The sequence below is a fragment of the Dromaius novaehollandiae genome, chromosome 3 (genome assembly GCF_036370855.1).
Source record: "Dromaius novaehollandiae isolate bDroNov1 chromosome 3, bDroNov1.hap1, whole genome shotgun sequence".
Lineage (NCBI taxonomy): Eukaryota > Metazoa > Chordata > Aves > Casuariiformes > Dromaiidae > Dromaius > Dromaius novaehollandiae.
In genome coordinates, this window is record NC_088100.1 from 101,801,421 (window position 1) to 101,857,363 (window position 55,943).

The 55,943-nt window shown below is 39.3% G+C and overlaps 1 long non-coding RNA gene across 1 annotated transcript; it reads right to left on the reverse strand.

Annotated features, from left to right (window-relative positions):
- Positions 1-21,574: 21,574 nt before the first annotated feature.
- Positions 21,575-44,530, reverse strand: LOC135327718 (uncharacterized). Its single transcript, XR_010388107.1, has 5 exons — positions 44,453-44,530; positions 43,214-43,417; positions 23,635-24,146; positions 23,394-23,521; positions 21,575-21,726 (listed from the first exon to the last, which is right to left on the reverse strand). It is a non-coding gene; the product is annotated as an uncharacterized LOC135327718 (long non-coding RNA).
- Positions 44,531-55,943: the final 11,413 nt, after the last annotated feature.

Consider the following 55,943-nt stretch of genomic DNA (forward strand, 5'->3'; position numbering starts at 1 on the left):
AACCGTGTGAAAGGCTATAGCTTCACTCATGCCTCTTGTTCTGTTCAACAATCTGATTTCAGAAGACTGTTTGAAGAAGTAAAACAATCCATTTGCTCAGTTTCTAAATAATAACTGACAGCCCTGCACTGCAATTGCTGTACATAATGTTAGCATTGAAACTTTACCCACAGCAATGTATCATGGGAAGTTGGCAGTGAACCTTATTTTTAAGTAGCTCAATGCTCTTCATTTCATTGTCCCTCTTCCCTTGTATGTGTTCCTTCCTCAAGAAAATGTTAGCAGCCTGCCAAAACAACAACAGAACATGAACATTATAAGGGCAGACCAACACTACTGGCCAAGCAACAACAGCCAGACTTGATATCTGAGAAGCACCAGAGCTGTTTTAGCAGGTGAATTGCAGGGATGACAGCCATGCTTCTGCATATAGATTACAATGCATTGCCTGTTTACATGCTTATATTTTTCTTTCCCATGTTCAGCTTCTCTCACTGGGAACAGAATTAAATTTGTATCAGGAACATTAGAGTTAAAAAAAAGGTAAGGACCCACACCTTAGGATACATGCAGGCACACTGCCCATCTATTCCACCCTCAGTCTTTTGCAGGAACAGCTGAGCACAAAGGTAGGAGTCAGCATGAGTGTTCAGGCCACCAGCTAAGAGCAGACCCAGTACTGGTGTACCGCAGTGTAAGAACAGACAACAGAGACCCAGAAAAGCTTTTGTGTACAGCTCCTCAAGCTAGCCAGGAAAAACTGCAAAAGAAAAAGCTATGCCTATATGTCTCTCTCTCCCAAAGTAACAGAATTTGGTGAACTTCTCTGGCAGTTGCTCCCTAGTATTGTGAGTTTATTTTCTTCTCTTATGGAACTCTGTTCCATAAAGTCATACTTTAGCAAATATTTCTTTTCAAATGTATGACTTTGCAACCTACACACTTCTAAAGGAGCATTTTGTATACAAAGCAAGATTATTACAAGAGAAATCGCAAATGTTGCTATGAAATAATACTCTGGAAAAGAAGAGTGATAAATTATCTCTAATGAGAAACTAAAAGTACTTGAGACAATTATTTAGTAGCATATTCAATATTTAACATTTGCCATCTACAGACTTATCGTACTGCATCAGACTTTCATTAGACACTGCAAAATACAAAACTGGCACCGTCCCATCATTTACAATTTAGTCTTTCCATTCTACTGAACTGCAATATGTCTACCATGTCTATATATTGCGCCAGGATTGTTCAAATTCATATTTATCTAGAAATACTTTTTATCATCCAGATAATTCAGATAAACTGGGATTCTCATTGATACATAACAGCCGAAACCCCTAAAAGCTTCTGGTGAACAGTGTCACATGTTGAGTACTACCCACTGCTCAAGAAATGATGACACTTGTCTGGTTCAATAAGACATTCATTATCATCCTATAACCCAGGGTTAAGAAGCCCATGGCTTATGGGTTGTAATCAGCCTACCAGGACAACTCATCTGGCATGTGACCTTTATTTAGTCACAAAAAGCTGATGGAGCGCTTGATAGCCACTCCCTGTTACCACCTTTCCCCAGTGTGCTTCAGATTTACTGCACATGTGGCAATCAACTCTTTCCCCTCACCAAGCAAATGACAGCACGCCTCAAATTTACTGTGCATATACCAATCAGCTCTATTGTCCATGTGATGAAGTACTTCAATGTGATCAAAAGACAGGCTCTGCAACCAGCTGCAGATTACAACCTGGAAGTTAGGAAGTTAGGACACAGGTACTCCACTTGCAGAATTCATGACAATATAGCTTTTCCCTCACAAATCCTGTTCCCTTTGAAATTATTACGTTTGAGAGGACTAGAATTTGATGGAAACAGCCCTCAAATTCCTCTGCAAAGTCCGTCCTTCCTAAATCCACCTGAAGCACATACAGACTTTGCAAGGAATATGTTCATACACAATTTGTCAACAAGGCAGTTCTCAGTTTGATGCCAGTCTGCCCAGGTTGCCTAACTAAACCAAAAGTGAGACAAACTGACTTACTACATTCCAAAAGAAGTTTTGTTTTTAACAGAGCATGTAAGAAAAGGTAGAAGCAATTTTCTATTCAAATGCCTGAAGCTTAGTTCAAATGCCCAATTCACTAATGATGTTGCAGACAGACATAAATTACATCTCTCTCTTCAAGTGAATGGAGAGACACAAAGGTCATTCACACTGAGACTCTGCCTCCACTGCAGAGCAAAGGTATGTTTTTTACTGTGGGGTGTACAAGTCAGCTCAGTGAAGTTTTGCTGGCAGGAAAAATCACAAGCAGACATACAGGTCTTACCTAACTGGCAATAAAAGTTATAGTTATGTTGTCTCCATTGGGATTCTACCGCAGATAACTAACATGCACTGGTTAATAAAGGTTTGTGAAATATGTATTTTAAACAGTGAAAGGCAAATTTACCTCCTGATGCAGGCTTCCTAGATACCAAAATGGTCAAGGCTGCTGTGAAGATAAGCTGAAAAAGAACATATTTTCTACCAAGCCCTGGCCACAGTCTCCTTGTAGATTGGCACCATCAACTTTGAGACTGAACTGCCCTTCTATGACTTCTTGAGCAGGAGAGAAAATATAGCTACTTCTTCTCCAGTGTCATGGACATCATGGACTACACATGAAACATATCTGGAATTACTTTTACTCATTGGCTCCTGGTCATTCTGACTTTGCATGACCCAAATGCTCTTTATTACTTAAACTTTCTGCACAAAGTCTCGCCTTAGCTAGCTATACTGATAAAGCTATTGGTTTCAACACTGTGCTATTTTGAACAACTAAGATTCAGAATTTTGAAAAAAGCAGCTTAGATACTATGAATCTCAATTGCATTGTAATTCAGACTACAGCAACATCATTAACTCCAGACTTACTACTAATTGACATAAGTGTGAGAGGAGGAATCCATTTGTATCTATGATTTGAAAATGTCTCTCTCTTCAGGAAACATCAGAAAGCTGATCAAAAAGCTGTAACAAAAAATTTTAATCCAGACTTAGTCCCTTGAAAAGATTTGCACACATTTGTCACATTACCACTTTGATGGAGCAATTCAGACATTGCAGCAGTAATGTTTTTTGACCTTTTAATCAATTCCATTTTGCAAGTACTCCATCCGAGAACCACAAAGGGTATTTACGGGACCCATTCTCTGGAGTTGATGGAAACTTTCTGTCAAATAACCATCTGCAGAGACAGATAAAACACATAATGACAGGATACATTTGTGGAGAATCTGAATGCATTGAAAAAATAAATCTGGACCTGAAAGAAGATGAGTTAGAACAAAGGGACCCAAGAAAGACGTAAGGCAACAATTAGGTCTGGAAAATTAAAAATACTGAGAAATTTAATCAAACAGGACAGTCTAATCAATGAAAAGCATGCCACATGCTCTCTGAATAACTGCATTCCTTTTTTTTTTTTTTTTTTTTTTTTTTTTTTTTGTGGTGGTGGTGGTAGTAAGAGCCCATATTTAAGGTAATTGCATTCCTATAAAGCTCAGTAGTCCAGGACTACCATCATTTTCATATTTATCACATGGGGCTTCATTTTCATTCCCCTGAAGTAAACGGCAGCTGTCAGTGATTTCAGTGGAAACACGAAGGACATGGTTGGCTTATGTGTAAATGATGTGGACTTCCAGCATGAACAGCTTCATGATCTTTTATTTTATTGCCTTTTCCTGGAAGAGGGAATTAACCCATCTGATGACATAGACAACCTCAGCATTCCTTCATGGTAACATGTACTCAGACACTAAACAAGTAGGTGTCCTGTGCATCGCTACCCTTCTGAATCCGGTGCAACTATGTCACTTACTCAAAACTGGTGAGGATACAAGTATTAAGCACACATTTTAAAGCTAAGCTGGATACAAATGCACAAACAAAACCATTCATTAAACAATCACATGAATGACTATTATTCTGTCATAGATAGATATCTATCTACATAGATAGTTCTGTATCTATAGCACTTTTGCCCAGAGAGATGGGTGATATCTCTTTAGAGATGTTTCTGATGTCACATCTAGACCAGCATTTAAAGGTGTGATGCTAAATTGAGTTACTTAGCACAATCTAACCAAAAACTAAATTAAAAAAAGATTTTTTTGTCTGTCTACACACAAACATCTACATACCTACATTTCCCAGCCATACAACCCTTAATGGAGGTTATATCTATGTTTGGTAAATGCATCTTACATAGCTTATCTCTTTTCCCACATCAAAATAAACTATGCTAGTTTAAACACTTCTATAGCAATGTAATCACAGCACCTTAGAAAGAGCTAGACCACTACAAAAGCACAAATATTGTGTAGCCTTTAGAATTTTAGGTCCTGTATTTAGAAAGAGTTGTAACTGTTACACACACCACACACACAAACTTCTGAATACCCTGGACTAGCCTTACTGTAAAACAACATCACAATCTCTGTTCCTTTGATCGAGTATTCCATCAGACAATAAAAGTGCTAATAAGAGGAATATTGTTTGGAATTACTGTGTTTTCTGGCTGGCAGGCTAACTCCATTTTCCTGACAGGAGATTACAGAGATTTAATTAAAACTACCATGTTTTAATAATGGACTCATTTAATAGAAAAGCTGCTTTGGAAAAGGACAGTCAGTCTAAATGCCAGTCTGTGTCTGGGACCTTCATAAAGTTCTTTCATACTTTATACTTGTAGCCAAAACAACAATTAAGCCTTTGTTAATAATGTCCCTGCAACAGAATAGTGGCAGTGAAACTGCAGAAGTTAACTCTTTCATTCTAAATCTTATTATAGTTTCCCAATGCCATGCTTTTTTCAGCTATGGTAAAATAATCTTCACTGGACTCCATACCTATCCCAGCAGAATGCAGACTGGACCTGACCATTGCTGCCCAAGACCTGAGTAAAGCTCAGTTCCAACCTGTTTGAAGGACTAATCAAAACAAGCTAGAGAGAGAAAATTACAGTTGGCTATATTCATTAGAAAGGAAAATGCCGCTCTTAAAAGCAATATTATGTCAAATAATCAGGGTACTGACTATAAATCTATATCAGAAATTAACTTGTATATAAAGACTGTTTCCCTTTTAATTCTCAAATAATAAAAGGCAGTATTATTGGGATGCGACTATGCTGAAAGTTAGGATGTTTCAAAAATTTATATTTAGAACTATCTAGAGTCTGACATCTGTACACTATAGGCTGTAACATCAAGAAATACCAGGCTGAATATAGTATCTCTTACACACTTTCTAAAGCATGCTGCTTTTTTAGAAAAAATAACATTGCACGGTGCCACTAAGTGACATCCAAAAAGAGCTTTAATCTCAGTTTCCTCTCAATTATCAATCATTTTTATTTCATTGTATCTTCATTTCTCAATTTCTCTTCATGGTCTCTTCTTGCTTTCCATTTGTCTTTGGTTTTCTCACCACAAATTGGGAAGATGCATTTTATTTTAAATCAGAAAGCTGCTTCTCTCTGTTGTTCATTCTATTCCACTGTGTATTTCACATTTTGGTAGGCTGACAATATACTTATTCTGATACACTTCCCTCATATGCGATTGTGTTTCCAGTAAGCCTCCCAAAAGCACTGTAATATTTAGCAGCATACATTTTGGCACACATGAAATGTGCAATTGTATTTGTATTCATGCCTTTTGCATGTATAAATCTATATAGACCTTGAAAATGTTGCAAGTGTTTTTCCTAAGCTTTTTAACAATTTGACCCAACTGGTGTCGCTTGCTTTAAATTCCAACATGACTTTTTTTTGTGATCTATATCAATATAAAACAACACACAAACTTTAAAACAACCAGATGCAAAAACCCACCAAGCAAAAAATCCCTTATTTAGTTGGGAGGAAAGGCTTGAAATATATATATATATATTTTTTTTTATATATATTATATATATATTATATTTTATATATATATAATATATTTATATATCATATATATTATTTTTATATATTATATATTTATATATTTATACATAAAATATATATTTTTTATATATATATACATATTTAATTACCTCTTAACTAACTTCTTTTACTATCCCAATCAACAGTGATGTCATTTGCTTTGAAAAGAAGAACAGAAATGTAGCCTGTGTAGTATTTATAGATATTAATACTATTATCAGCTCTTTTATGTAAATACTTTTTTTTTAAACAAAGTACTCTCAAGCATGGTCATATTATATGTAGAACTTCTGTGAGGAAAGTACTAAGAGTAAAACATAACATTAAAATAATGTCAAGTGCCTCAACAAAAATCAATTTTAAGTAAAAGCTGACATTCCACTCTGATTACTGTCCTGTGTCACTCTTCCTGGGATTTCAGAATAGCTCCTGATCACGAGTAGATAGTACACAGGGTTTAATATCTAGAAACATCTAGAAGAACTGTATTTAAACTGATTTAAAAATCTGCACATCTGAGCAGATTTTATAACACAAATTTCTAAAAATATGTATTTTACGGGAGCTTTTGAAGTTCCTTCAATCTAAAGAGAATTTAGAAGTTTGATTCCCTCCAAAAAACAACAGAAGAAAGACTATCGTGATATAAAAGCCTAACACTAGACCCTTAACTCATCGCAGAGTTCTTAGGACTCTTGAGCGCTCAGCCTTCTCACTGGAAAAGCAAGCGCTCAGAGCGGGTCATTTGTTTAGGTGTCAACTTTAGGTGTGTCTTTCTAAAATGTGGCTACAACTTAAAACAAAAATTCGGAAACATCCTTTTAAAGACAGTGCTGCCAGTATAAAGCCAGTGCTGCCAAACTATATAAGAATGGGTATACATAGAACAGCAAAATATACGCATTTGGAAAATACAGTAAAATGGCATTAAATTGTGCAAAGCAATTAGAACTGAACCTTTGCATTCTTTTCAGATTACTGAACTATGTATGGCTATTCAATTTTTTTCAATTACAACATTGTGCAGAGCTATATATTTCAAAGTGCTTCACTAGGAACTAATATATAGTTCAACCAGGGTGGTATCCACAGTGTCACCACCAAGGGCAAATGGATAAAGTTACCTGAGGGAATTATTCCTTTGTGGCAGGTTGAGTTAGTCTTTTTAAATGACAGCAGCTGAACAATCAACTCTTATTTGTTTCTGTTTCTAATGGGGAGGTGCTAGGCAGGTCAGCCTTGTAATAAAGGTTTTCTGTGAGAAGAAACTGCCAGTCTTAATAACAAAATTACAGCATTGAAAATAGTAAATAGAAAGACCAAACAGCCCTGGAGGTTTGAATTAGTCATTGAAAATAATCTATATGCTATGTTTAGGGACATTGTTTTAGTCAGAGAAAACAATTGCTATTTTTTTTTACAGTTAATCAAATCTAATATTATTTTCAGTAACGACTGAGAATTGAGAACAGAAACGGGCTTCGAACACTAATGGATTTGTAGCAAATGAATGTAGCATTAAAAATGAGTCTTAATAACTAGAGATTTTAGAGAAAAAACTTGTCCCCATTAACATATTTGGTGAGTATCCACAATGTTGTTTACACAGCATGCAATGCAATGCCCTGCCCTTAGGACAGAAAATATCAACTGGCAAGTAAAATAAGAATAAACTCTTAGTAGGATAATCACAAATAAATCATCAAGATAACAGTTTCCAGTTCATCAGCATTTTGGAGTAAAACAGTCACCTTAACTCTAACTGAACTTACTGTAACCTAAAAAGTAACATTCTCAAAGACTGAAATTACTCCAATAGGGAATTAAACTCAACACCTGCCCTGAATTGCCAGAAGAAAGCAATCCTGCTAGGCTGTGGTTTGACATGTTAGACTGCTTCCAGCAGGCGCCAGGCAGCAATTCCCACCAAACATGAACAGGAGTGGCTGTTTAGGTGATGTTTCTGTGTGAGAGAACAGGAACCAGGTCAGCAGGTAAAAAGCCAAGCACATCTCTCCAGCTTTATAGTACAGACACTCACTGACAGCACAGTGGATCTCTGCTTCTGCTCCTGCTCCAAGAGCACTCCTGAATTTTATCCAATATCTGTTTAAGACAATGTGGCTCAACCAGCCTTTACTCCTCAAAGAAGATCTAGAGCAGCTACTCAACAGGCCAACATATAGATCTGAGCCACTATCACTACAAAAATAAGACATCCTCCCACCAACCTCCCCATTCCCACAGCCAGCTGGTCACACTAGGGTCTGCAAGCCCAGGCAGTACCCTGAGCAAGGCTAGATCTCAGAAACCCTCTCTCCACACTACAGATTATGCCCAAACTTACTCCCTTTTTGTAGCCACTGGATTCTGACTTTGTCTGTGTGTAGTGAAACTACGATTTGGCTACTCGGTCTCCTATTCCAGAGGCATGCACCTACCATGCATTCTGTGAACCTCTACCTCCAGCGCAACAGAAGTCTTTCTAGAGACAGACACTTTCCTGAGACCACTGTGTCATATTGTGAGGGAGCTTCTCCATTATCTGGAAGATGAGTTCAAATGCTTTAGCTGCATGAGTCCCCTGTCTTTCCAATGAGTGCACCCTCTTGATGTGGTTGACATGGTTTTGGTCCAGTAAATGATACCTTTTCCTCAAGAACAATTGCAAATTTTATCCTCATCAACTTCTTTTTCATCCATATATGCAGGGAAACCCTTGCTTGTAAACTTTGTATTTTCATTTTCACCTGCTACTGTCTATAGCTTTTTCTAAGCACCAATATGTTGATTCCATTATCATACTGGCTTATAAACCTACATCAAGACTAAACGTGCTTCATTCCTCTCAAATCGCCCAACAGGTAAACTTACCTGAGTTATGTGCAGAGCAGTATTTCTCAACATGTACTGTGCTTTGTACAGAAATTTTGCATCTACTTCAGACTCAGAGGAGACTCCTGTGTCATGTTTTATACAGCTACATAGTTTGGCTGAATAAAAGCTCTCCCCTCTTTATTCAGATCTTGCCTCAGTTTTGTCCTCAGACAACAGCTAGTAAATTGCTTCCAGCTTAATTTACCTACTGTGCTGCTCCTCTAAGGAATTCCTACTTAGCGGTACTTTTATCACCACTCTTCTCTACGCTGTACACTCTCTGTGAGCACTTTCAAACTCTTTCCAGGTGATGGTAGCTTCTCTAATTTGTACATCTCCTTCCAAATGCTAGGCATTGTCATGACTCAAGTATACCACAAAAAAACAGGTTTTTGTGGATTCAGACTGAGCTTCACCTACCCTTTGATTTTGTGTCTCTTCTTTATAAGACTTTGGATTCACCAACATATCCACGCACACATTTTTTTTGTCCAGAAATTTCATTCTGAAGTCTGCCCAGCAAATTCTGAATGCTTCCTTACATTTTTAATTTGTCTCTCAGTTTTTTCTCCTCAGTATAAATCTAGATGTCATCTGCAATTGCTCAGAGCAAAGGATTCTGTTAGATGTCTACTTTATCCAAGACAGGAGTTTCTAACTGATCACAAAACAAGTTTGTGTGTGACACAGTAGGCTGTTCCAAAGGACACCATTCACAGTGAATTAGGCCTTCTCAGCCACAAGTAGTAAATGTTCTAACCACAGGAGTTATTAAAAAGCTGAGGTCCTTTCCCTTTCTTGCCTTTTAAGTGAGGATAAACATGCTGCGATCTCATAAAATCAAGCCCTACAAGTGAGACTTTATCAATGTTGTGAATTCTGTCCAAGATTAGAGAAAACCCAAATAGACAGAATTTTGAAGACTTTTAGTTAAAGAGTACTGCTTTTCACAGGCATACTTTTGGGCTGGGCACACAGAATCTATTGAGTTTTAGCTCCATCTTATTAGTTTAATTTTTTTCAGCAAAGTTCAGTTTGAGACTTGAAAATACATCACCATTGCAGTGAGTAACTTGGGAATCCCAGCTCCTGCTCAGAACTTGAAATATTACATCAGGCTAGAGAATATAAGAATATAAACAGTTAAAGAAGGGTATTGTAAAAGAGAGTTGTGCTTGAACTGCTGAAAACAGATAACTACAGAACACCTGTAGTATTTATATCCACTTTAAGAATCTGGCCCCACTAGCTAGAATTCATTCAGAGGAACCTTAGAGGTGTGATGCAGAAAGCCAGGTTGAGATATAAAAAACTACAGAGATAGTAGAGGCTGAATACTGTATGCATGGCCCATGGTGGTGATTCACCATCACCTGTCTGCTGAGCTGTGAAACAGGAATGGCATCACTTCTATTTACTGATTGTAAATAAACTGGCAAAAGTGAAAGAAGATCAAAGCCAAAGGTGAAAGGGTGGGATGAAAATAAGATAAAAAGTGAGAAAGATTGAATACCAGAGATTTTATTGCTTGCTAATGGATTTAACAAACCCAAATATGTGACAGACTAGAGCATCCCTGTTGCTTAATTGCAAAACCATATACTTTCCAAAAGCTAGAGAAAGCCACTGTACATACACAGTGCTATTGTAGTCTTTCCTTGTAAAGCAATTAAATTTCACCATGCAGAAATATTAGCCCTAGAAAACTAGATTTATAGAGAGAATTGGGTGTCAATCTATGGGCTGAATTTACTGCAGCCTCCTGAAGGAAGATCTTTGAAACCAAATCCAAACTTTATTTAAGCATTTATGTCTTGTTAAAGTACTTTACAAGGTGTTACCATATCCAACTGAAGTTCACACACAAATGATGTCATTTTCAGCAACACTTCAGGAAAAACAAGAAAGTTTTAAGGCGTTTTATCATAAGCCAAACGTCAGAAAGGCAGATGATAGTAATACATTGTAATTACTGCGTATTTTTCTAAAATCCTCAGGTGTCGGTAAAACATTGAATAACTAGATGTGACAACACAGAGAAGGCACAAGGCAAGCTCAGGAGTGAGTTTTTGGTGCATTAACTGCTCCAGTGATAACTGCCTGTGTACATACTATTGTGTATAGCCTGTGTCAGACTTGCCCCTGAGCAGCAGGGCAGGGTGGGAACATGTGATGGGGCAGTTAGAAGAGAAGAGCTGATAGGCTGTGTCGTCACCCTTGGCCAGGTGCACCCACCCAAAGACATGGGGTGACCACAGCTACCTTCGCCATCCGTCTGGAGCCTCCAGCCTGAGTCAAATCTCTCCCCATACGTGATACTACTTGTCAAAGGCGTTTGCCTGTGCTACGTCCAACCTCCGTACATGGTGGTAACCTGGGAAACTAACCCAGGAATCTCCATCCCAGCCAGTCTCATGTTACCTTATTCCTGCAGTTTTGGCTGAACTGTGTGGAAGTGTCTACTTTCAGGCTCCAAAGTACTTGGAGAGTCGAGTGCTGGAGACTGATTCAGTATCTGGCTTACAGGCACTACTAGAGAAGTGGCTGCCTCACTGGCTGAAAATACTGGAGAACTATGAAGTGCAATTGCGGGCGAGTTCTAACCAGAAAATCAAGGTTTAAAAGTAGTCTCCTGCTAGGCTGGGTGCCAGCAAGGCTGTTTTTCTTTTGACCTGAAGCAGATTTGCAGATCCAGGGAACAATGCAGAGTCACTGTTCTTTTGTGTCCTGGTATTGTTCTTTGATTCTGCTCAGCCTGATCATTTCCCCACAAACACTGGCCATACTTCTGATAGGACCCACGCTTGATTGCTTGTTTTAATAGGCTTCTGCCTGTCATTTGGTATTTTATTTGCCCCGTCCAAAGTTCCCATCACTATAACAATTTCAATTATAGATCATTTATGATTTCATACTGTGTTGTCCTTCCAACTTCTTCATTTGTCCTAAAACCATTTCTCTTTACACCTGCCACTTTTTGAAGTACTCGTATTTCTACTGCATATCTGTTTCATTTAAGACCGTAATTTCTGCTCCATGGAGTAATGCTGCTAGTGCACTCGTCTGATAAATTTCTCTTTTGATGCCAATGCAACGCTTTTCACAGTCAGGGGTGTTGATTTCTTTGCAGCACTCTAGGTATAGCATATCCCCTTTTATCTGTCCTATCTACCCTCATTTTCAATAAAAGCTGCAGCAATATCAGCTTTCTACACATCATTTTTTCCTACGGCAACACTGCTGCTTTATTTTAGCAGTTTGCCTATTGCTTTTCTCCCAAGATGAAGCCACTTTGTGGCCTCTAACATTCATTGCAAGTCTAGACCAACTGCACCAAATCTCTTAACAAATCTGAAGCGCATTATCAGTAACCTGAACGTCCATGCTGTAATATCAACCACATGACTAAGAAACTCAGCCCTTGACCAGACAAATGCCATGCTGTCTAATACAATAGTCACCATGAACAACTGAAGACATTTGGTAAAATAAAATTTTACTCTAAACCACAGAGAATGCTTCCCTGTCTAATGAGAACCTTATTTTTGTTATCAAGTCACCCATTGTTTTTACAGTGTTCAATTCTTTTGAAGAGAGTAGAAGTTGAATGAGAAGAGGAGCTGTGATATGTAGAAATGACATCAGTAATCTGGTATGGTCAATAATCAATATAAACAAAACATCCAAGAACAGAAAAAAAAAATTCTCTCACTTTGAGGTTTCATTGTTTTGTTCCACCACCATTTTCTTCCTTTACAGAGTAGAGCTTTCTTTCTCAGAACTTTACACAGAATTATGGTGTTGTCTATACATGTGATTTTGGGGAGAAGTTTCAGGTAGAAGATGTCAAAGTACAGGCACCTTAATGCTGTTCCTTATGAACCCAGATCATGAGATCACCTGGTAATACTGGATAGCCAGTTTCATTTTTGTTTTTCAAATGATTCTAGCCCACAGGTTTCAAAAAAACATTAACAATGTGATGTTTAACTGATGTAGTGTGGGGTCTTTTGAAGTTTTGCAATATGAACATCATTCATTTCAATAAGATCTATTAATCCAAAGTCTCTGTCAGCATCACCCCAATAAAGGACTGGAGAAATGTTACCAGGAGAAAAGTTCAGCAGGCCAAGCCAAGCCTTCAAAGCAATGGGGAGAATAGCTGTCTGTCCTCCAAAAACTTCCCTGTATGCAAAGGAAAAATGTTGATGCTTCCTGAGAGGGAAGACTTTCTCCCGCTGCTGTTCCAAGAATGTGTGAAGGAAAGAAACAGAAAGGGGGCAGGAGGAACACACAGGATCCATATGCTATAGTGTGCTTGAGGCTCCAAATAGCCATAATCTGTCCCCTGATTCCCGTCTCTCAAATCATATTTGTAACTTCCATCAGCAAAAATCCTGAAATATTTGCAGTAAGCACTTTTGCACATTTGGCTATTAAAATCAGCAACAAAAAACATCCAAGCTGCACCAGATGCTTCCTTGACATGCAGTGGGCGTTCCTGAAAGGGAGCATCAGCTTGCTGTACATTGATTTAGATTTTTTTTTTTAACTAAGACTGTTTCCACAACACAAAACACATTTTACAGATGGTCTAAATTAAAAAATAGACTTCAAAAATTATGTCAAGTTACATGCACTGTGCAGAAGAAAATACACGTCCTTATCTTCCTTGTTTTGCTACAACAAAACCGAAAACAAACTAGTTAAATGTATTAATAAATGCAACAAGGCATTTTATTCCAAGTAGTTCAAATTTTCCACAACAGGCCTTGCAAATCATCATTTAAGATACTTCAGACCAACAGCTACTCAATTATTATCAGCTTGTGGCTGGAAAATGATCATTTGTATACACATGACACAAGTAGCTCAGAGCCAAATACAAAATGAAGAGGGTTATCTTGGTTTATTTGGAAGGTTTGGGCTTTTTTTTTTTTTTTTTTTTTTTTTTTTCCTCCTTCAGTGGTGGCTTTTTTTTAATTAATAAAACAAAGCTTTCCTAGCAACTCACATGCCTATAATTTGTAAGACCTGTAGTCTGGCAGTCTAAAATGGCTATCTAGTGGTTGAAATAAGAGGAAAATGATCCCTGTGCCACTGAAACAACATAAATTTGTGGTCTGTGCTACAGCTTTATTGGCTAGAAACACTCCCAAAGCTAGAAGAACATGAATTACATTTCATTTTGCTAACTAGATTTAATAACCAAGATATGCCCAAAACAATTAGCTAGATTTAAAGTCATTTAGGGCAACAATTTCAAAGTTGTTTGATCCTAGGTTGAACATTACTAGCCTGCGATGTCACACAAGCCAAACAAACCACAGTTGTGAAATATTTCATTGTTTTGATTTTTTTTACTTACCATGACACACTGGCTTCTTTGGAAACTGAAACACTAAGCGTGATGTTATGTTTCTCAGATTAAGGAAGCGTTCTGATTGACTGATAATCATTTTAATATGGAGGTTTAATCTAGGCAAACCACAGGGCTCAGCCAGAACAGATGTTCAATCTGTTTCTGAACTGACAGCCCTATCTCCTTTCAGCAAAAACATATACACTTTTATTCCACTCCCAGAATCTCCAAACCTGGTGTTTTAGGACACACCAACCCAGGTTGCAGCTAGAGCATAGCTGCACTCTTAATAGCAATTAGATACAGTTTTTCTCATCTGGGCTTTCAAAATTCCCAACACAGACTTCTTGTTATAAATAAGCATCTGGTCATGTCTCAGTAACAAAGAAAGATAAAGTGCTTCTGATTGATAGAACTTTGCCCTCTGGTCAAATGTCTCTTTTCACTAGGGTCTTTCATTTATTTCTTTTTGAAGGCTATTTGCACAGGCCTCTAATGAAATGTCAATAGGCAAATTCACTAATATAGGGAAAAGTGATCCAATACTCTGAATATAGTTTTTAGGTCAAAGGAGGAAAACTGGGAGCCTTTAATAAACAAAGAATATATAATCAAGCATAATAGATCAAAATTGATAAAATGTACTGATGAGGCTTTCTGGCTGCTTTCACTGAGGTTTAAGCACGGTTATGCTATCTCATACAGAGCAGAGGAAAACCATACCACGACCATTCAGCACAGTGCAGCTAAACTGCTGTCCCTCTACCCTTCTTGGTCATGTTCTTTTACCACAAAGCATCAGTTTTCTTTCTTTGCTAATCACAGAAAAAAAACTGACATTTTGCATTCAGTTTGGAAATAAATACCATCTTTGCACCTTAAATTGTTCAGTGCCTGCACTTTTTTGTCAGCTGGATGAGTATATCAGTCTCCAGCAGAACTGGTGGTGGAACCACAGCACTGTCACAGCCAAGGGTGCTTCCTGCCCAGGATGCCCTTCCACATCTCCATCATCACCTTGCACTATGTTGCCTGAACCAAGAAATATAACTTTAAGCTTCTGATTTGCTAAAAAGAGTATTTACTGATATGACAACATGGTAAGTGCTGACATTTTAGTGACACTCCATCTTTAATATGTAGGCTGGACAGAAACAACATAAGAAAGATACCCTTGAAAAGGCAGGTGACACCAAACATGTACCAGTCTCTTTAACAATATGAAACAGCGCATATCAGTAATACGCAGAATGCAACTGGATATTAATTAAGGATGCTATCCTGAAGTAGCTCCTGAAAAGCACTTTTTATTCCCAGTTCCTTCTAACACTAAGTGAACCTGAGGAATTCACCAGTTTGTACCTTCCAGAAGACACCATCAAAAATTTCACAGAAGGAAGCCCAAAGCAGGAGTTTTATTTAAAGGAAAGTGAGTAGCACCACTGGAGGTTACAAGAACTTGTTAAATAGACTGGGAGGAGTCCTTGGGATACAGAGCATGTTGGGGGTAGTGCTGATTCTGTGCTATGGCCTCCTTAATACATTTTATATGCCGCAGGTGAGAGAGAGGACCATTTGATGTTAATTTATTCTTTTCCTTTCAGAGCCTTCATCACATACCAAAATCACATACCTCTTGGCTCTTGGAATTGTTTGAAAAAAAAGAGAGAGAGATGAGTTTGAAGGCACAGAAATTCTAGAGCAATCTGTAGACAGGGCACAGCTGGAGAAAATGGATTATGTCTTATTCTGGCTACAAGCTTAAAAAAAGAAAAAAAAATCTAAGCACACATGCAAATTCCTCCTCTGATACTGCCACATTGGCTGCTTTCCTAAGGTCTATCTATAGGTGCAGCCAGAAAAAGCAGTCTTTCTACAGCAAATCAATACTCTTAATATACTTTTAATCTCTCCTGTATTTGTGCTGCACCACCACAACATTTTGTTTTCTCCTTAAAAAGTAAAGCAAATACTCTGCAGCAGCAGATAGACTAATGGTAGTAATCAAACCAATCTGTGATATGCAATTCCTGGAAGGTAAATATATTCCTCTTAAAACAACAAATGAATGATTTTCTTTGCATACCTTTCTCCCAGGAGAAGGAATAACAAAATACTTGCACTGGCACGATGCTAAGATTTCTCTCCTGGGCTCTGTAAACAATACATTGTAAGAGGTTATCCATATGTACTGCAAATACAACCTGTTTTTACAACTAGGCTACTACCAGAACATGAATGGTAAGCCAGTTTCTTCCATGTACTCCTGACATGTCTCTTTAGAAATCAAATTTCACTAACAATGGAAACTGATATTTTATTAAGAGGTGATTTGGGGCTCAGTGAACAACATCCAACTATCTGTAATATTACACTGCTCTGTGGGTTGACAGCTCATATTTGAGCTCCAAGTGACTGAAAATAAAAGCCTCCAAAAGCTCCCCTGCCATAAACCAGGAAGAAAGAAAAAAATGCATCCATCTACATAGACTGAGGTCCACCACTTCCCAATAGAGGAATGCTCAGTCCAGATCTGGAGGTTTAGTTAGCCCTGCACAGATGTCCACTCACACAGCTAATTAACATTAAAGCTCATACAGTAGCAAAGCAATTTAATTCCATTTCTTGAAGTTATTATTCTCGCTGAAGTAGACCCAGAAACCATGGATGTTAACTCCACTACAGGAATGGTTGCTCCCTGCTAAGTTGTAGCATTTGTCTTATGCATATAGCACAGCATAGCATGCAGACAACTGACCAGGCTCCAAACAAGCTAACCCCAGGGAAAAAAAGCAGTACAGCTGCAGCAACGAGAAGCCCCACATGTGCTAATAAACCGCCATGCTTTGCTAAAGAACTAACTGAGCACTATCATGCAGCAGCGCTGGCTGTGGTACATCAGGTAGAGCATTTAAAGCTAGTTCTGGGCTATCCATGTTAAACCACAGTCTGCAACATCCTGTATCGCCTTACAGCCTTCAGATGTTATACTGACTGCACCAACTGAGAAGCTCAACTCTTGCTTCCAAGCAAGGCAAACGGAATTGAGCCTTTGACTTCTTCAACTCATCTTTAGTATTTTTCAAGCCGTAACTAGAGGTAGTTGTACTGCTGTTAAAGATGAGAAACTTTTCTATGTAACCCGTTTTATATCTTTAGGCATCAAGGCAGAAACATGAAACAACACACCTTCCATTACCATGTAAAGTACAGCTGACAGAGAGTGCTATTTCCTGTCAGGGTTGTAAACACAAAGGCTATCACCTTAGTCAGCAAAAGTTGTTAGGCTCAGAAATTGCAGCCACACATCCATACACCCTAAAGAGGGTCTCAGGTACATGGAGACCTTCACCATTCACCATTCCCACCTTCAACATTACTGATACACACACATGCATTAACCTGTGGGGCTGCTCCCTCCTCTCCCAGAATATCAAGACAAATGCTTTCATAAACTGTTGCGAACCAGATTAAAATGGAGCTATTTCAGAATGCTGTCCAAAGACAAAAATGTATTGTTGAAAGGAAACCACAGTGTTCCAGAGTACAGCCAGCAGGGACTACCAGACCTATAGCTATGTCAGCTGTAGACATTCATCCCTGTTATCTTACCAGGACAGGTTGCTTTTGCCCTGAACAAAGTCCATTTGAAAGTCCAATTAGGACAAAAAGTCTTCCTACTTCCTAGCTTCATTGCAGTGCCCCTGTGGACAGAAGATGCCCAAAAGAGTTAAAGTCAGCCTGTGAATGAGGGTAAACAGTCACACGTATTTTGTTCTTTCAAGAGTTTTTTTCCTGCCAGGGAAGGCCTCCTAAAACATTTTAGTCATATCAGACTTGCCATCTGCTTGAATAAATTAGCCTTTTAAATAATTTGTCAATCCATCTACATCAGCAACATTTATTTCATTAATTGGAAGAATTAGCTCTTTGTAGCAAGTCAAAGAATGTGGAGCCAAAATATACCATACTTTCTCCCAAGTGACCCAGAGACCCTTGGACGAACTCTTGGGGTGCCATTAAAATGAATAGTTATACAGAAAAAATAGCATTTTAATGTTTATTTAATGTAGCTACCTTTCCAAAAAAAGGAACTTTCAACATTTTCAAACATCTGGTTGCCTTATTTTTTCGTTAGTTGCTCCAGTGGTATGAGCAGAACGTCTTCAATTTAGGAAAGACAAGTCTATATTCTTATCCACATGGATGTTCTCAGATTACAAGTAGTGGTGGAGGAGGGAGAGATATATAAATACCTTCTAAAATTATTTTAGGGCTGGCATATTAAATTTTAGAGGGCCAAGTTCTACTGTCAGTTACACTAATGAGATCAATGAAGTTAGGCTGGAGCTATAGTTGTGTATCCAATACTAATCATGCCAGAAACTGCTGCATTTTAAGCATAAAAGTACTATATTACAAGGTAAGAGCAAAATTAATTACAGTAGATAAAAACAGAATTAATTTGCTTTTTTAAGTGGCTAAAAGGTTTACCCATACACTATTGTAATAAAAAGGAAGATATATGACCACAAACCTTCCAAACATAAACACACACACATACATATATATACACACATACCTCTGTGTGTGTTTGTGTATATATATATATATTTCTTTTTTATGGTAAAATTTTAACACCAGAAACACTGGTATATATTATGTACTACAAATGTAGGTTATACACTGCATACTCTATACCCCTGAGAATCTTAATGTTCTCTAAAGTATCAATAAACAAATCTGGCCTAGGCCTGTAAGTAAAAGATGACTAAGATGAAACGGAAGAAAAGTAATTCTTAGCAAGACATAAAAGTGATCAAAACCCCTCCCTGTACCCTATGTTACAGAAATGTTTTGCAGCTATTATGTCTCTCTTAAAAGAAAATAGATTCAGAAGTTTCAAAACCTAGGAAAAATGGACTGTTATCACCATCTAATCTGACCTCCTCCGTAACACAAGCCAAAAAAGTTCAGATCAGTAACAACTGTTGCAAGGCCATAATCATCTCTGTGGGCTGTTAATGCTGGGAGAGGCAGTCTGGAGTAGAGCACAGGGCTGAGACTCAAGATGTCTGGGTTTTAGTCCCAGGTTTATCATTGCTGTGCAACCTTTGGTGAAAGAGCAAACACTGCTCCTCAGTTTCCTTCTCTGGATAATGCAGGAAGCAATACTGAGCTTTTTGTGAAGCGCTTCAAAATCAAATAGTGTGTATCAGGTAAGTATTTAGATATACTATAGCAAGTCTTACAGAAAGAGTTCTGGTGACGTTTTAGAGAGTGAAAGTGACTGAGCAAAAGAAACAACATCACCTAAGTTACTCAACTCTTAAAACAACAACAAACTCCTATGATCTGTTTCTAAGCTGAAGGTGCACAGCTTCACCTTCAAGTCATTGGATCTTGCCTTTTAGCTCGGTAAAACAGCCCATCAAAAGACTTCTACCCCCACAGCATACTTGTAGTCTTGAAATTCTCCCTTTAGTTTCCTTGCTCTACTTAGCACTGCAGCATCTAATTATTAAGCAAGTTTTGATGGATTTCAGAGCATCCCTTGAATTCTTTTCCCATATTTCCTTGTTTTATAGTCCCCTTTTCTACAGAGCACCAGAAATCAACATGCTTTTCTAATAAATAGCTCATCAACCCTATCTCTGAAAGTAATCACTTCTCCAGTCCTACACAATACCCTCCCACTTGCTCATCCAATATTACATTCAAGCTCTTAATAGCAGCTTAAGAGCACATATTCACTGAGGCAGCTACCATGAACTGTAAGTACTTTCAGGGCTACTGATTTCTAGCATGCAGAAATCTTACACATAGGGCCTCTTCTTTCTAAATACAGGACTTCGTGATTGTATTTCACTGTGATAAAATGCCTGTTCATACAAACATACCCTATCGACCAGTCCCACCTGGTCAGCAAGAGTGTTTACAGCACAATGCAAGTGTAAGGATATCAGAACATTATTCTAGCAATAACTTCATACTTATTTTCAAATAACTGAAGGGAGACAATTGAATAGCACTGGCTAGCAATGAGCTATAAGCAAAAACCCTTTTCTACCCTTGTGATGATAATAACCTTCTCACAGCTACTTTTTACAAAAAAATTTAGTCCTTGCAATATAGAGTGGGTGAATTTATCTCCTACTGATTATCTTAGCCTGATCTGTTAAAGAAGTCCATGACCAGTATGTGTGACCAGCACATTTACCTTTATTGACAAAATTTGAAATTTAATCAAGTTATCTAACAAGACCAGTTTTAAACAAAACTATCTATCTTCATTGGCAACAATTATTTTATAACCTTTACCTAACTGCATGTCCTGCGAAGGTTTTCATAATTTTTGTTCAGAATCGAAGTCATATTAGCCCACTCACAGTTAAACAGGATATTCTGTTTATTCTCCTTAAACATAGCCTCCTATAGCTTTTATTTATTCCCTGGAATTTCTTTGATGTTTCAGAGCTAACATTTACATGGAATTCCAGTAAAATAATTAGAATGGAATAGCAGACCCACTACATTCAGAAACCCAGAGACTAGATTTGTTTGTGTTTGTAATTTTGTGGCTGTTTTCTGTAAGCTTCTCACACAGAATTTCTCCAGGAGTCAATTCCTTGCAGAGAGGTGTTTCATAGCCCCCAGTACAAGAGGTGCAGGACCATCTGCTTTCTGACTCAGTTTTAATAGCTCAGCTATCATTTTCAGAGAAGAATTTAAGTTCAGAGATTAAATTATCTTCAAGGCCTTATATATTTCACATTATTATAGTGAGATAGAATCAGGTAGAATCATTTTTGGTTTCTGTCGTGAAAATGAATAGTCTCTTTGGTATAGCTACTTAGAATGCCGCAATAAGTAAGTGATATCCTTCATAGCAACTCAGCATACAATTCAATAAATGGCTTTTATGGCTGGTTAAATTATAATGCTAGGCTGGGGTGTTTAATAACCACAAAAAGCTGTTTATTGCACATACAGTCCATTGCCACTGACACTATATTTTCACAGGCAAAAGTATTAAAGAGCTTTTTTTTTTATGAAGGAAAAAAAAACCCATGATTTCAGTTTGAAAGTATTCTGCACCATCTTTCCTACACTTCCTACATTCTGATTTTCAAAAGGCATCATCCCTTTTTGAAAGTATAATACAGACACATAAAAACTGAACCCATTCCCTATGCAGAGACCAGTTTCTGGGGCCTTGAAATTCTTCATGAATACAGTCAGTGTCAGCCTATCCCACAGCATGTTCATGCATCAATTAGCACTTTAAAAATGCATGGTCTTTCTAGGAAGGTTAGCAGTGTTCTCACCAGAAAAGACACACTGATCCTCCACCAGCTGGAGCTGAGAAGGAGACTGTTCACATCTTTGGGTTGGGCGGGCTGGGACAGCGTCTGTTTGCCATTTCAAAGGTTTCTGACGACTGAAGCAACCATCTGCAGGCTGGCATAGCAAAAGCAGGTGTAGGATGATATGGACGATGACTTCTGCCATGCAAAGAAAGACGGCATTTTACTGTTGATTCGTCCATAAAGCAATACAGCCTTGAGATATACTAACTACCTTAAGGACAAGGCTTTTGTGAAGATGCTTTCATGTTTGTGCTGTTCTGACACCATTCACCATCATAAGCCATTTGCAGGACAACTGTGACCCTAGCTATGTCATCAACATAGGAAAAGTGAACTGATGTTCTATTAACAGAACAAGACAACCCAGAAGTATTGTGTGATATATAACCATACATTACTTTAAATGAATATATAAAGTGGATAAAGTAAGCTATAAAAGGACATGTTTAAAAAATTATTCTTTGAAATTTTTCCTCAATGTGACTAACATCTGTTGGTCGTTTTGCCCACCAGCCCAAGAAGGTTCAGAATATGAAAGCGGTAATGAACTGCTAGCAAGGCTTTGCTTTGCAAGAGTGTTTCTTTGATTTTCTGTCATAATTGTAGTGGCCTCTGACCAGTCACAAAATAACAATCGTTAATTGGGCCCTTCTTGTTCTCAGTCTAATCTTTCAAACAACAGAACCATATCCTCTAACCCATCCCTATACACAGTCATCAGGGTAAATGCTGCCACAAGGAGAACCCACTTAAAGCAGGTATCTATTTAAGCCCTGTAATAATCTCTCAGCTGAAGTAACACAAGCCAGGTGCTCCACATAGCAGCTGTTTGTCACCTTTCCTGATAGCCTGGCAGGTCTGCAAGTGAAGAGAGATCTGAAACCTTGTGCAGACATAACTAATATATTTCACTCCCAAGAAAATGAAACCATGCTTGGAGTTTCCCTAAGTGATGGAAGTACTAGGAGAGACAGCACTGTCAGCACCTGCGTGGGTGCACCATTTGATGGAAACTGGGATACCTTTGTGTAATGCAGACCCAACCCCCAAAGGCCAAATTCAGTCAGCCTCCTAAGAATATGACCTTTCTTTCCCAAATTACTGCTCTTCTATGGGTGCTCTATCACCTCTAGATTATACTAAAAGACTGAAATAATAGCACTCACTTGTGCCAGCTAATCCTACCATTCTCGCAAAGGAGTTGGTACAGAGTGGATAACAATCTGAAGAAAGACTGGCCTTTATAGAAATATTTCACTGTCAAAGACATAAGATGCTTTCAGCTATCTTCCAACATTTTATCCCAGAACAGTGGAAGCGGCTACTTCTGTTTACATAAAACAGGGAATTTCCATACATTAGAAGCCCAAGACTAGTTATCATGGTCCTTCCTAGCCCTCCTACCTTCGCCTCCACCACACATTTCAGAGCTGTCGACACAGCTCCTTGTGTGGTCTTGAAACTGATGCTGTTCAACAGCAGCCAAAAGAGAGGGAAAAATCTGCTTTTTTTATTTATATAAATCTGGCTAAGATTTTTTATTTATTTAGAATGGAGTTTAAACTGTGCTTGACTCTAAATAAATAAAACACATTATTTTCCCTCCCTACTGGTTGCCACCAAGCCGTGTGAATTTCAAAGACCACACAGACAGCAGTGGCTGTGTGGTAAAACGGGGACCAAGGCAAAAGGAGGCAACACGCCAGAGGCTGGGGTCTGTAAGCCCTGCAGGTGAAAGAAACATTATGTAAGGCACATTTTAAGAGTATGGATAAGTGTAACTCTGAAAAAGACATCAGTACCTTGGACATTGTGTTGATGCTGATCCTTCTCCTTCCCTGTCTATTAGTGCATTTCCTCCACAGGACAGAACCTTACCCAAGTCACTCCAATCAATCACAGTGACAAATCTCTGTGAATAACAGCAGCCCTGCGGGAGAGCAATGGTTGGGATGCAGACAGGAAAAATGGCAGGACAACACATACAGGAGAGTATTTTTCATTTCAGGCTTCAATTAAGTAGAGAGAAAATGAAGAAAATACCTTTAAGATTTATTTCAGGTGGGCCATTAAGGAGGACAAATCAGTTTCAGTCAGATCCTTGAAAAAATAAATAATATCCCACAAAGGTGAATGTTCTGGGACAAGGGATTGGACTCTTTTTCCTTTCTATTCCACCACAGGCAACATTTCTCTGACATAAATATCTCCTTTTTAGCCTCTAAGTCACAAATTCAATGGACCAAATACAATTCATCTTTGGAGTAACCCCTGGGATGAATTTAGCTCTAGCTTTTGTAGAAGCAAGGTCAGATGAAAAATAGATGAAAAGTAATTGCACAAAAAACTTCTTCATTTCCTGCTTCAGGGGTGAGTCTGATCTCACTCGGTGATCAGCAGACACTGACTCCCACAGCCAGTGGCCCACATCTGATAGTCCCTCATTTCTCCACACAGTAGGTAAATGAGTAACTTCAGAGAAGCCGTTATCTTGATTTTTTGGAATACCACATTCTGTTGATATCTGTCAGGGGAGGCACCAGCTGAAGTTCTCACTGTTTGGAAGAAGGGAGAAAAGCAAAAGTGAAAAATGCTAACTCTTTCTTCTCCTAGCATCCGGCTAAAAATAAATCTATTTGCCACTCCCACACATAGTGAATGCTATAAAACCAAGAATCTTTGGAAAATTCCCATTTTGGACATTCAGAAAAATAAGAAAAGTTTGTTCCTGAACTGCCACACCACTGACTTGCATCCTTACTTCTCCTCTCCTTGCTACTCTTCTCCTTTTTAAGAATGAATACAGAGGAAATCAAAAAATCCATGTTTTTCACAGGCCTATTATTATCATTGACCAAGGACTCCACCCTGCCCAGTTTTGCTCCTCGTTTATTTTTGTGATTTGCCAGTTGTTAACTAGAGAAGAGGTAATTGCACGGTCACCTTTCTGGAGGACTGTGGCTCACAGCCAGAGTTTGATCCAAAGGGCTTAATCTTGATCTCACTGATCCAACCAGGGGACCAGCATTTGTCTCCAAAATTGTAGTTATATTTATCAGTACTGACCTGGAAAGCCTCATCTTGCAATAAGAAGATCCAATACACTATTTCTCATGGAGAGTCTACGCATCCTGATGGCAAAGGGCTAGATTTGCCAGTCTAGGCTAAAATGCAGTGGACAATAGTTTTGTAAGGCAGACTTGTGCATGCGCAGGATTAAAACAAGTGATTTTAAAGTTTCAGTGTAATCCTCATCATCAGCATCTGCTGATCTGGAATGAATGTGAACTTGCAAATGTCTCACCCCTGGGATGAACACCAAACCCCAGCAGAAGGACTGGAGCACAACCAGGTAGAACAATTTTCTCTTCTTTTTGTTGGAGAAGGAAGAGGGATCAGCAAACTCTTACAGGCAAAGGAGAGAAAAAAGCTTAACAGAAAGACTGACAAGGCAGAAACTGGTCAAAGAAGAGTAGAACACTTACTGGGAGGTCAAACCCACTGAGAAGTGTATGGTTTTTTCTCCAAATAAGGCAGACATCCAGAGTCTATAGTTTGTGAGGCACTTGGCCAAAGTCAAAGTGAGACATACAAAATCCTTCCACAAGACAGACAGAAAGAAAGAAAAATAACCATATCTCAGCATAACAGCACACTTGGCTCAGAATTTACTGTTGAAGGAAAGGTCAGCAGACAGCCCTTAGTCAGTGATGATTGCTGAGTATGAAGAGACACAAGCAAGGGGCAGCTAAAGAAGCAGAGATGATTAGAACGGCAGCAAACCTTCCCCAGTTGGGAATGGTGCTGGACAAAGCATATTATCTCCCTGTGCTCCCATGCATACTTAAAGCCAGAAGCCATTTTGAGAGGGGGCAAGACCAATAAACCTATCTGGACTCATCACCTCTTTCCAAACTCAGCTGGTTCAGATAATGATACAGTACAGATTTCCACAAATAACAACTTGGCATTTTAGGAATGCCTTCTACTGACACACATGGAGAATATGTTACTGCACACTAGCTGCAAGCTGAATGGGAACAATCGGAATTCCACACAGACCTGGGATCCCTGCCCTTCAGTTAACACACCTGGCACGTTTCCACCAAATGTGTTTAACATGAAGATGTCCTATTATTTTACTCCCTTATTTTCTTCCTTCCCCCATCTCACATCCTACGTGTAACATTTACTCTAAGGCTACCCCCAGCCAGCACGACTCCCTTGCCTCCCTCTCTCACATCTTGCATCTTCAATAAAATTAGCATAAGCACGGTCAAACGTAAGGACAAAACACAAGTGACAGGTGCTCAGAATGGCTGAAGAAAACAATCATAACCCTATTTATTAGTTGTTAATTAATTCCCTATTAATCCTAGACTGAAAGACCTTTGTCTGCCATATCATGGGTCTTTGCAGAATAAACTTACTCCCAAGGACAAGGATGTGGATACCACCAAACTCAGAACATGAACTGAGAACTGAAGCTCTACCATTACAGTGAAACTGTAAGTTCAGCTTCTCTGTCATTTATGCTTATTAAAGCTTTTACCCACACAGCTAGGGACTTAACTGCAATGTATCTGTTACAGAATTTTGAATTCAGTAGATGCTTTTATACATTTTACAGATGTTGACCTGAAGAAAATTGGAACCAAACTGAATGATCAGTGTGCTAGCTCCCCCTCTCCTCTTCTCTGTCTTCTTGCTAGATATTGCAGTAGTACCTTTCCAAACTACACAGACATGTCTTTAAAGAAATTTTCCATATACTGTTTTCTAATGGACTGGGTGGAGAATGTGTTTTTCCTTTGCCTTTTTTTTTATTCTTTTTAATCTTTATTCTGATTTTTGGGTGGCAAAAGAGAGAAGACTTAAATTTAAAAAGTTTTAGGAATCCTCTGAGAAACCTCTTCATAATTGTGTGTGGTCATAGAGTTTTGTCCATTGTCTGACATTTTAATTTCCTGTTGCACTCTTCTGGTGGGATTCTGATTTCCTCTCACTCTTTCTCTTCTCTCCATTACAAATAACTGACAGGCATCCCCATTTCTATCATCTGTTTCCTATTCACTTTTATGAATATTTAAGAAAATAATTAATTTGCTGAACAGGGCTCGTACAGCCCTCCTGTCAATAAGTAACTCCTACCATCTCTTTACAGTCTTTCTGTGTCTTATCTTCTTGGCATCAGAGAAGTAACCATTCATGGTCTAACTCACCACTGAAACTGGTCCAGGTTAACATGATTTAATGTTTTGACACTAGAAACAGCCATTCAGGGTATTCTGTGTCCTCACAAAATGCTGTATTAATACAGTCCAGCTGGCCTACTACTTTTCAAGACAGTGACCTTCAGTGTTTACACAGCATACAATGTCAAGCAAATGCCTGCAAACAGTGTGATAAAACAGCTAGGCTGGGCAATATATATTCTGTACTCAGTGGCTAAATACACAGTGTGCTGCTAGCAGGGATATGATGGCATCCGGCCATCAGAAAGATGGCAATCAGAAAGATTGTATCTATCTTTAAAGGGAATATCTATTTAAACAGGTGTCACCCAACTCCTTTCTGTTCCTGTTCTGTATGTCAATACAGCTCTCAGCAGCAATCGTTTCTCCTCCTATGAGATTCCTCCCAAATGTCCAGTTGCCATTTCCATGAGGCAGAGACTATCTTTTTCTTTTGTTTGGCTATGACTTGTGTCAAGGGGTGTTCATCCATGATAGTATTGCCCAGTGCTTACAAAATACAAATATGAAATCATAACACAGCACTTATGCATGTTTCTATAGCTACAGGAGCATACATGTCCTGAATGCTAAGGATCACTTATGGCAGGATACCACTGGCATTTAATTGTTACGACCACTGAAGTGCTATGTACACATTCTGCCTTTAAATTTACGAATAAGCTTTGCTGTAAAAGACCATGCTAACCTTTGCCACGCCAGCTGCCAACAAGAGATATCATTAAAAAAAGAACTCAAAATCTCATCTGTGTGCCTTAGTGTCAAAATCCCTTTTATATTATTTGCTTATGCCGCACACACTGGCAAACATTAATGATTGTCAGAACTAAGATGGACCCTAATGTCTTGCAGCAGCCTCAGCTCTCAGCCCAGGGGTGAGTGAGTGCAAAGTTTATTCCTTCTGTTTGTCCTCCCCCTCACAAAATATCTTTATCGTCCTCATAGCATCAGCCCAATAAGAGCGCAGGGGCAAGCAAGCTGGGGGCCAGGCACTGAGCTGGCACAGCTGGACTTTGCCTTTCACCTGCAGAGCAGAGATTTCCATATCCAAACCCGAGGAGAAACTGCCAGGCCGAGGTGAGTTTTGCACACGGGGCTCCCTGGCAGGAGGGTGGCAGGGAGCAGAGCGTGCTGAAAGGAGTCTGGGAGGCAGCTCAGGACCCAGCTCTCTTTGTCAGTCAGCCTGGCCAGACAGGACCACGTAGTTCCTGGCCAGAGTTGTACTGCTCTGTCCCCGCATGCCGGCCAGCAGCGTGCTGCTTCTCCCCTTCAGCAAGTGGCAGCACCAACACACCAGATTGCACCGGCAGCTCCCTCTCACCTCGCAGGCCACCGCAGTGCTTACCAAACCTCACTCAAACCACTTTTCCTCTCCTTAGACTTTTAGTCCTATCTCTGAATTCATCTCCTGGATGTTTTCCCAGATGAACACATCTGTAACTTTTCCTTGGGGCTTAAAAAAGACTTTTCAACCCATTTTTCCACATCACCACACGCTGCCCTGGAGATGTCTCTGAGATGGGTATATAGTGAGGTTATACATTCCTAGTCCTCACTGGGAAAGGGATTGCAAAAGAACATTCCAAATATTTTAAGCTATGGAAAAAGTGATCAAATATTTCACTCACCACTAAAATGTCATCATTTTATGCATTTCATAAAGACTTCTCTCATTATGTTAGATAGGCCTGGAGAGACTCCAGTCTCTGTGGGCTGCACACATTCTCCTGTTCTGTTCAGAAATTAAAAGTCTGTTTTATAAGAAAGCTAAGTCCTTTGGTGCCCTGCTACTGACCCAGAGCTTAATGGCAATATACCTGATATCTCCAATAAATTGACTTGGTTTTTTTAAGAATATTTTTCACACAGTTGTGTGCACGGCATTCTCTCCATATGCTTTGATAAAAGTAACAATTACACATGAAGAAAAAGAATGCCCAAAACAGTAAGCACATCAGCAATCGCCTGAGAAAACAGAATGACAGCTGGTGAGCAATGCAGCTCATCAATGACACTGAATAAACAAGGCAGCAAGTTCCATTCTCTTCCCAACTGAATAAGGTCATTAGTATTCTGACTTTTAATTTGTCCAGACTCTTCTTTTTAATCTTGTCACAATGCTGCAGCAATACAACAGTATTATATGAATTACTGCAGCATCAGCAAGGATGCTCAGAAAATCTAGTTCAACCTCCTTGAGCTGCAGCGTAACATAGATCCTATGAACACAAGCGAGCAATTCTGATTCTGCCCAGAGGAGAGGGGAAGCGTATTCTTAACTCTTACTCTCTTTTATATTACCATGTGCCTGAAGGCTCAAAGAGCCAAAGACACCAGTGACTCTACAAGCCTAGAAAATGACAGTTCTAAACCTATAATCTCCAGTTCTAAGGCTGCAACACAAAGATGCGCAATCCAATGGCCTGGCCGAGATGAAGGCTGAGAAAGAAATGTCTTTATTGAGAAATACACCATTTTTCAGTCTAGGTTGATTTAATCTGAACAATTGCATCAAGGGATTTTATGTGATAAAATCCATCCCCTGGTAATTTTCTGCAAAGTTTCTCCTTTTCTGTCAGATATTCATAAAATATCTTTCTACAAAAATAGAGAGATAGAAAATACAATGCCAGTACGTGACTACTTAAAAGTATGTTTTTGCCATTCTTTCTTTGTCTCTTGCCACCTCATCTAGGTCTGTCTATTTACAATGAAAAGAAAAATTAAAACTAATGCTGTGAGATCCATGGCTGCCTTATACTGAAAACATCAAGTAATTCTTTCATTGGCAGCATCCAGCTGAAAGATATAGGCACCACAAGAGTGTTTAAGGAACGAGCAGAAGACATGTTCCAGATTATTTGAAGAACCACGTCAAGAAATATCATCGATTGCTTGTCAGCAAAAAAATGTGAAAGATACCACCCCTGAAAAGAAATATGTGTTGGGATAATACACACTAGGGAGACACTAAAGATCCCTATCCAAGACCGCTAGGTGCAAGTAGTAGCTTTGAATGCAGACATTAGTGCCTTGTTCTACTGAACCAATGATGATAATAGAAAGTATCAGATGTTGCGTCTAATCCCACAGACTCCACTGATACGAGCAAATCCCATTGCCTTTGCAGGTCCTACTCCTGTGCACTCCTCACAGAAGAAAAGGTGTAACTGAGAGCAGCTATTGACCCCCTTTAGAACTGCCTTTGGGAAGGAGAACTCGTGAATTATTCACAATTTTCAGTTTATCCCTAATCCTTTAATTCTATCGTTCTGAGGGTAGAGACTTTCGCTTAATGGCAGTGCCAGAAATAACAAGCTAGAATTGCATGTTTATGAAATGGGGTCTTAGTTACTTATTAGGATCAACTGGGCCTGAATTAATGTTGGCTGACGTTCAAGAGCACTGAGTGGACTAAATAAGCATCACAGTTTAAAACACGTTAATGGCTGTTTGTTGTATATATCTAACATACTAGAAACATGCACGCTTGTTAGACCATAGTTTTCTTATAAAGATACAGACATTTTATATTCAGTAGAATAATGTGGCTAATATAGCATTGCATTCTTTAGAATTACAGCTCTGTTCCCACTGGTGATTGATTGATGAAGACAATGCTCCATCTAACATGATACCTTTGACTCCCAAATTTAAATTGGGCTGGGGTAGACATATCACATTGTTATCATTTGGGTTTTTATCTCAGAAGGTAGGTGACTATTTTACAGGTGATAAGTCAAAATTGGGCAGAAGTAGGGCTTGTGTAGAAGTGATGTTGAAATACAAGTGCAAGGGAGTTCAGGCCAGTTTAAATGAGTAGCTGATACTGTAGACAACAGTAAGTTTTCCAAAGTCTCATGCTGAAGGCCACTGAATATGTAAATATTACTCTATACTTTGAGCTGATCAAAAATGGCACACAAGATACTTGCTGCAGATGACTTACAAATGACCTGAAGCACAGGGAGGACAACCATTCACGCAGTTTGGATACACATTACACAATACTTCCTATAGTACTAGATTCTTTTTTTAATTGTGTAAAGGCTCGTCATGTTTAAGCTTGCACAAGAGCACAACTCCATTTCTGAAGATCTAACAATGTGAGGGATATTTCACATAGAGGATCCTGTGTCAGGAATCAGTATGCACAACAAAAAATAGAAGTATATCCACATTAGCATTGTGTTTCAAACCAGGAGCAAGCTTTTGAACAGAATCTCCTCATCATTCCACTGACCATGTTTTGGTTTGCACCTCAAACAGCCTTGGGGTTCTCAAACTGGATTCTCTTTGGAGTGGATCTTCCCATTTAGTTTCATCCAACAGTATACCTACTGCACTTCACGCAGTTAGGACATGCAGTTCAGAGGACCAGATTAGAAACAGTTCAAGGTAAAACCCCTAAAATGTGTTTAATGTGCACATCAGCTCCTCAGCACTGATTGTTCTGTCCTATGAACCTAGTGCCATTGTGCTGCAATCCTCGCTACATGAACACAGCCAGCGTCAGCTGAAGAAAACTGAGCCATGCAATCATAAAATTAAATTTTTAGAATGCCTGAAAAAAGAAATTCCACATAAGCAGAATGTGTGGAAGCAGAGGGAGAGGAAAGGAAGTACCACCTTTCAAGCAATTCTTCTCCTCTAAGGCCAGTCCTGAAAACCTGACACCTGAGCAAAGCACCATCTGGGCTGATTCCGTCCCTATTGAAGAACAGCATTTTGCCAAATCAGACCCAAAGAGAAAAAGTCACTTTAAAAGATAGGCCCAAAGCAAAAGCTTTCATCTGAAAATAAAACAAAACGAACTCACAGCCTTGACTGAATACTATGGCAATAATAATAACATATAGCAATAACAAAATAAACATTTCAGGATCTGACTTTTCATCAAAACATTAGAAAACTCTGACCAAAATGATCAATTTTATCTGTCCACAAAGTCTTTCTAATCAAGAAAAAAAAAATTAAATAAAAAGAAATTCCTCTCTCTGATACATGACCACAAAGCAATGGTGAACCCAGTCCACATACAGTCAAACTTTCCACAAACAGAGATGCATATACAATTAACATGATCCATACAGTAGTCTCTCAAGGACACAGCTCTGTCCTACATAATCTTGACTGTTTTTACCAGAAGCAAAGAAAATTCCAACCTAAGTCCTCTGGCCAGAAGGTTCAGGGAGAGAGGTGTCTCCCTCCTCTCCCTCTGGTAAGAAGCAAAGCATGGCACCAAAGACAGTTTCATTTGCAAAGGCTTTCAAATGGCATTCTAGTAGGACCATGTTTCAAAATGATCATAAAAAGACATAACTTTGGCCTTGGGGGAATACTCTCCTACTCTTCCCGGTCCTACGGTGGAGGAATCTACAGCGACTAAGAAGTTTACCATGAAAGATGCAGCAGAGCTAAGAAGCCACTAAAACTCAGTAGTAAAGTTTAATAAGCATTGCCACGTTTCAGTGACCCCAGGCAGAACACAGCAGGAGTTAGGGTTTGCATGGAGTCATTTAGATCACCGGTACTGACTAACCCCAAACAACAGTGTGTTTTGAGGATGGGTGAGGCACAGCAGTCAAGCAAGACTGCAGGTCAGTGGTGGGAAGGCAGCCTTACCCCTGCCAATGGTACAGCAGCTCGTCCCAGCACTGAGGCTACCGCACTTCCCCAGCTGCGTATGTGCTCTGTTGCTGTGCTCTGTGAGACACCTTCTAGGAAGATGACATCTGTCTGAGGGGGACTCTCCATTACATCTAGCTAATGAGGACTTTTCCTCCCTCTGCTGCACACTGGACTACCTACAGTATTCCTGAGGCTGCTGTACAGATAACTTCTGCAAAGATTAGCTCTGCACAATGCACTGTATGTTTTAACAGCAAACTTGGAGACAGATTTGATGGCTTGTGTACCAGAACACTTTTATAAGGTATTTCTTGGATAGATCAAAACTCCGATAGTAAAGATTTTCAAAAGTAGCCTGTGATTTTGGGCCTCTGGTTTGAGGTCTGAGGATGACAGCTCAGAAAATAAGGTCTGCCCGAGGTATCTCAAGATTCCGGGCCTGCTGCTTGATGCATTAGTTCTTCACAAAAGTACAAGTTTTCTTTCAAAAGAGAAAAAAGGAAAAAACTTTTGGTAAAATTGGATGCATTTATTCCTATACTACAGGAAACACTGATAGGCAATGAAAAGCAGAAGTCATGTGATGGTCCCTTCATGAATGCGAGGAATTGTATTATAATTTGAAGGCCATATTATCCCATTTTTTTCAGCTCAAAGTATTATTTCGCTCCAGCAGATTGACCACACCTTTTGAACTCAAAATATTTTTTTTCTTTCCTTTATTCCTCTGCCTGTTTCAGAACTATCACAAGAAAATATAGTAGCTGACAACAGTATCAAGAAGGTTGGAAACACGGTATAAGTACAAGTCGACTTACAAATATGAAAGAAAAGTATTCATGAAAACATAGCATTTAAACAAAAGCATGTCTGGCACAGCAAGGCATGTAACAGTTTTGTTGCTGAATAAACTGAAAGGTAAGTTGCCATGCTGCCAGAGAAAATAAAGAAAACCTACATGATTCCAGTGTCTCAGCAATTAAAAGAAATCATGACAACAAAATATAAGCGCATGCAGAAGATTGCACAAAATACAAGCAGTAATTTAAAAGAAAGGCAAGCACAGCTGCTCTGAGAGCCATTTAGAGAACTAAGGCCTTTTCGAGTGTGAGTGGATAAGATATCCACTCTGCAATGTCTGAGCAACAAAGCAGACTTCTTGTGGTTACAGGGTTTCAGAAAGGATTCATCATACCTAGCATCATTTTGCAATCCCACATATTTTTGATTTCTTCATAATCTCATCTTGATTCCTTCATCTTTCTGGTAACTATAAATCACAGCAGTTTAAAATAAGGTCATGCACACACTTTCATACATAATTCTGTTACAGAAGACAAACAACCTGGGGTATTTTGCTTAAGGGTTATAAAGTCATCAGTTCACTTCTGGATTGACTTTAATATGTCTCCATGGAATACTTTCATCCTTTTCTCCTTCAGAAGGACTCTGCATGCTCATTAGTTCCCTAACTGCTTACAGCAAGGCCCAGCGTTCTCCCAAAATTTAACAGACCACAAAGCCTTCTCTTACAGGAAAGCACAACACACAGGATGATGCAGTCCACCACACTACCTCAGTACAGGCACCCAACTCCTGAGTGGGATCTGTCACCCTCAGTGAGGTACCTCGATTCCCTGTATAGTTTTTGAGGAGACTTAAGCATCTCAGAATGGGATACAAAAACCAACACACACCTAGCGCATGCACCTTGTTGTGAACGTCCGAATTCCAGTATCCCCTCTCAGGTCCTACTTCCTAGCTGCTGAGGATGCTTCAGCCCACAAATTCCAGCCTTGAACCATCTCCTCTGAGCCTATCTATGCTCTTTCCTGCAGCCTGCTCAGCAGGGCTGCTCTGTTTTTTTATTATTTAACATGAGCTAATAAGCCCAGGAGAACCCAGACCAGGGACTTACATACTCCCCGAAGGGTCCAGGTTACGCTCAGCAGGGCTAGTGTTGAACATTTCACCTGAATTAGACGTGGCTCCATGCCAAATCGATGTGATGCATATGCTCCCCTTGTGCCCTAGGGAATTAGTATGATCCTGGTTTTCCTATTAACCATGGCATATCAGCCCTTTGTTATAGAGAGTTGTGTGTAGTATTGTCCATACAGTAATAAACTCTAATATTATGTGACTACTACATAAGCTCACTCTACAACAGAGCCTAGACCTGAGCATATCCACCTTTGACATCTTTTCATGCCTTTTTGAGTTTAGTTTTAACTTTGTATCTCCAGGTTTTGTAATTGCTAGTCAGAGGATGTTAGCCTATGTCTTTGCCATTCCCTAATACTTTCTTAAAATCACCTATAGTTATTACTGGTTTTATTTGGAAATATGGTTGCATTTACTGATTTTATGTATAAGTATCAACTTAAGCCTAATAAAAAATGCAAACTGAGCTGCCACATATCCAAAAGCTTATTCCATGTTATCATAGAAACAGAGCTGCTTACGTTTTCATTACCTTTTCAGACCGACGTGAACACCAAAATCAGGCAGTATAAAAGGTGATCACCAGTATCTAGAACAGTCCTTATTTTAAACCAGAGGTTTGGATTTTATGTTTTTTAAACATTTTTTTTCATGCCAGACCAAAATGCTTTACATGCTACTAACTCGAGCTGCAACATTTACTGTGGTTGAAATCCTGACCCTTGCTTCTAGCAAAACTGTCATGGTCCTTGCTATACACCCCAGAGCTAGCAACAGCTATCAATTAGCAAGCAATCAGGGGCCAAGCGGGTTGCTCCAGGCTCCATTTTCTTGCTTTCCATGCTCCAGATAAGTGTCACTGTATTATTTCTGCTACTGCTGCCTGCCATCTCCTTGCTTCACACATGGTAGAGAATCTTATATGCTCCCCAATTCTCTCACACCTCCAGCCAGGCAATAACTTGTAACAAAAAGCTGATGCTAAAAATTAGAATCGCAACTGTATGTTGAAACACTCCTCTGAAGTGCTTGTATCCCTAGGACCATACGGATCCAGCAAAGGATCTCAGAGAGGAAGGGAGAGAAAGAGAGAGAAATGAGAGCTTCTAACTGAGAAGCACATGGGTTCATGCTAGTGGCAGCAAGGAAAGCTGCTGGGACTGATTTACCACTAGAGCTGTTAACCAACAACTGACTTTTTCCAAAGAATGGTTTCACAAACAATAATCAGGTTAAAATTAATAATCTGAATATAAAATTTTTCTTAAAGGAAAGGTAGTGCTGTCCCATAGAGGTAGGGGAAGAGAGAAGGTTCAGAAAAGGAAGACATGAAAAAGCATCCTGGAGGCGGGAAGTGTGATTCCTATTGGGGCAGAGCTGCAGGACACCACACAGCACACACTGAGCTCCCTCTCTCACATCAGGAACTGCCAAGTGCCACTGTGGTGACAGCAGGGATGAACTGGAAGCCACAGCAGAGAGTATGAGATCTGGGGTCGTGTCTGTGTGTGTGCGTGCATGTGCGTGCGTGCGCATGCATGTGCGTGCTTATGCGCATGTGAGAGAGAGAAAGAGGGAGGGAGGGAGGGAGGGAAGCAGAGGGACAGAGACTAAAGTCTCAAATATATAATCTGTTTTTGAACAACTTTTCCTACTCTATTTGTAGTTTCTAATTACAGATTAGAATTAACAACTTCATCCACCATCTACACATTTACTTTCTCGTATTTAACCACTGCACTGCAAGTATTTGCCAGTCAAGCGTGTTTTAATAAATATAGCATCATTGAGAGCTCACAGTTCAAGAAACAGAGGCAGAAAGGCAAGAGACAACATTTTCAAAAGGGGATTCTGATTTTGGGGTGATCAGCTTGTTTATCATAAACCAGAGACTCTTTTTAACGCTTTGGTTTCAGTGACTGTAGCCAAATACAAGAGAGAAAGCTGGAGCCTGAAGACAAATGTCTGGCTCCTATCCTTTTCTTAGACCACCATGCTGGATTACCACCACTGCTAACAGCACTTCCACTGAGAATTGTCAGCTGGGCCTCTTGACAAAATATGAAGATATGTTGATGAGCTTTGAGTTGAAAACACTGAAGTATTCACTCCATTTAATAAAGAAAAGCATCTAAATCTTTTAAGTCAAAAGTTCTACTGGGAAATAAGCGATAGACATTTCTGCGTTCCAAATGTCAGGACTTCCATTCTTTTCCTATAAATTGTATGCAGAGTTCAAATAAGAGGGGGAAAATTCCCAGCACAATTCGGCACATCACGCTGCACAGAATTCTCAGAAAGGACAATACTGAGCAACCATATGATCCATATAGTTTTCTAGTCTTTTCACACACCCAAAGAGAAAACAAAGGACCACCCCACAACAGGAAGCAATTTTAGTTAGTATAGTGGAAACTAAGGTACAAATTATGGGAAATACTTGTACAGGAAAAATATAGCTTCCTATACACTTGGCAGTATCACTTACTAGGAAACAATAATACTGGCTGTTCAGAGATTGCACCACCCTTTCTAATAACTTTATGCAGACTGAGATGTTTCTTCCAGTCTGCAAAATCCAGTACAGCTTTGAGTCTTACTAGAGGTGAAGGAAGTGAGCACTGCTGGCTATTAAAACACAAAGGTCAATATACAATCCCTGCCCCAGGAAGTCCCTACACTGCAGACTACCAGCTGTTTGGAGAGTTTAAGAATGAAAGGAGCACTCTAATAATGCTCTGTTTTCATACTTCTCTCTGGACATCCACTACAAAACACTGCATGGGATAGAAAGCAGGGTGCCTGGGGTGTTCTTTTTTCTTAGCAGTTCTTGAATTTCGTCCAATATATTTTACTTTTTGGTGTATTTCCTTCCTTCTTCTGCAAGTAAAAAAAGGCTCAGTCAGTAAACAACAAGAATTTCACAGCCATTATTTTAAAAAGCATATAGGAAATTAGGCTCTAAACTCCTTATTTAAGAACCTAATAATTTCTACTCAGAACAAGTTCTAATACGATTTCCTAACGTGCTGAAACACAAGCTAGCAAGTACCAAGGCAGCCAAACTGACCTCAACTGATCTCAGGCAACAGACTTTCACATCAGGCTTCTTGCCCACAAAGTCACTTTCTGCTCCTCTTTGTTTCACAAGATAGGATTCAATCTAATGAAGTCATTAGATTAGCAACCTCAAGCTCATTTCCATGGCAACTCATGGCATAACAAAACATAGGATTTTAATCACCATTCTCACATTTCATCAGGAGAGAAGAAACTGGGCTGCAAATTGACACAATGAATAAAAGCAACGAGGGAATGAGTAAGTGCAATAGCATGCTACATCGCTACAGGGGTAAATGGATCCAAACCATGCTGTGTAAATCCAGGTCTAGATCTGGATCTTAGTTCCCCCACTGTTTGGTAGTATACAGAGTCAGGGCTTTAACCTGTGGCATTCAGACTCGGAAAGGGATGAACCTAAGCTCCCCAGAGATCATTAATAGTTAGATTCACTGGTCTGGTCCTGCTCAGCACAGAATCAGGCCTAAGCCTGACAAGGACCAGGTCAGCTGCCCCAGAGTTCAACTGAATCTGTTATTTCTCCTAATTGCACCTCTAGTTTCGTTCTTTCTGAAGCCCCACTTGAAAGGTCCTCTTTTGACAGCACGTGAGAGTGATCATTTATTTTTATGCTTTCACTCATTTGAGTGTTCTCATTTCCACTGATAATTCCATTTTATTGACTAGTTTCTCTCTCTTTCTGAGATAAAGCAGCATAAGCACTAGAATTTTACTGCTGATGGTTACTTGCTTTTGGTGAGAATGCTTGGTAAAACATTTTTTGAATAAGATATTGTAAGACCTACATGTAAATATGTTTTGCAGTCATTCAATTTTGTACATATGCATCCTATACCCTGGCTTCAAAAGAAAGTCTTAACCATGCTTTGGATAGTAAAAAAAAAATTTTTTTTTAATCAATATTAGGACAAAAGCAGGGGAAAGATACATATTTAGGCAAGCTGAAAAGGATTCAGTGAATGTTTGAATGGGTTTTATAGCTGTATCTCAAGTTAAGGCTAAGAGTCCAATCTCTGGGAAAGGCTCCAAAGCAATCTTTGATCATAAAAAATTCACTGTGCTATATCCTTCAAACAAGCATAATTCCCCTCCTTCAGATCTCCTTGGACCCTGTGTACAGCAGCTAATCTTCTTTGATTTGTTACATAAACACAGTTGCACATACCAGGTTAAGCATATCTTACGAGGCATTCTTGCATCCTGCTGGTATGGATGTTTCTTCTAACCCATTATATCTGGAGGATTTGTTCTTTTTTTCCCCCCCTCCCATTCAGAGCTCCACTGCATTGTTTTTTTCAGAAGAAAAAAAAAAATTCCAATAGGATATTCCTACAAGCTGAATGAGTACTTAAGAGTGTTTTCTCTGCCTCTCGGAGGCAGTATTAAGACAGGCTGACTGCAAGGCAAAGTAAGGTGTGCAATTTAAGTATGTCAAATGGGAAATCTCAGGTCACAAGGACTGATGAAAATCACTCCTTATGCTACAGCTTTCATAGCTTCGTATCTATGAACTTCATGCCTGTATGGTCCCACACAGAAAGGAAAATAGAAAGCTAGCCAAAATTTCAAAAATCCAGAAATCTCGCAAAATTACCGAATCCCACATAGTTCCTGTTTGAAAGTATAAATTAACTCCAATTTGTTTAAGAGTCCTGTCAAAGTCTGAATGAGCCCAGTTTGAACTTTGCTACAGACATTTCATATAACTGAAGAACCTAATAGTAGTCCTTAAATTTTGAGAAGTTCTCAACATGCAGCCGCTCCCACTGAGACAAGCTGATGAGAGCAATATAATACTGCTGAATGCTGAGCGCCACTGAAAACCCAAGAGTCCAAACGAGAACTGATGGTTTTCAAATTCCTTTGAAAATAAAATGAGCTCTTCAGAATATCCGCTGCAGTGGCAAGCAACTCAAAAGGCATAAGTGATTGCTGCTGTGGTAACATAGTCATAATGATTCTACAAACATAAAATTTATAAAAAAATATAATTTGGGAAGTAAGCTGTAAGATTTATCTCTTGTAATTTCAGGCACTACCAGAGAATGAGATAAATCTGATGGTGTGGTCACTAACCCTCTCTCTATGGACTAGAGGAAATACTGAAGGCTTCTCATTTTGGTACTCAAGCAGGTGCTCAAAGGCAGGTCACAGGAGTACAGGGCAAAATGTTTCCAATAAACACTTCAGCAATTAAGTGAATTGCCTCTTCATACCTCCTACCAAACTGTTAATCTGCAGATTCACCAAAGGAAATTTAGCATGCATTTTTCTAGTAATCACTTTTCTTGCATCTGGTAGGACACTAGAATGCAGACCCTCTGTCTTCACTACAGCTGTTTTTCTTAGGGAACACAAGACCACCATCAACCTTGATTCAGTCTCAGAAGGACAGAGTATGAGAGCAGGAGGTCAGGGTAGCACTTCTTGTTCTTTTCAAGCTGAAGAACCCTTATGAAAGATAACATGGCTTTAATACAAGAGTATGAATTTGAACCAGTAATAAAACCCATCATGGTGGACGATGGGGGACGTGTGGCTAGTCTGTCAAAGTAGATGGAAATATTGACTCCATTCCTAGCTCTGCCATGGATTTGTTGTAATAACTTTTACGACTAAAATCCTGAAAGCAAAAAACTCAGCTAGTGCCTTGCCTTTGACATCAGGAAGGCTATGATGCCATCTTCAGTGTTTCAAATTATTTTCTACAGAATAGAGATAATAAACTGCTCCCATTTCCCAGAGGTTACCATAGATAAACATCAAAAACTAAGAAGCTATGGTTATAAGGTCACAAAATGAAAAAGTTACTACATTCACTTCTAAAAACTTAACTGTATGTGTTCCTTTCATTCTTTATATAGTGTTAATGAGCTTTCTTTTTATTGTTTTGCTCACTATAGCTCAGCAATTTTGTTTCTAGTGTTTTTTTATAAGTTATCTTCTGCATTCATCTGCCAAGAAAGACAGATGTCATTAGAGGCCACATCAGATTGGAAACAGTAATCCATTTTCTAGATAAATCCTCCTACAAAGACAGCAACTAGCACACGGGATGTATAGCAGCTGAAACCGCAATGGTGCATACAATGTTTAATTGTGCATATGTGATATAGCTTTTTCTTTGTTTAATGCAGCACACAGAAACTCTCAAGAGGCTGGAAAGGGTCATATCCATGGCTGAATGAGAAAAGAACGTTAAAATTATCATTATAGGCCTCCCTTTGACTTAGCTGGGTGAACCTTAAAAGATTTAGAGTTCAGGTTCAGTTCAGATAAACATCCAAAAGTTCACAGGTTTACCCAAACGATCTGAATCTCTAGAGCCCCCAAATAAGCTGGAAATCTCCAGAACTGCCTTTCTTGAGGGATTTCCTGCACTTCCACTTTTGGATAAAAATCAGAAGTGAAACAAAAAGGAAAAAAACACCCAACATGAATTAAGCATTGCAGAACCACAGCACAATCTATTTTAAGTGACACGCCAAAAGTCAGGCTACGCATATTGATATCCTATCAACTGTTTTGATGATCTCTTTTTTAATAACTTTTATATCTGAATCCAACCCCTTTTACTTTTTCACATGGCTTCTCTCATTCAGTCTTAGCCTTTTTACCATCATAATTTTATAAATGGAACTCAGAGCAGGTGGTAAAAGGACACTGTTCTTGTACACACTGACAGTATATCTAGATGGCACATTTAGGTCCTGCACAGAGTATCTCCCCATCTAAAATATTTATTAAAAAAGAGACTAAGAGGTGAAGCGAAGAGACTGGGAGTATAGCAAAGTAGTTTACAAAGTGCTGACATTCATAATGGATAGCGCGCTCATTGGCATAGGAGCTGCTGGTTTCCCTCTCTGACGCTGATAGGGAAAAAACATCGGCAGCCGTGCTATCAGTAAGAACACGACCTCCTCATCGGCCTTTGCTCACTTTCCCAGTGCAGATTCTCATCTACCAAATTAACTGTGGCGATTCATTTTCTCTGTTGCAAAAATGTGTTTTCAATCACATTTGAGACTAAGACAGATCTTCTGCGCTAAACGAAAAACATGTTGCCTTGTGGTAGTTTCCCTCTTCTCCTCCACATAGCAAGCCAGATAGGAGTCAGGATACCTATGTCATGAGCACAATTCTCCCGGCATTCTGCTTTGCAGAAATACCCTCCCCACTCGCTCGGTGGTGTGTTGCGCCATTTTTACCAGGCTGATCAGAAGCATTCTCTCTGTCACTTCTTATGCTACCAACTGGGGAAAAATGTATTTCATAATCTAAGCACTGCCATATTTCATCAAAGGTCTATGTAGTCCAGTCTAATAACTGATAAGAAAAGGAGTATATTCACATATGCATATCCATCCAGGTACCAGCTTAGAGACATCCTGAATCACAGTTTGCATCTGCACCATCATGTTTAACACCTAGTTAGGAACCCATCCTCCTTGAATTTGCCTAATCCTTTTCTGAACCTGATTATACTTTTGGCCAGGAAAACATTCTGTGGCAATAAGTTTCACAACTTAATCACACTTCTTTTTGCTTGTTTGAAATCTGCTAGTTGAGAATTTGAGTGTTCATAGTTCTTGTTTTGTGAGAAGTAGCGAGTAGAGAAATAGTTCCTTATGCACCTTCTCTATTCCTTTTTATTCGCCCTCATTGCTTTTAGAAATATTGATCACCTTTTCCCCTCAGTCTTTTAAGTCTATTAAGCCTTTTGTCATGTAGAAGTCATTCCATAACATCCGTATGATCCACCTCTGTAATATTTCTTGAAATCCTCATCACTTTCGGATGATGGGGTTTCCAGAGTTGCACGCAGAATGCCAGGTGTGAATGCCCTACGGCATGATGCTCTGTACTTTGATTTATATTCCCTTCCTACTAACGCCTGCCATTCTAGCTGACTCTGCCATTTTCAGTGCCAGCCATAATGATGTCCAAAGTTCTGACCCCCAGATAGGAACAGCTATTTCCCACTAGTCCTGGCATATGTATAACTTAGGCTGGTTACTTCTCGGACATTACTTTTCATTTACTGAGATTAGAAAAAAACCTGGCAGAAGAGATTTAGTCACTCAGCATCATAATAGCTTCTGCAATTCCCTGTGGTTGATTTGACTGTAGATTTTGCTGAATAATTTTGTATCATTAGCAAATCTTGTTGTTTTACTATTTACCCAATTTTTATATCATGAAAATTTTGAATAAAATGGAACAACTCTTGTTAGCAGCTTCTCCTTCTGTGATTACCTGTTACATTGTTGCAAAGTTCTAGCTAAGGGAGGAGGTGTTTTCTACGTGATTTTCACCCATTTTTCAGAGGCTTGCCACACGATCCTCACAAAAGCATGAATACCTCTTAATTGACATGAGTTAAACATGTTTCTCTTTCCTGCCTCCTTGCTGGGTCTCAGTAAATGCTGTGGTAAATGCTGGCTCTTCAAGAAAAGACCTGGTATAGAAAGCTCAACTTCCCTTCTTCCCTTTCCCTTCCCAGAAGTTTTTGTTGTTTTTCTTGGCTGGGGTTTTTTTGTTCCTTTTCAAACCAGTTCTGTGTTGATTTGGGGCTCATCTCTTATCACCACTGGCTCAAACACTTGAAATTATCCAAAATCCCCAGGAATGCCACGGGTCTTTAGCCCTGCTCCTCCTTCTACACCGCAAGCCCAGAGCGTTACAATTTCACACCCTCCAGAAAAACCTACCAAACTGGCAGCTGAAACTTCTGCTTGCTGCAGCTTTCCAGAGGAACTTGCCTCACAGGGTCTGTCCAGCCACTGATGAAAGAAAGGCTTAAATATGAAACCCTCTGTGGCTCCAAAGGCAGCTCTCCGTTGCTGTTCCTGGTGCATTGCTGAAGTGTAACTAGGCATATGCAGTACATCTTCTTACCAGACGGTGCATCAGACCTGTTGGAGGTTAATTTCTAATTAAACTAACAACTAAGGGCCACATTCAGTCACAGCATCAGCTTCCTCCAATACAGATGTTGTAAGATACCGCAAAAATTGTATTCATGTGAGCCCAAACACAGGCTGTGGGTGGCCACTGCCCAAGCCTCATATACCACCTCTGTCAGGATGGGAAGACTTCTCAGGCAGCAAACTGACAGTCCTGTTGCTCTGGACCACTGCACCTTTACAGACTCCTATCTTCTGTGTGCCACATGTGAAGTCCAACCCTCCTGCAACACATCAGTTACTAATCGGGTTCACTAAACAACCTGGCAGAAAATCCTCTATAGGTTTATCCAAAGCTTCCCAAGGTAGCACACTTATTTCTGAGGCACCCAGTAACCGTGCAATGCATGCATAGTTAGTCTTGTTTTTCCCAGTAGCCCAGCACTCTGATCAAGATGCCCTCTGTGCCAAAATCCCAGACACGCACTGTAGACCTGGCTACGAATTCAAGACATACAGCAATCTGGCAGGAGGTTTCTGAATTGATAAGGTTACCAGACTTTTAGTAAACATGGGTAAATTTATCAAGTCCTCAGAAGCCCCTGGACAACATTTTAGAAGGCAGATGGAAAACAAAAAAAAGAAAAAAGGCCAAGGCCAGGATAGCCAAATTGCATGGCAACCCTACATCTTCTCTCCCGTAGCTCTGCCTCTAGAATCCCCTTCAGTGCCATACAACAATTTTAGAGAAGTGAGGTCCATAAGGCTCCAAAGCAGCAATAATGATTTATTTCGGTAAAACCTGACGCCAGCAGCCTACCTGTAATGTTATTTGTCAAGCAATGGTAACAGACTTGTACAGCTTTTATATCCTGGGCATTCACTCAGTGTCAAATATTTAATGAAAAAAATAAGAAAAATAAAAAGTAGCTGATCCAAGAACTGGCAATGACTGTACTCAAGGATCCAATCCCTCTCTTGCCTCGAGTCCCCTCCCCACTCTTCACCCTAAGTCTCCCCTCCCTCTCTGCCTTTCTCACTTACTTGGAAGATGTTATTGTTTTACATGGCACGTTCCCAAGCTGCTAGACCAGGACAGTAAAATTATTCACTGACTTTACTGTACCCTTCCACCCGTCACTCGTTTTTAAGCTTTCAGCCTTAAGCTTCCCTCCACCCCCACCTCCTCCATTCCCCAATGAAAACCTCTTTTCGCTTCTCTCCCTCCCTCTTTGCTAGGCAGAATCTGGAAAAAAGAAATCAAGGCCAAACTCAACAAAACTACTGCTGCGTAATAGCAGTCCTTTTTCACACACAGATGGTAAGGCAGAAGAATGAGTGCTTTATAAGATAGACATCATGCTGGTCTTTGCAATCCTGTTCTCCCGGACCTCAGCAGGAGATTTTCATCACCAAAGTGGATAATAACTCTGTCAGACACCTCATATACACAGGTATTAATAAAAAAAGAAAATACTGTAGTGACTGATTTTACAAGAAACTGGGAATCTGAATGTGATAGTTAAAAATGCGCACCATGATTACGCACAACCAATAGCTATGTCAACAGGGATTTATAGCAGGTTGCTAATAAGCAGGGAATGTGCTTATATATACATCTATGGTTTTGCACTTTATTGACAGCATTTCCGTGGCCGAAGTCCATGTACCATTGCGTAGTCTTAAACGTTCACACGTTGAGTGTTTGTAAACTCCTAAGTGGCCATAGACATCTCCACGTTTGCATATGGAAACACTGTTTGCGTGGCAATAGCAGCTGACAGAACTGCTGTTTGATAGAAAAAAAGTGCTAGCACAGTTATGCATGACTATTTCTGAAATTTGGCTGAATCTATAAATGAGCCTAAACAGGTTATCTTTTGAAGAATGTTCCTATACTCAAAACTGTGTTTTGATGACAAAGAGCGCAGATTTCCATCATTATTAACTAGAGGTCAACCCGCCAGTTTTTCTTGTGACAGATCTAGAATGTCAAGATCACATATGAAGACACACACAGCATCAGCATTTTCAAACCCAGAAACGCAGCTCCCTTTGTTCAGAATGGAAAGATATTTTCAAAAATTCTACATTTTCCTACATCCCTAACAAAAGAATCAACGCAAAAGAAAATTACAACAGTAAGTTTGGACTAGCAACTCTGTTTTGAGAGTTATCTTCTTCTTTTCTTCCACAAATTGATATTCTTAGCACTTTTGTAGCAAAGTATTTTGAAATTCAAATAGAATGAAATTGTGTGTGAACTCTCACTTCATTAGCCATCCTCATTAGTCAAATGAGAAGGGGCAGCATGTAACGATTTTGCTCATTAAAGAAGTTCTTGCAAAAATGTATTCCAGAGCTATTTTCACATCAAAGCTAAAAAAAATATACTTTGTACTTGATCTGATTCAATGGATGGCTTAAAAGGAGAAATGATTCCATCTTAGAACTGGGCTTAAAAATGATTGATCACAGATAGAAATGAATTTGCTGACTTGCTTTTGGTACCAGCAGATCATAGCACACTAAATACTAAATAGTTACCAAGTATATGGAAGGAGAAACCTCAGCTGAGGTCATGTGCTTTCCATGGATTAAGCAGTACCTAGTCTTCAGCCCTCATAGATTCTTGACTCTTCCTTGGACAGAGTGGTAAGAAATATCTTTTTTCCTCCTCTGGCTATCCTGCTTCTCAAGTAAAGAAACCTTCTCCTCTTCCTCCCTCCCCCAGTCTGTTTTCAGAACCAATTCTTTGTACTATGAAGCTTCTGAAAAATAAACATCACCAACAGCATCACACTGATGATTTGTACTCTCCTGAGAGCAAAATTAATTCAGTATTTTGTTCAGGAATTGCCAAAGAGCAATATATTACAGGTCATTAAAGAGAGGTATGGACAAAGCTGAGAGTGAAGATTGCCAAGAACTGGGCTTTAACACGCCCATCCCAGTTTGGTACTTTCAAGCCTTCAGCTTCCTTCTCCGAATGAAACAAATCAAGTTGGACTTTTCAGCATTGATCTCATCCCTCATAAATTAATTTTAGGGGCATTTTCCCATGGATTCAGTCAGACTGACTTGGATTTTCCATGCTTCTCTTTTGCACCAATCTGTGCCATAAAAATTAACAATAAGTGTACAAAAGGAAAGCTCAGACATATGGAGCACAGAATAAGATGTTAGGGAGAGAAAAAGCATTTAGTCACTGGGGAAAAAAAAAAAAGATGATTTAAACTGCAAGTCTCTGAAAGTAACTAAAAGTTATTTTTAAAAATCTATTATATTATAGAACAGTACAGAGATATTGTGTATTAACTTGAATGCACAATATCACATACACTCCTGTTTTCAATCAGCCTTTTTAAACTTTTAGACATTACTTTTTTTTTTTTTTTTTTTTAACTATTATTCATCACAGACACTCAGATTCCAGCACATCAGCAAATCTCTTGTTACAGGGCGAGGAAAAGAAAAAACTTACCCTACAGACAGCTTTTTCGACAACCACCTATCTCAGTGACTCGTGAAACTTTCTTTGGCATGTACGATACTGGCCTCTGCAAAACAGCATACAGGACTGGACTCAGGGTGAGATTAGCTGGCCAATTCCAATTGTAAGCTAATTAACTTTTTAATCAAGGACACATTTAAATAGGGTAGGGGGAAAATAAAGATAGTCTTGGACAAGAAAATACATGGGGAAAAGGAAAAGTAGGTTTGAATGTATATTCTCACCCTCTGTCTCTGGATACTACAGTTTGACATAGTAAGTTTTCATTCCTAGAAGTGCCAACTGCAACCATTACCGTAACAGCAGCTTAAATTGCATGTTTAATTTTTCAATGGCTAACAGTGGGATAGGTTAGAACATGGATAGGGTGATGAATCCTTCATTTGCCACATTTATCAAGTCAGCCTTGAAGAATTCTTATAATCCTATACCAAGTCCAGAGTATTTAACAGTAACTTCCACAGCTTCTTTCAGAATTTCCCATTTTCTGAGTTGGGATTCAAAATGTTTTGATCCTAGCATGAAAATAAGAGAGGGTATAAACGAACCCTACATTTCTGTGGCAACTTTATGCAAGTCAAAAATACATGTATGTAAACGATCTAACATGGCTGAAACCCTAGCCCTGTAAAAACCAATGAACAGAATTCATTGCCCTCAATGGAGACAGAATTTGTCCCTTGAAATCTATGACTTTTAAGACTGTATTTTTGAAATAGGAGAACAGAGAATGTATTTCAGTTGGATTTTTAATCCAAGAAAACTCCTCACATTGTAATCGCATTACTACTTTTCTATTTCCCCCTTCACTCCTTCCCTGTTCCGTTCCCTCTACTGCTTTCACCGCCAACAGCTCCCTACCTTGCTCTCCAACACACAATGCTGTTTCTCCATCTGGGCCTCAATCACCTAAATTGCTCTGAATGGCAGGATCCCCAAGCCCTCATGAAGCTCCCTCTTAAGTTAATGAGACTTGGCACAAGATCTTCTTATAGAGAATGATTTGCAAGAGCAGCGCCTTACAGTTGTAGACAACACAAAAATTTCTTCTCCACTGACAGTTTTTATCGTCAGCTCTAATTTTGACCCGTCAGGAATATTTTTTACTTTATACGTGAGCTGACAGTTATTAATACTACTGGAAGTACCTACCACCTGATTTTATATGATTTAGAAAGAGGAGAGAAAGTAAAGATAACAGTTTCATTTTAAGTTTTAAGTGCCCGTAAATCTTTCTACATCAAACCTTTCCCAATCTCCCTAGAGGGGCTCTCCAAACACTGAAGCCATGCCTATTTGGCAAGAACTACAGACAGGGATTTCTTTTTTAGCCTCCTTCGTCTCTGCAGAGGACAAAAATCTTGGACAGAAAACTTTGGTCCAGAAGCCTTTTTTTTTTCTTCTTTCCATACAGCAGTTAGAGGCACAGTGATGGTTTTAATAGAGTTCTCTAATGACTCTATTGCTACTTTTTATGACTGTTCTTTGGAGTAATAAAGTGATAGAGACAGAAATATTGTAGCTCTGACTTTCTGCAGTGAAGAAGGATGCATAATGGGTCTGCAAAGTCACTTTCATTCAAAGCCCAGTGTCCAACATGTTTCTAGCTCCTGCAGAACAGAAAGTAAAAATACCTTCTGGCCTATGCTATCTCTAATTCACATGAGGTGTGCAGAAACAAGAACCTGTCTGGTGGGCTCACTCCAGGCAGAGTGATTTGTTTAAAGGTCCTACCTCAATTTTAGTCTGTTTTGTGATAAGTCCAGAGACTATTTCTGAGAGTGACTGTAATAGAAGTGTACCAGCGCTCCCCAGGTACCTCAGAACCTCATGCTGTCTGCAGAGGTGGTGGGCACCTCCACAGCATCGTTTTCCGGCCCATGCAGAGCACACAGACATTTGGAGTTAAGCAACTCAGCTCCCTCCAGTCACCTCCAGAGGCTGAACCGGATCCCAGATGGGATATATTGCCTCATGTCTCTTGACTGACTGTGAAGCAGGTGAAGACTCCTAGTTTAGGTACTTCAGTTTGGTGACCCAAGCACAATGGGATGGCTCTACACTGCTGTGCAAGTAGTTTTGCAAATGTCAGGAGCCTTGCAGCCTAAGACAAAGTGAATACTCACTCTTTCACCACAAACCTTTACAGAAGTGTAGAATGAGACTGGGAGACCCATAGAAAAGTTGTGAGATAAAATCCAAGTTCCACTCAAGGAAGCTGATGGGAGTTTTAAACCACTGGTTTCAACAGGATTGAGATTTCACTCCCTTTTTATATCAAAATAGCCAGGTTTATTACTATGAGCTACCTCTATATATTCAGTAGGAAATTTACTAACTTTACAATAGTGTATCAAAAATCAGTATATAAACTGATCATGGCTGAATATATGTACTTTATTAATCAAAACCAAATGTTTTTCCCTCTACAGTTCAGTTCTTGCTACAGTTGTATTTGTCAGGCTGGAGCAAATTCTGTGACATGGTTCTGTGTTATGCTGTACTATAGCAAGGCATGTAAAAAATGCAAACTAAAGGGTAAAATGAATTCATTTCCAAAATAAATAAGTGCTTTTAGTCAATACTAGTGCACAAAAGGCAGGTATTTTGAATTAAGGAATCTGCAGGGAATTGGTTCCTCACAGAGCTTCAAATTAGCTTTCAAATTATCTCTCTCACAATGTGTACAAATATTCCTAACCAAGCTTCACTGAAAAATGGATTCTCAACACTTCTATTTACCTAATAGTTAACACAACGATAACAACACGCATACAAATTTAAAATAAAAACATATGTGGGGATTTTTTTCCCCAAATAAGAATATGAAACAGATGTGCTCTTTTAATAGTATTTCTTCACCCAGTTCTTCTCTTCACTGTTTGTATTTTTAATGTATTTTTTCCAAAGGTACAGTAAGATATAGTTGTAATAAATTATTCTCCCCTTTATCTGACAAGCGTGGTTTTTAACTAACGTATTCTATGTTTATTTCTTGCCAGCAAAACTTGTATTAATAGGAGTTTTGCACAAAGGGAGCTGACTACAGTTCAAATATAGGCAGGGATATTGTTTTCATAAGAACAGTATTTAAAAATCAACACAACAAGGTAAGTTTTTTTTTCCTATTCTTCCTGCAGGATGAAAACATTAAAATATTCACTCCTGTCTGTGCCAGTCCTATACGCTCACAACTTCACTAAACTTGTGGTCACCACCATCCTATTCCCTGTCGGGTTTTCAAACACCAGGGCCGAATGTTTACAGGGCTGTAACGGCTTTTCAATCCCAACACCAGGAAATACTGGAAAAGATACTTGGTTTCTCTCTTTCTCCTCAAAACTGGATCTGTATCTTTGGCAGAAATGCACCATAAAACAAGCAAAACAAAATTCCATAAACATAAAAGATGTTAGTTAGTGAGTCAGCTCAGCTTACCAAATCTAAATGCATCCTGTAAGATTCAAATTGGAGCAAATAATAGGGTAGGCTAATCTACACTGCTCTCAATTCACATTTTTCAACCGGACGTCTGTATCAAGAAAGATCCCAACCAGCAAATAGCAACTTGAACTCCTGGAACAAAGCACTGGCTTATTAACGTTGTAGTCAGACTTTCAACGACATTAAATCATGCCAACCTGCATTAGGACTCATCTGAACAGGAGGTGTCTCGCCCCAGTGTCGCAGCACCAAGTGTCACTGCGCAAAAGCATTCTGGCTCAGCACAATCCAATTCTAAAAAACATAGCCATCTATGGAGTTTCATAGTCGCATGCTCTAAATATAGATTCTTTAAAAATCCACGTATTTTAAAGCGCCTTCAGGGTGTAAAGCCAAGAACTGACGAGTTAGGAAGCGCTCCTGAACGTGCTCTGGGCGTACCTGGCCGCGTTTGGGCGGCGGTGCCCCGGGCTGCCCCGCCGCGCAGAGGCCGCCAACTGCCCTGGGCTGGCCACAGCCGGGGCCGCACCGCCGGGGCCGGAGACGCCTGGGCAGCGCTGTGAGGAAACGGAGCAGACAACGCGGGGACCCAGGGAAGGCGAACTTGATGGGGAGGCGGAGGCAACTCCCCACCAAGGGACCGCGCCGGGCAGAAAGGGACGAGCACGACGCGGCAGCAAGAAACCGTTAGGCGGCGGCCCCGCCCGTCGCCTCGCCGGAGGGAGCGACCTGGGGGGCGCGTAACGGCCGTGGCGGCGAAGCTGAGAGCGGAGAGGGGGAACCTGAGGCGTCTGACTGAAGCTGGGCCGGGGGAAGCGGGGGTAAAGGTGTTTCCCTAAGTATTTGTTTAGTTGGGTGGTTTTTTTCCCCTTCAATACCTAAATCAGTAATTATGTTAATTGGCAATAAATTAAGTAAAATTCTGTGACTCGAGACTGTTTTGCCTGCAACAAACTTAACGTTTAGGAAATCTTAATCAGCCTCTTTTTTGTGTATCCATTCAGCCTTTTCCGTCTATTATACAATACAATCTTTAATTACTGATTGTAGGACATCTTAACCACAGAGCCGCACCACATTCACGCTGAGTAATTCAACAGTTCTGCCTTACCTTCGCTTTCTCTTCACGTTCAACGTGTGACCAAGAATTTCTTTTTTTTTTTTTATGACCCTTATTTAAACTCTTCCAAAAAGACAAAATTGGGAGTTGACTTGTTATTTTCAATGGTATTCTGAATAGCTTCACAATTAGATACGCAAAAACATTTTACAACATGCTATTAAACAAGCAAATTACCTTGATTGGTTGCAGCTGGCCACAACTGAGGTTTTCAGCACCCCGGAAGTGTGAATGCTTCATGCCATTCAGACTTCATAGCTAAAGCATTTCTGAAAAGCATGATCTAAGTGGGATTTCTGAAAAAAAAATATTTATATATCAAATACGGGAGTTGTTTAGGGTAGATGTCGAAACATGTATTTCTGACACAGATAATCTCCCGTGGCTGTGTCAGGTGTCTGATTCAATGCACATGGATACAAATGCTTTTTTTTTAAGCCCTTAGCGATTTAAATATAGGCAAAACAGTGTGGGTTTTGGTTTTTTTTTTTTGGTTTGGTTTTTTTTTTTTTTTTTTTTTTGCTTTAAATATAAGCAGAACAGTGTATTTTTTTCCTGAAAAATGGCTAGACTGTGTTGGTGGAATTCTGCTCAAATACCTTCTGCTTGATGCAGACACCTGACACAGGAAATACAAACCCAGCAGTTAAAATCTGGCAAAGCTAAAGTGACTGAAAAGGGGGTTTTAAATATGGGATTTTGTGAAAATGGTGGGAGTCGTCAGGCAAATTCAGTAACAGGGGATGTAACTAGGTCTGTAATGAATTTGGAGACCCAGGACTAAATTAGAGTATTTGGGGAGCTTGAAGAAGTGCAGTTTCTCAACAGTCAGAAGGGGAAGGGAAAAAATAGGTCTGTTTATGTACCTGATACATCTCATTGCAGGATCAGAATAGAAAACTAAGTGTCACAGAGCTGCACTGGCCTTTTACCAATCAAAAACCCTCTGAAGACTGGGACTGGGAGATGGCACTACAAAAATTGTAATCAGACTGAGGGACCAGACTGACTGAATTACACGTTGGCCTTCAAGCAGCAAATCAAAACAATCAGCAGAGAAATCCAAGTGGTAATTGAACGCTGACCACTGGAAAATAATAGCAGCGGCCATTCACAGAGATTTTTCATTTTTTTTAACATGAAGTCAAGGAAAGCTAGTAAAACTCAGCAACAGCTAACATACCACCATAACTGCAGGTTTAATAACATCCCATAAACTTCAAGAATTTCAGATTCATTGCTATGGAGAAGTTTTTGCATTCGGTTTGTTACACACCCATTTTCACACTCAAAGACATCAGAAAAGCAGATAAAAGTTTATTTTTCTTTTGATAAAGAAGTTAACCAACTTTTTGGCAGCTTGCCACCAATTTGACCCCATCCCCCAACTTCCCCCAGCCCAAATACTATAAATTAATCTTACTCTGGTTGAGAAAAAATCTGCAAAAATTCCAGTATTCAAGTCCTTTGGCTGAACCTCTCAGGGGCATATCCCACAGTGACAATCTTTGGCCTTGACTATCTCAGCTGGCCTTTTCCCCAAAACTAAGCTTGTAGCAGAAGTTTCTCCCTTAGACTCCAATTCAGTTTTCTCTTGGCCTAGATATAACCATCAAACATCACTATATTTCATTTAAGCTGCCTGGAAGTACCCACTATGACTCTCTTCTTCTGGACTAGCTTTTGGTCTGCTTTAAACAAGCACATTTGCAGAGCAACTTCACTGAGCTGAAGTCATTCCAGGTTTCCGCTATGAAACCTAAGAGTAGAGTTTGGGGCCTAGAAAGTTAGTCCCACAGTTTAGCAGTTAAATCCAGGAACTGTGAGGAGAAAAAGGTTTTAGTTGATTTTGATTGTATGGCAAATTAGAAAAATATTTTGCTAACCTGTCTGTATAGCAGTGAATATACAAACAGTGAACAAGTAAAACAAGGGGACTTCCAGGTACTTGCAATGCACATATATGTGCAATGCACATAGGGTAAGTCTAGGCCTCATTTTCACCTAATCCTAAGAATACTCACATCCCAATCTTCCTTCAGAAACTCTACCCATTTTTTCTGATGGTGATTCTGCAATAATCTCCCACAATGCTAAATCTCAGGTGCCAAGACAACACAACACAGTATCAGAAACACAGCACAACACAGCACAACAATACTGAAGACTTGGGTAGAGAAGACTTGGAAAAGAATGGATTTCTATCACATCTTTAGTCCTTACCACCTCATGTTGTTCAAATATAAGCAGATTCCTGCTGATTATTTTGGAATGCCTTCTTTCCCTGTACTTTCAAATTTTAAAAAAATCTGTTACACTGGTGCAGATTTATCTGCAGGAAGATAAATTGCAGTAACTATTTATGAAGAAAAGTCTTTCCATTTTCATTAAGTGGGGTCATCCTTATGTGTTAGGAGACAAGATGCCAAATGCAGGGTTCAAGTTTCCAGTCCAGGACACTGTGATGCCTAACTTTGAGATGCCTTCAAGGTTTATCTGTAACCAGATATCACTTATATAAGTGGCTGCCTGAAATGATTTTTCAGGCCAGACTGAAAATGGGGGAAAGTTTCAAAGTTTTTAGTAAGTCTGAATTTTGTGAAACAAAAAGCTGGTTCTTACATCATTCTGTGAAAAAATATTTATGTTGGCTCTGGCTTTAAAGTTACATTTCTCAGTTCATGCAAGTGGCAGGAAACATGCAGAATCTAATCAAGAGATAGTCCAAAAGGCTTGTTAAATGAAATATTAAATAAAGGCTTGTTGCAAAAACAAAAAGATGCAACTCAGGAAATGAGCTTGGTCGTCTCACAACTCTCAGTTGTTCTACAGTTGGCTGAACATTAGATTATCATCATAAACACTAAGAAGAAAAAAAGATCGTATTCAGGATTTACCCTAAAAATAAATCTCAAGAGCAACTAAGTGCCTTATGAGCCTCAGCTTTATTTTAAATCTGACTTAAAAGACTACTTCAGATCTTAATAAAAGCCAGGGAACATAGGCTTCCAAGACACTTAAGCACTTCTGAAGTATATACCTAAAAACTAAAATATAGAGTTTGTTGATTTATTTAAGCATGAGCCAGGAAAACCCATAAGAAAATATATTCGCAAAATGCAAATTCATACACAAGAAAAATGTTTCATGTGGAAGAGTCCTTCTTTAAGGAGGAAAATCTATTTGTCAATGTGCAAGGTCAACTTAACAAGAAAATAAATAACATGAAAGAGGCAGAAGAGGACAGGGGAAATTGCTCTGTCTCAGAAGAAAAACAACAAACAGCAGTCACAAACTTCTCATGAACTCCTGAACTGCAGAGTTAATCGAGGTAATCTATTGCTATTCTCCATATTTCTGGTCCAGCACTTCTTTTATTTCTTAGGCCTTGTTGCTTCACCTTTCGTACAGTTGCAAGGGTAAACTATGTATTACCACAGCAAGTATGATCAGTGATTATCCAATGGGGTTCTTGCACCGGTACCCATCAGTCTCAGATTGAGCATTTCTTGGAATTATACAAGTGCAACTGCCACGTCTTGTATTAAGATGGGTTGCCTCTATTTTCATTATTTGACAGTGTGATTGCATTTATATTTGGTGGAAAGCCTGTGCAAAGAGATGGCTTTTCAGTTTGGCTCCAGTATGCACTCCTAGCTCCTAACATGGTGAAATTAATAGCTACTTTTATTTCATCTGGCAGGGAGTTCTGCAGTCAATGTAGGATTGCATCTCCTGTGACCACAGGGTTTCTCAGATTTCCCAACAGTTTAATTGCTCTATGCTACGTGAGGTTGCATTTTCAGAGACAGAAGGAGGTATCTCATACAGCCAGAGCTCTAAGAATCAGCCAACGTTCTTGAAAGCTATTCTTTGTTCATTGTCTAGTAGGAAAAAAAATTAATAAGATTTCAGAGGATAAAGAACCATAACTAATAAAGAGCTTATGCTTAAAAACTACAATCAGTCTGATAAAATTAAACTAATGAAGCAAAGAAAGTTTAAGGCAAAAATTAAAATTCAGACAGCAAAAACTTGAATATGAAGGAATGATTTGTTTAAGTAACTGTATCTTCATTGCTGACATGAAAACTGTTATCCTTTTTTTTTTCTAGAAAGAGAGAGAAAGGGGAAACAGGAAAGGGGAAAGAGGAAAGGAAAAGGGGCAAAGGGACAGGGACAAAGGGAAAAGACAAACAATTGAGTGTAACCTGGACAATCAGTGAAAATAAATACTTGGTTTGTTTTTACTTTCCTCTCTTCCTGAATGAATTAATGAAACTGCTGAACTTTGGCCTCTTCTTCAGGCTAGAACAGCAATGAGACTGGCTGACTTAATATCCCCCACAGCCCACAGCAATGCTGATGGAACATTTTAATGTGAGAACACTGTGTGCTCGTTTGGCATTGCATTCCCTAGAGGGAATATGGTAGACAGTGCATAGATTAAATTTAAC